Genomic DNA, 72,089 nt, shown 5'->3' on the forward strand with positions numbered 1-72,089 from the left:
TGGTCTGCTGGGCTCATCAGGAGTATTATGCAGATCAGGGTAGGGGTGGTCCATCCGAGGCGTTGGTGCTTTCCTCTTCCGGAGGTGTGGTCCATCCGAGGCGTTGGTGCTTTCCTCTTCCGGAGTTGCTGGGCGGCATCGGCTTGCATGGATCCATTCTGGTTTTCCTTGGAGTTTGACTGCAGTCCTCGTGGTCAGTAACACCTGGATTGGTCCTTGCCATCTGGGGAGGAGAACATTCGGGTTAAGTGACTTTAACATGATCATATCACCAGGATGAAAGCCATGGGTAGGGCTGTCAGATGGTATTGGGAGGCTTATACTGACTTTCAAATGATGTGGTCTTATCACTTTAGCTAGAGCTATGGTGTAGTCAGTGATAGCTTAATCCGTCCATACTAGAGCTGCTCTGCTAGTTGTTGGAGGTGGGCTAACTCCTGTGGACATAACTCTGCCCATGAGTACCTCATGGGGTGACAGTCCTGTTGTTCTGCATGGGGTACTTCTTATGGTATATAATACCAAGGGAAGCGCATCTGGCCAAGCCAGGCCAGTGTCATCAACAGTTTTTCCTAACTTGGATTTAATGGTGCCATTCATCCTTTCTACTTGTCCTGATGATTGAGGATGGTAAGGAACATGTAGCTGCCAATTTATTCCTAGTGTTTGACACATCTTTTTTACACTTTGGCCAGTGAAATGAGTTCCCCTGTCACTATTTATGCTTTGGGGTAGGTCAAATCAGGGAATCACATCTCTCATTAGACATTTTACAACAGTAGACGTATCATCTTTTCTTGTGGGGAATACTTCTACCCACTTTGAAAACATGTCTACGCATACCAACATATACTTGTTGCCTTGTTTTGGAGGCATGTGAACAAAATCTATTTGCATATTTACAAAAGGGCCTGATGGAGGAGGTAGGTGATCATGTTTTGCCAGTTTAATGTTACCTCTTGCATGTTGAGCACATATTAAGCATCGATTGCAATATTGCTCAGTTGCAGTGGTATGTCCTGGTGCAAACCTTTGAGATTGAATGACATGGTTAATCCCCCCTTTCCCTACATGCGAAGGGGTGTGTGCCAGCCGGCACAGAGAGTGGAGAAGGGATCGAGGGGCCACTATCCTACCATCAGGGTGGAGCCACAAGCCTGACTCAGAGGGTGTACAACCATTCTTGGACCAGACTGCCTTTTCACAACCATCAGCACTATTTTGTAGTATAGTGACATCATTAAGTGAGGGGACTGGTAACAAGTTGGATTGCACGGTTTTGGGACCTTGTAGGACCATCATGGAGGGGTTCAATGCAGCTTGTTTAGCAGCGAAATCTGCTAATGCATTACCTTGGGAAACTGAATCAGATCCGCCTGTGTGCGCTTCACATTTTACAACAGACAATTCGGATGGGAACATTATAGATTCTAGTAAATGTTTTACCATAGCACAGTGTTGGATAGGTTTACCAGAGGTGGTAATGAATCCTCTATGTTTCCACAGCATACCAAAATCATGGACTACGCCGAAAGCATATCTAGAGTCGGTGTAAATAGTAGCAGATTTTCCTTTAGCCAAAACACAAGCTCTAGTTAATGCATACAGCTCAGCCAATTGAGCTGACGTACCCGGAGGGAGTGATGCTGATTCTACAATGTCAAAATCAGTTACAACAGCATATCCTGATCTATAATCAGTGTCTGTCAGTCTGGAGGAAGAGCCATCAGTATACAAGATTAGATCGCAATTATCTAATGGCGTTTGTTTCAAATCTGGTCGTGGTGAGGTGTATTGTTCTACAGTTTCAACACAAGGATGTTCATATGCGTCGTTTTCATAATAGTCAAACATTAGTGTTGCTGGGTTTACAGGGGGGGAGCGTTTCAAATGTAGATTTGGTTTGCTTAATAGTATCACTTCATAACCTGCTCTTCGTGCATTAGTGAAATGTTGTGTTGCTGCGGAATTAAGTAATAATTGAACTGCATGTGGAACATATATTGTGCAATCATGATCTAAAACAATTGGTGAAGACTTTTCAACCATAACCGCAGCAGCCGCTACAGACCGGAGACAACCTGGCATGCCGAGAGCAACTGGTGGTAAAGAGGTGGAGTAGTATGCTACTGGGCGTTTACCTGAGCAGTGTTGCTGGGACAGAATACCATTATCATTTGTTTCTTAGTCTGTGGGCGTGCAGTTGAGAGCAGAGTCGTTATTCTACCTGGAGAAAGTTGGCGAGTGCCGTTATGAAGTACATGACCTAAATACTGTACACGTTCTTGACAGTACTGCATTTTGGAGAGGCTTGCACGGTGTCCTTTGTTTGCTAGATGTGTGAGTAAAAAAAGAGTGTCCTTAATGCAAACATCTTTGGAAGGGGAAGCTAGAAGTAGATCATCTGCGTATTGGATGAGGGTGCTGTTACCAAGCAAATGCAAGTCAGCTAGATCACGATTTACTGCTGCAGCATAAATAGTAGGGCTCTCAGTGTATCCTTGTGGCATTCTGGTCCATGTGTATTGTTTCCTTTTGTATGTAAATGCAAACAAATACTGGCTGTCTGGATGGACTGGAATAGAGAAAAACGCTGAGCACAGATCAATTACTGTGTAATGTGTGGAATCTGAAGGGATTGATGACAGTATTGTATGTGTGTCTGGTACTATGGGTGTGATAGGAACAACGCAATTTTTAACTGCTCTCAAATCTTGTAAAAATCTCCATTCAACTGGGCCCCGTTTCCCGAAAGCATCTTTAGCCTAAGTGGATCGCAGAGTGGGTCGTACGAGCATGGTACAGTTTTCACACCGTTTCCCTAAAGCATCTTTGGTAACGAACGTCTTAAACGCTCGTAGAGTGCTCCAGGGTACTCGTAGGACGCTAAGAGCCTCGTTAGCCTATATAGCCTCAGTGGCGTAACCAGCGGACATTCCTAGTATTGGATGCGTTTTATTATAACCCATTGGTAATGGTGTATCACGTGCGTCTGAGCCTAATGTGGGCCATTATGTTCTTAGTTTGAGAGACAGTCCAGGAAATGTTTGAGCAGGCAGGGCACTTAAAATGTGTGAGAGAAAGTGGGGGGGATTTGTGCAGACTGACATTGGTTGCCATGGCGGCGGCGCGACTGGTTCGCTGCGACCCCCCGAGAGCAAAAATACGGTGTTATTTATGTTATTTATGTGTATTTAAATCGAAATCTATGTCTTAAACTATGTTAAACGTATAAACTATAAACTATTACTATTATAACTATTTATACGTTTAACTATGTGTCTTAAAACTATAAATCGTACTCTACTACTGGAACTCAAACGCAGTCCGGCAGTTGTACCATCGGGGGAACTTCTCAACGAACTACAGGCTCTTGGCTTGCTATGTAAACCCCCCAGCTCCAGCCCTGGCAAGGGCTGGCTGAGGAGGCGCCGAAAGCGATGTGAGAGACGCTGTAAGAGGGGAAAGAGAGCCGGCGTCCGTGCTAGACTAAGAGCCAACTCTAGCCGGCCGGCTCTCCCGTCTATCCTGCTCTCCAACGTCCGCTCCCTGGAGAATAAACTGGACTACATCCGACTACAGCGGACTACTCAACGGGGGACTAGGGACTGCTGTGTCTGTGTTTTTACAGAGACATGGCTCAACGATCGAGTCCCGGATGCGGCCATTCAGCTAGACGGACTTACCTCGCATTGAGCCGACAGGGACTCATCACTGTGCGGCAAGACCCGAGGTGGCGGACTGTGTGTTTACATCAACACTGACTGGTGCAACAACTCTGCCCTAGTCTCAAAGTACTGTTCATCGCTGGTGGAATACGTGGTTGTGGGATGTAGACCCTTTTATTTGCCACGAGAGTTCTCCTCCCTGCATGTGGTAGCTGTTTACATTCCCCCCAGTGCAAATGCTAAGGATGCACTGGCCGCACTTTACGGAGCCATTAGCGATCTCCAAAACACTCACTCAGAAGGACTGCTCATTGTCGCTGGAGATTTCAACCATGCAAATCTCAAAACCGTGCTTCCTAAATTTCATCAACATGTGGATTTTGCGACGAGAGGGGGGAGCATGCTGGACCTTGTTTACATCAACGTAATTGGTGCGTACCGGGCTGAGCCCCGCCCCCATCTCGGATACTCGGATCACATCTCCGTCAAGCTGATCCCAGCATACAGACCGCTCGTCAGACGCTCCAGACCAGCCAAGAAACAGGTGAAAACCTGGCCAGCAGGAGCCATCTCTGCCCTCCAGGACTGTTTTGAGTGCACCGACTGGCATATGTTTAGGGAAGCAGCAACCACTGACGGCTTCATTGACCTGGAGGAGTACACAACATCAGTGACTGGTTACATCAGTAAGTGCACTGATGACGTCACTATCACCAAGTCCATCACCACACGCTCCAACCAGAAGCCATGGATGACTGCAGAGGTACGTGCACTGCTGAGAGCCCGAGACATAGCCTTCAGAGCAGGTGATAAGGAGGCTCTGAGCATAGCGAGGGCAATACTGGCCCGGGCTATCAGGGACGCTAAGCGTGCACATGCTCAGAAAATCCACGGCCACTTCAGAGACAGTGGAGACACACGGCAGCTATGGCAGGGCATCCAAGCCATCACCAACTACAGGACATCTACACCAGCCTGTGACAGCGATGCCTCATTGCCTGATGCGCTGAACGTGTTCTACGCCCGGTTTGAAGCAAAAAATGATGTGGTGGCGGAGAAGAACATTCCCTCTCCCGACGAACAAGTGCTACGTCTGACCACGGCTGAGGTGAAAAAGTCACTGCGCAGAGTGAATCCGCGTAAGGCTGCTGGCCCAGACAACATTCCCGGGAGTGTGCTCAAAGGATGTGCAGACCAGCTGGCAGATGTTCTCACGGACATCTTCAACATCTCCCTGAGCAGTGCCAACGTCCCATCGTGCTTCAAAACGACCACCATTGTCCCTGTGCCAAAAAAGTCACCTGTGTCCTGCCTCAACGACTACCGCCCCATAGCACTCACTTCTACCATCATGAAGTGCTTTGAGAGGCTGATCCTGAGGCACATAAAGAGCCTCCTGCCTCCCACCCTAGACCCCCTGCAGTTTGCGTATCGAGCAAACCGCTCTACCGATGACGCCATCTCAACCACCCTCCACCTAGCACTCACCCACCTGGAAAAAAAGGACACATATGTTAGAATGCTGTTCATAGACTTCAGTTCAGCATTCAACACAATCGTCCCCCAGCACCTGATCACGAAGCTGGACTTGCTGGGCCTGAACATCTCCCTCTGCAACTGGATCTTGGACTTTCTGACGGGGAGACCCCAGACAGTCCGGATCGGGAAAAACACCTCCAACACCACCACTCTGAGCACAGGGGCCCCTCAAGGCTGTGTGCTCAGTCCACTGCTGTTCACACTACTGACGCACGACTGCACGGCGCTACACGGCTCGAATCACATCATCAAGTTCGCCGACGATACGACCGTGGTGGGTCTAATAGAAAAGAACGACGAGTCAGCTTACAGAGAGGAGGTGAAACAACTGCTAACCTGGTGCAAAGTCAACAACCTGTCCCTGAACGTAGACAAAACCAAAGAGATTGTTGTTGACTTCAGGAGAGCACAGAGGGACCACGAGCCGCTGGACGTTGATGGCTCCCCGGTGGAGATCGTGAAGAACACCAAATTCCTTGGTGTCCACCTGGCCGAGAGCTTAACCTGGTCCCTCAACACCGGCTCCACGGTTAAGAAAGCCCAGCAGCGCCTGAGAAGGCTGAAGAAAGCCCACCTCCCACCCCCCATTCTCACCACTTTTTACAGAGGGACCATAGAGAGCATCCTGGGTAGCTGCATCACTGCCTGGTTCGGAAACTGCACCAAACTTGACCGCAAGAACCTGCAGCGAGTAGTGAGGACAGCTGAGAAGATCATCGGCGTCTCTCTCCCCTCCATCTCAGACATTTACACCACTCGCTGCATCCGCAAGGCAACCAGCATTGTGGATGACCCCTCCCACCCCTCACACAAATTCTTCTCCCCCCTTCCGTCTGGCAGAAGGTACCGGAGCATCCGGTCCGCCACAACCAGACTACAGTACAGCTTCTTCCCCCAGGCCATCCGACTCCTCAACTCTAAGGGACAGATCTGATCATCTCTGTTACCCGTGGTTTATGCACTATTGCTTTATATTCATATTTATATTCCCGCACTACTCAGACAGTCATATTTATATTTATATTCCCGCACTACAAATTCCACACAGTCACTTTACTGGTTTGCAGTTATATGTAGCATGTTGTTGTTGTTGTTGATTTTTTGTTATTATTGTCGCTCTATGTTGCACCTTATGTTCTTGGGAAACGCTATTTCATTTCACTGTATACTGTGTATATGGCTGAAATGACAATAAATTATCTTGAATCTTGAATCTTGAATAGGCTACTCATAAAACGTAGCCTAAAATAATGTAAAAAAATAAATAAAATAAAAAAATTATAAAATTATTAATTATAAAAAAATAAAAATAAATGCAAAGGAGCAGGCAAAAGGCTGGGATATGGTGGGGATTGGTCACGTTGACGGGAATGTTTAGTGACATGTGGGACTGTGGAGGGGGTTAAAAAAAAGTCTCAATCACTCTTCGACGTGCATGAAAACCAGCCGCGTAGTTATGAGGGAGGCCGTCCTCACACCGATCTTCCTCGTCGTCATCGTCCTCAATGTCCTCCGGTTCAACCAAAGCTACCCCAGCCTTAGCTGCAATGTTGTGCAACATAGCTGTCACACATATCACAGCGCATGACTTGGCCGGCGAAAACTGGAGCCCTCCGCTGGACTTGTGAAGGCATCTAAAGCGCAACTTCCACCTCCCGATCGTGCGCTCAGGATTAGGACTGATATATATGTCGGCCTAGGCTTAATCAATTGTGTTTTAATATCTTTAGCATTCATATTATTGCAATCTATTCTTTTCGTAGGCTACTCTGCGGTTGGCCTTGATGGGGAGATATTTTAACCCTTTTTAACCCCATTTTCCTCCGACATTCCTGCGTCTCCCCCTGCGTCATAGCCCGTTTCAGCACCATGTCAGTAGACAGGTACAATCCTACGATCGTCGTGAGTGCAGCGAATGCGCGTTCACGTTAAAGGGGTAGTTCGGAATTTTGGACATAGGGCCTGATTCCGAAGTGAGCATTGGTATTCTATATCACTGGAGACAGTTTAACACATTTCATTCAGTCCTTCTAGTTGCAGAGTTCGCTCGAGCTAGGCTAGCGCAAGTCAACGGGCAATGCTAGCCTGCTATTAAAAACAGTCTTACCCACTCCACAGTACACCCGAGGTAAATCAATTATAACGACAGACTATACATCTAAATGTCTGTTTATAGAATAAAATAGAATTGGAGGAGTTAGCGATGCATCTGCTTTTGAAGACGATTATGAGGAATTTGTTGTATCCAACGAACCGTACATTTACGAGCCGGTGTTTTGATGTCAAAGCCAGCAGCAACAAGCCACAGTTGAGTCCTTTCTGGATCTCGCACTGGAAATTGGTGGAAACTTTGTGGTGCCCATTTGTACCGTTTATTTCTACAGTTTCTAAAAGCACACTGAACCATCATGTTGCCTAGTTGTTCAATTGCGCTTCTGTCCCACGCTTCTCTGTTTACGTTCTTCTGTCGTGATTCGGTTACAAACCTAACCAGCGCATAGTAGAATTCCGCTTCTGCTGAGAAAGTAGTCCCTCGATGATTCATGCGATGCAAGGTTAGTTTTATATCTAACATTATTCTATCAACACAGACATTTCAATCTATAGTCTGGCGTTATAATTGATTTACCTCGGGTGTACTGTGGAGTGGGTAAGACTGTTTTTAATAGCAGGCTAGCATTGCCCGTTGACTTGCGCTAGCCTAGCACGAGCGAACTCTGCAACTAGAAGGACTGAATGAAATGTGTTGAAAACTGTCTCCAGTGATATAGAATACCAATGCTCACTTCGGAATCAGGCCCTATGTCCAAAATTCCGAACTACCCCTTTAAGAGGAGTTTCGGGAAACGCTCCAAAGAAATTATCGATGGTTCGAAAGATCCATCGAGAGAATGATCTTACGAGCGAGGATCCATCGATATCGGGAAACGGGGCCCTGGTCTCCCTGGCTTCGGGAGGGGCAATATGGGTGTGTTACAAGGACTAGTAGTTTCCTTTAGAATACCTTGAGATAAAAAATAAGTTATTACTGGCTGAATCCCATCTAATGCTTCGGGGGACAAACGATACTGTCGAATGCAAGGCAAAGTAGCATCTGACTTTAATGTAACTTTAAGAGGTGGTGAAGAGGTTACAAATCCTGCATGATTTTTATGCATGGCCCATAGTTTAGATGGTACCTGGGAAAAACTCTGGGGTGGACTGTAATCAGGAGACGGTGCTGGAGAGTGTTTTTCGAATGTACAACTCGAATACGCAAACAACAGGGTTTTCAAATCTAGTTTCCAACCGTCAGACTGTAGTGTGTGCAGTATACCTGTAGAGGTCGCTGATGAACTAATGGGTTTTGTGTTGTGTAGGGTTTTAATCATGTTTTCTAATTCTTGGGGTGTATGTGTTGGTGAAATAGCTAGTATGATGTGTGGTAGGCCTACTGTATCGTCGTGAAGGAGAGAAAATTGGTCTTTTGTGAGAGACACAACTGCAGCACAACTGGCCGGACCAATGTATAGTTGCGTGATAGGATTAAATGCATCAGTGTGATTTAGAAACAAGCACGTCTTCTGTTGATATTCTATTGGTACGACGTTGTTAAACAATGTAGCGTTACAATGAAAGGTTTCAAAAGGCAACATTTGCGTTAGACCAACGGCGAGAGATGGGGACGTTTTAGACAAACTTTGAATGTTTTCGATATTGCAGATTTCAACACTAGGTTTTCCTAACAATCTCCACAAGTAAGCAGTAGTTACTTCGGTATGCGTTAACAATTGGGAAGCCTGAATCAACTTATCATCGGGTATTCACATAAACAAACCATCCGGAGTGCAAAAGATTACTGCATTTAGTTTACACAACATATCTCGTCCAATTAAGTTAACAGGAGAGGAGGGAGAGATTAAAAAATTCTGTTCCAACGGGACATGTGATACAATAGTAGGAACCGGCTTTGATATTGTTTCACTCATCGCAATGCCAGTAATACCAACCGTTCTCAATGTTTGGTTACTTTCTTGTAAAATACCAGTTTTGTTAATAGCTGATACTGTAGCACCAGAATCAACAAGAAATTCAAAATGGTTTTGTCCTACCTGCACGGAGCATTTTGAATTTTCGGTGGGGCTGGAAGACAGTTGAAGAAGCGTTGCCTGGATCGTTGTTTCCTTCTCCAAGGGGTCCTAGTAATTATTATACTCACCTGGGCGTTGGAGCGGGTTCTTCATGGTGTGGGGGGCGTGGACTGGTTCCATGGGCGGGGCCGACGGTTTGGCCTCGTCGCTGTGTTTCTTTCTGCAATATTTCTCCTGATGACCAATCTTTTCGCAGTAATAGCATCTGAGGGGTTCGTCACGTGTGTCTTTTCCATACCAGTCGCTGTGGTTATGGTTTTCTGTTTTATGAAAATCTTTAACGTGACTTTCTTTCGAATTAAAGTTGTGTTGGTCTCGGTCGTTCTCATTAGTGCGTTCTCTGTACACCTGGGTCTGTTTTTGGAACGGTCTTTTGTTCCGTTCTTTGTAGTTGTGTTGTAGAAACATTCCTGCTTGATGGTTACTTTGGTTAGTTTTCTTTTTATCTTTAAACATGCCTAAGCGTTCCATATTAGCCAATTGTGTGGTTTAGTTGAGTTAGTGTTTTTTCCTGCCATTGCAAATCAGTTAGAATGAGGAGAGAGCGAGTTTGTGGGTTAAGGCAGTTTATAAACGTTTGTACAGTAAACATCATATTTGAGTCCATTGTTATTCCAGCGCTTTCCTCCCATATGTGTTTAAAACGTTGAGAAAAATCTACGGGGGCTTCATCTGGTTTCTGTATGTAGAGTAACAATGGAAAAGTCAGCTTGACTGGATGCTTCGGCTTTTACCACTCTTTCACAGACTGTGTCCAACCAAATGTCTAGGGAGATGTTGTTTCCCCTTTCTTCTGATCCCCATTCGGCTCTTTGAGGGACATGAAACAATTCTCAAACTAACTGCCATTTTGAACCGTATGCCAATTTTAGAATGATTAACACGTCTCCTGGTAATGGACTGTAAATTGTACACATTTGATTCAACCAATGTAAAAAAGGTGTTGGCGCGCGAAGGGGATCTGGAGCATCTTTGGCCATTGATTGCGCTTCACTTGGTGACCAAGGTTTCAATATCGCGGTGTCGCCTATTGTTATTTTCGGGCATTGCTCAATTTGACACGGCTGTGAAGAGGTTGCAATGGGTATTGTTGGTGCAGCGTTAGACACTGTACCTGAAGCAACGAGTTGATTCGATTCTATGGATTTTCGGGTGGCGATTGCTATTGCGGCGAGTTCGGTGTCGTCTAGTCCGTTATCTGTAGGCAGTTTGGGAAACAATCCTGTACAGTCTTGGTTAACGGAAAGTCCTACTTAACGCGCTAGTTTCTGCAATCTGTTTAGGTCTATAACGAGTTGACGTTGGCTCCATACACAAAGTGTAGCGAGGACGGTTTTGTCTTTTATGTTGTTTTGGGCTGTTTTAATAGCGTCTACTTCTGCGGCTGTTAACTCTATTTCAGTCATTAATTGATCAACATGTTCTGCATTACTAGTTGCTGTTATGTTCAAAAGAGCTGTTCTATACACTTCTGGCCAATCTGGGTTGATTTGCATCGTTTTTTTGAAAATGTTAGACGAAATTTCTGGAGTTAAGTCTTGTTTAGCTGGTTTCGGTATTGGGTGTCGTTTTTTCCGTGCAAATCCATGCATCTAAACAATTCTGTGTGTAATGAAAATCCCATTTCGGATCTGGTCCAGATGTTATTGTTTCTTTTAATTCTTGTAGTTTGCAAGAATCAAAAGAACCACCTATTGGCCAACAGCCATCTGTCCATTCGTACACATCATAAGTAAATGGAAAGACCGAGTATATGCCTTCTTCTCTTGTCGTGGCAATTTCTCTATCAGAGTTTGCGTCTAAGACAGATGAGATATTTAGATGCAAAAAGCACACAATACTGTTGACAATTAGTGGTCATATATATTTGTAATAAAAGTACGAACAAAGATACATCACAACATGCATCAACAAACAACATAACAGGCAAACATTACAATAATCTGAGGCCTCAGATGGGAGCTTCTCGTTGTGTCTTACTTCATACTCTAAAGGTACGCTCAGACAAGTCCATTGAGTGTTCGAATCAATGAGTTCTTATTCACTTCGGTAGGCTTCTGGAGGGGGTCATCTGGTACCAAAAGCCTTTGTGTACCAGATGGTTATCTTTACAACTGAAGCTGCCCTGGATGCCATTGGAGGGGGTAGCGGCCATGCCATGTAACCCTCTGGCTTTGTTGACGCTAGCCAGGGGGTCGAGGAACAGGCCCATACATCAAAGGATTGCATGGAAGATGATTTACAACACACGAAAACATAGGAACAGGCAGGCAATAAAATGCATCACACGACCTTAGAAGGTTCACACTTTAGATGACCCATAAGGAGAGGAGAAGGCAGGCAATATATGCATCACACAAAATAGTAGGTTGTTTGTTATTGGACTTCTGTGCTAGTCATGGATTATCCATAACAAACACCATGTTCGAACATAAGGGTGCTCATAAGTGTACCTGGTACCAGAGTACCCTAGGCCGAAGATCGATGATCGATTTCGTGATCGTGTCATCTGATCTGAGGCCGCATGTTTTGGACACTCGGGTAAAGAGAGGGGCGGAACTGTCAACCGACCACCATCTGGTTGTTAGTTGGATCAGGGAATGGGGGAAATTTCCGGATAGACCTGGTAAGCCCAAACGAGTAGTGTGGGTGAACTGGGAACGTCTGGAGGAGGCCCCCGTCCTAGGTATCTTCAACTCACAACTCCGGCAGGGCTTTTCTGGCATTCCTGTGTAGGTTGGGGGCATTGAGCCGGAGTGGGCGGTGTTCAAAGCCTCCATTGCTGAAGCTGCGGTGGCTAGCTGTGGCCTCAGGGTCTTAGGCTCCTCAAGGGGCGGTAACCCTCGGACACCGTGGTGGACACCGGTGGTCAGGGAAGCCGTCCGACTGAAGAAGGAGGCCTTCCGGGATTTAATATCCTGGAGGACTCCTGACTCGGTTGCAGGGTACCGACAGGCTCGAAGGGCTGCAGCGGCTGCCGTGGCGGAGGCTAAGCAGCGGGTGTGGGAGAAGTTCGGAGAGGCCATGGAGAAGGACTTTCGGTCGGCACCAAAGTGTTTCTGGAAGACTATCCGGCACCTCAGGAGGGGGAAACGGGGAACCATCCAAGCTGTGTACAGTAAGGATGGGACTCTGTTGACCTCAACTGAGGAGGTCGTTGGACGTTGGAAGGAACACTTTGAGGAACTCCTGAATCCGAATAACACGCCCTCTATGTTGGAGGCAGAGCTCGAGGTTGATGGTGTTTCGTCGTCAATTTCCCTGGTGGAGGTCACTGAGGTAGTCAAACATCTCCGCAGTGGCAAAGCCCCAGGGATTGATGAGATCCAGCCAGAAATGCTAAAGGCTCTGGGTGTTGAGGGGCTGTCATGGTTGAAACGCCTATTCAACATCGCGTGGGAGTCGGGTACAGTGTCAAAGGAGTGGCAAACCGGGGTGGTGGTTCCCCTGTTCAAAAAGGGGGACCAGAGAGTGTGTGCCAATTACCGGGGTATCACACTTTTCAGCCTCCCTGGTAAAGTCTACTCCAAGGTGCTGGAAAGGAGGGTTCGGCCGATCGTCGAACCTCAGATTGAAGAGGAACAATGCGGTTTTCGCCCCGGACGTGGAACTATGGACCAGCTCTTCACTCTCGCAAGGATCCTGGAGGGGGCCTGGGAGTATGCCCATCCGGTCTACATGTGTTTTGTGGATCTGGAGAAGGCGTATGACCGGGTCCCCCGGGAGAAACTGTGGGAGGTGCTGCGGGAGTATGGGGTAAGGGGGTCTCCTCAGGGCCATCCAATCTTTGTACTCCCAAAGCGAGAGCTGTGTTCGTGTTCTCGGCAGCCAGTCAGTTTCGTTCTCAGTGGGTGCTGGTCTCCGCCAGGGCTGCGCCTTGTCACCAATCCTGTTTGTGATATACATGGACAGGATATCGAGGCGTAGTTGTGGTGGGGAGGGGTTGCAGTTCGGTGGTCTGAGGATCTCGTCACTGCTTTTTGCAGATGATGTGGTCCTCATTGGATCATCGGCCTGTGACCTTCAGCACTCACTGGATCGGCTGGCGGCCGAGTGTGAAGCGGCTGGGATGAGGATCAGCACAGCTAAATCTGAGGCCATGACTCTTAGCAGGAAACTGGTGGATTGCTTACTCCGGGTAGGAAATGAGTCCTTAGCCCAAGTGAAGGAGTTCAAGTACCTCGGGGTGTTGTTCGCGAGTGAGGGTACTATGGAGCGTGAGATTGGCCGGAGAATCGGAGCAGCGGGGGCGGTATTGCGTTCGCTTTACCGCACCGTTGTAACGAAAAGAGAGCTGAGCCGCAAGGCAAAGCTCTCGATCTACCGGTCGATCTTCGTTCCTATCCTCACCTATGGTCATGAGGGCTGGGTGATGACCGAAAGGACGAGATCGCGGGTACAAGCGGCCGAGATGAGTTTTCTCAGAGGGGTGGCTGGCGTCTCCCTTAGGGATAGGGTGAGAAGCTCAGCCATCCGTGAGGAACTCGGATTAGAGCCGCTGCTCCTTTACTTAGAAAGGAGTCAGCTGAGGTGGTTCGGGCATCTGGTAAGGATGCCCACTGGGCGCCTTCCTTGGGAGGTGTTTCAGGCACGTCCAGTGGGGAGGAGACCTCGGGGAAGACCCAGGACTAGGTGGAGAGATTATATCTCAACACTGGCCTGGGAACGCCTCGGGATCCCCCCGTCAGAGCTGGTCAATGTGGCCCGGAAAAGGGAAGTCTGGGGCCCCCTGCTTGAGCTGCTCCCCCCGCGACCCGACCCCGGGTAAGCGGATGATGATGAGGATGAGGATGAAAATAGTAACAAAACTTAAGTTCATAGATAGACCAAAAACGTAACAACATGTAGATTTTCCATCACACTCTAACCCTATATCTGCGGGGGATCTTGGTGGCACTATAGGATCATTTTTTTTCTTACCATAGCGGGTTCTTACCAGTTCCGCTCTTTTTTTAATTTGCTTAGATAGCGTTATTGTCACCTTAGCGTCCCGTTTTGATGAATGGGGGCCCATTTTACTCTTCCTTATGATTGTGGGAGTCAAACGTTCTTTTGGAAAGAAAACACAAACAAATTAATACAAATAAAGGAATACACACACAGCTGATACAACAGATAGGGATATACGAAACAAAACACAATCACTTTTGTTATAGTTTTACGTCATGAATTATTTAATGCTAAAAGTAGGATATGTTAATGTTGTTTAATAATTTTAAAACATGTGGAACTCAATATAAATGGAGACCACAGATCTGTTTGATAAAGAAACAAAGAAATGTTACCTAACTGAATGATATTAATATATTTTGTACAAATTTGTAAATCAGAGTAAAGTCAATGTCTCAAAGGAGCCCGATTTATTTATTTCTATGTTAGTTTCAGGGTACTCATTCGTGGTTTGTCAATCGAACCTGTTTGAAGAATAAACTTCTGTAGAGTTGAATTGTCCTCTGGCTCTGGATCAGTGTCCTGAACTGCTACGTTTTTCGGGCATTCGTTCCTTGGACATTGCTATTTATCTGAAAAAAAATCTATACGATCTCTCAGATCATATTAATACAACTCAGCAGTAAATCTATTACAATCGCATTCATATACATTTAGAATTTCGGGACGGCGTAAAACTGCTTCTCCAGCACTGTGGAGAGAAGAAGGGTCTACAAGAGGTTGTCGACAACATGAAAGCAAAGCATGGAAAGAAAGGATAGAAATACGGCGCGAAAAATACATAACATAACAATTGGGATGAAACACAACGATGTTCTTTATATATTTTTTCTTTTCACAACCGAGGGGGGCCTATTCCCTCAGTTGTTTCAGTGCCATACTTACCTGCTGGCACTGTTTGCGTCCGTAAAGGCCGGACGTTATTTCTCCATTATATTTAGTTTTACCACTTTAACCACTGAACAGTGGTTAAATCAAATTTTCCGCCGTCGTTGGTGTCTTTAGGTTGGGAGGCTCCTCTATTTTGTGTATATTTCATTCAGGCTCAAACAACATGAGGCCACTCAATTCATCCTACTTGGTCTTCCCGTGGGTGCAATCATCGCCCCTATTTGAAATAGATCTCTTGTCTATATTCATCATACCAGTGAAAGGTCTGCCAGTGCAAAAACGGCGTTCAAAGGTCCGGGTCAGAATTGTATAACTTCCGAGGGACATACACTACCCATTGACCTGAGGTCCAAGACTGGTTGGCCGTATGTGGGGTCCCAAACTGTTTTATTACTAGGTTACTTACTGGATGGGCTTTACTTGGGATTCACACCAACGTAACTCTTGTAATGTACGTAGTTCTTTGGAGGGTTATTACCCTTAATGAGAGTACTCAAAACGTCCTCCACCAACACCCCTGCATACGTCACATAACGAGAGAGAGTCTGCAGTGCGGAATCTTGCTAATGATCCACAAGGCACAAGCTTTCCATTCGTAGGAACAAACAGTCTACTACTGGCCAATCCTTGATGCCTACGTAGTACGGATTATCAATTCGTAGGGATTCCTAATTCTTGGATATTTTAGCAAAAAATATCAGACAGAGCCTCCGCCTAAATAAGAATTTAAATGAAACCTCATGCTTTTAGATCGGTCTTCCCGAGGGCGTTATCTTAACCCTTATATAAAATAAACCACTAGTTTACATTCATCATACCAGAGGCAGGCAACTATGTCCACTTATCCCCTCTTTCTTTTTAATTTACGAAGTTTCTGGAGGGATTATTACCCTTAATATGAGTCGTATTTTAGCGAGTAGAGTAAATACAAAGGAGTTACCAATAGTATTGTACATCTGCTCATAGGAATCTCAAAACGTTGCAGTCCAAGGCCGTTATAAACCTCCGCCAACACCCCTGCATGTCACATTACGAAGTGAGCTGAATAGTTGTTTTAGTGCTAATCGCCTCCAAAGGTCCGGGTCAGATACTATTCGCATGTGTTTATCTATTTTCCAAATTCCGGATCCCGTCAGAGGGTCAGAATGGCAAGATAGTCATTTAAAAAAAACATAACTTACCAGTCTGATGATCTCATATTGGGATCCTGCCGACAACGCCATTTGATGAAGAGAAAGTTCTCTCACGGACACGTCGGACAGCGAAATATTTGATTTAATCTTAAGGCATGATCATGGGAAAAGTACTGGCAGCAAAGTTTACCAAGGATACATTCAGCGAGACAATAGGTGAACAAGATTCTTATAGGCAGACGTTTTCATTGTGGGTAGGGAGTGGGAGTGACCTTAGGCCAAGTAAATTTGTAATACAATAGGTGGATATGGGACATGTCTGCCGGTCTGTAAGACATGGCTGTAAACAGTTTACACAACAAAGAAGTCAGTCGATTGGCCTGGGCCCTGTACCACGAAGCTCGCTTAGAGGGTTAGCGAGGTATGTTGAGCTCCAAGCCTGGGTTAGTTGTACCACGAAAGTCGATCTCTTTTAGCGTCGCTGTATCACCATGGTGACTTATGCTCGCAACCAAACCTGGTCGGGAGCAGTTTTTCGGCTTAGTCTAGCCGGAGATCGGCTACTTAAATCGGCGTGCGCAGCTTCCTAGCCCCTCCTCTGACAATGGCGTCACCATTTGTGGGTGTTTCCGTGGACCCCGGCGCACTTCTCGTACAGGCGTCTCTCCGGAGACAGAGGGTTTTACGGGACAGAACCGATCCCTTGGCATTGTCTGACGATATTCAGATTTCAGACTTTATTGTCATTGTGCAAACAACGAAATTGGGGTTCTTCATGAGAGATACCGATTCTCATCAGAGGGTGTTCGTTATTTGATCGTCCTTTTTGACCTTATGTAGACAATGATTACTGTTGCGCATTGTGTCTCCGTGACAGTGCGCTAGAGTGGAGGTAGCACGTCAGTCTTGAATTTCTGCGCGGGGGGTTCGACTCCCAAGTGTTGCAAATTTATGTGAAGCTTAAAAAGTCCTAATTCTCATGCATATGGAATACTTATTCACTAAAGCTTATGGAATTATATTTTTGTGCTTATTTCGAACTTGAACCCATATTTTCAAGGCCGTGCTGGCACCACATCTATGGGCGTAAAATGCATGATGAAAGTCCGGCGAAATTGAACCCCGGTCGCTGGCGTTCGGGTCTTATACCAATCCATTACGCTAGAGCCGCTACCTCTCAGCGGTTGAAAACATGCCATGCATTTCTTAAATAGGGTGTATTTAAAGTGAATTCCCTAAATGATAGAATAAGGCAGGATGGACGTTGCTTATGCATTTTAAATCATCATCATTCTATTTGGATTAATGGCGAACAATTCTGCATTTGGCATAGTTATTTTACAGACAATATGCAGAATATTTTCACATATACGCATATAGACTGCTTGATCTATCGTAAAGGTGAGAAAAATGACGCAAAAAACGCCCCTTTCACGTGAACGCGCACTGAACCTAAAGCGGAAAACCTGGTTCAACTAATTTAATCTAAAGTGAGCTTCGTGGTACCATTTAACTCTGATTGCGAGTTGCGGCTCTGTCGAGCCAGGTTTTCCCAAGAAAGCCTGGGTATGTTCAGCGAGCTTCGTGGTATAGGGCACTGGTCTCAACACCAGACTGACTGGCTCCAGTGGGAACTCAAATACAAATTAATTTAATCTCTCTCAGTTAAAAGAGAGGAAGGGATGTGTTTTAAGTTACAGGGAGAATGTATACAGATTCTTCTAATGTGCATAATAATTATATAAACAAGGTTAATATAATTTGTATATGATTGTATATTTATAGTTATGATTGATATTTCCACGACATTTAGTAGGCCTAAGAGAGAAACAGGAAATCAAAACGTGCTGAAAGTAAACAAATCCCGCATGGGCTCAGACGTCATGAGACGCTCGTAATCCTTAAAGGGACAGCGATCCCTGAACCACCAAGACAGTAAACGACATGCCTAACACAATTGAAAGAACAACACATAAGAAAATACTGTAGGTGAATTATGTTACACTCACTACAACCCATTAAATAGGGTATGATTTCTAGATGTCATGGCAACGTCCGCTCGCGACACTGGACTTGCGATCGAGGCATCGACGCGGACGTTCATTCACATAGCCAAAAACAAGAGAATAGATGGCTAGATAAAATAAACATCAAGAAATACAATTCTAAAAAGAACAGATGAAGCAGCTACAATTTTTCCTTCGCGGTTTGCCTACAGAGCACCGCACCTGCATTTAATGTATCCGTGTATTGTCACAATTTCTCAGTATCAAAGGTGAAAGTAGAAACGGGTTGCCAAAAGCTATCATATTGTTAGTTATCACAGACAATTTTAAGTAGAAACGGGTGGCCAAAAGCTGTCATTTGTTAGTTATCACAGACAATTTTCAACAATGAATGATCTGTACGGAGCTCCATAAGGGACATTAGGGAGAACGCTCCCGGACAGAACCTTAGTTTGGAAGTCATGCTGACACGACAAATAGCCTACTTCCAATAGAAATACAAAATTTAGAAAATAGGCCTACGTTTCCCTGATCACGTTTCAATAGATTAAATAACGTGACAGTGTCACGTATTTTCGTGAGACCAGGTTCGAGCGTGTGCATGGGTTGAATTGGGTGTGTCTCACGCCGAATGGATGAGACATGCAAGCCCTGTACTTACGTGACACAAACCAGCACCAACGAAAGGTTTTCTCCCGCTTGAGATGACGTCTTTCTTTATAGGTTCATGGGTCTGATGCGCCGATTTCCCATGCTGATATCCCCGGAGATTCTCGGGCATCTTAGACAATTTGGCTATAGATTGTCTCATTACACGCTAAATAATATAATTATAGCATATATATATATATATATATATATATATATATATATATATATATAGAATTAGGCAATATATATATATATATATATAGCATTTGTGGTTTTGGCATAACATAACTAGGGTGCACTGTACTATCTGCGCACACCCATTCTGAAGCCTCTCTCTCACTCTCTCTCTGTCCCTCCCTCTCTCTCTTTCTCTCTCTCTCGTACCGTTTTGTGGAGCACGTTAATTGTCTGAGAACACTCCCATTCAGAATGCATTGGTTTACATTTCGTTCTGTGTAGCACGCAAAAAGTCGGACTATCGTGCTCTGGAACACGCTTCAATAGATTAAAGTTTGTGCGCATCGGCACGAAATCGCGTGATACCGGGTTGGAACAGGTGAGATTTCGCGTAACTGGTATTGCTGAAGCAACATCTATTCGAGTAGGATTGGTATTTACAAAAAAATGTATCACTAATGAATTCACATAACAAACATGGTACAGTTGGCTGGAACTACAGCAAACAGGTGAGAATGATGAGATTGCTCGTTTTCCATTACAAGTGGACTGGTATTACTGTTGCTATATGGTAGAGATGATCTAAACATGCAATATAGTTTACTAGAAGTTAATTATAAGGTTTTGTGATGATAGTGGTAGGCTACTCCTCTTCTGAGGATATATATATATCCTCCGAAGATGATAGATAGATGACATGACATCGTTCTCAACAAACTAGCTTAGCCTAAAGCTCATCAGTTTTACCTATGGGATTACTCTACAGCAGACGTTCTTCACTTCGTTGGGCATAGTGGCACAATTCCCACAGTTGCACCTAGGTAGTAGAGATGTTATAAGTTATAATGGTGTATTTTGATGGACAAAAGTAGTCAACAATATGCCATGTCGGGACCAGTGGCGATTTTGGTTTCGAAACTCTGGTGGGGCCCATGCAGGAAAATATTATAACGCAATCCAGAAATACCACATATTACTACCATCACAAAAAAAACAGTAGCAAGTGACAGAGGGGACCAAAATTGCAGCTGAATAATGCCATCACTCAAACGCAAATCTGACGACATATATTAGGCTATTATAGCAATAGCACCACCAAATGGCAGCGTTCAAGATCTCACAATATCAAAACTCAAGAAAACAACAACGTGGCAACAATAAAAACACAACGGCGCACACCCTTTACACAGCAATCAATATACAAAGCCACCACTCACAATATACCAAAAAAAGAAGAAGTATGGTTTAAGTTGCATTAAGTTTGCAGGCCACCATACTGTACAATTAACAATGAATCTAGCCTGATAAAGTGGTTGCCTATTCAGACCTGGATAATCCTGGGTGAAAATGTAAGTAAGTTTGGGCTAAGATGGTAATTACCTGTGCTTTAAGGACAGTGCTGTCTGGTCTCCTTTGTGTGGCTGAGGTGAAACACAAGCATTTTTTTCCGCTTGAACCACTCCTGGTTGAACGATCTATTCTTGTCCTTTCCCTCTTGAATAATGATTAAATCCGTCGGGCGATGTGGTCCCAAACGTTTTATCTCCAACTTCTGTTCAAGTGCTAAATCTCACATGAGACAGATACTCAACACGATTCATCATTTAATGAATGAAAAGTCCATTTGTTGTTATTCACCGTAACAGTAACTGTAACAGTAACTATGTTAGCCAGCTAGCAAGATCTGATCGGCTCCCGCCGTAAACCCCGCCCTTTCTACAAATCAGCCAATGAGAAGAGCTTTGGGGCACTAAACTTCTGGCCCCACCGCCGAAACAGAAGCGGGCGCTGCGCACGCGCTTGCTCGCGCAACAGCACCAGTTTTCTACACTGCAGCAGACGGGGCCATCTCGGCTGTGCCCCACCGAGCGGAACAGACGAGACGGAGCAACGAACTATTTCACACACAACTAATACACTACAACAATTGCGTTCATCAAATTAAAACTGCGGACATGTAATTAATTATTAACAATTAATGTATTATTAACTTATGCTCAATGACATAAAAAAAAAAAAAAAAAAAGTATAATCGTGCCCTGCACGGCAGCGTTCTCTGGTGGGGCCGTGCCCCACTGGCCCCTAATGCAAAGACGCCACTGGTTGGGACATAAAAAGGTTGTTACGGACCCTTGAAGAGTACGAGTAGTCTACTAGCCGCAAGCTAAGTCTGAAAAGCTACGCTAAATACATGATAAATCGCGTGTGTGTATAATAGCATAAACAAAAACTTACCACTGTGAAATGTCCTGGTCCATTCTACGACTAAAATCGCGCTCGTCATTAGGGTCGTCAGCTCCATTATCGCTTTCGGGGTCCGACTCAGGCTCAAATTGGTAAGGTAGCACTGAAGCCATAGACAGAGTGACAGAGTGCCTGAAGAGACGTCAGCACCCTGTCAGCACCAAGATTCTAAATGCCTCAAAATTCTAAGCAACAGGGTGTTTCAGATAGGGGTTGTAATACTCATAAAGTATGAGAAAAAATAATGTGCTAGACAACCCTTTATTGTTGTAAATCAATTCTATGAGGTCAAACAAATTAAATAATGAACAGTAAAAAAGGGCATAATAGGGCCCCTTTAAGTAAATTGCAACTCATTCATGTCACTACAATCAGCGCAATGTATCACATAACGTTCAGGAACTCTGCTTTGCTCTACGGTATGCGTAATTTATTTTCATCGCAATATGTGGATCACAGTAACATGAACAGCTACATTCACAGTGTATACTGCTAACCCAGCTCTACACCGATTGACACACATCTGTCCGCCCCGCCACACCCTCACTCCAACTCTTTATAAATCCGTGCACAGTACTCCACTAGTTAATGTTAGCCAGTTAGCCCGTCAGCTTGCACACCTCAAATTACCAATGTTGAACTTCAATATTAACCAGTTATTTTCAATAGTTTTATTCTTCTCAGGGTAACATAAACGTTATCCAGCTATTATATCACGACTTACTGATCTCAGTGATGTGACGGTGGTGGCAAAGTTGGAAGTGCCTGAGGCACTGGGCACCGCTGGTGTTGAAACCTGAAACAAGAGCCCGCATTTTAGATGTCAGATATAGCGGCAAAGTACGTTAATATACACATGTTAACCACAGCACAGGCTTCATGGAGTAACCCTGCGTTCACACCAAAAGATGCATTTGCTGCCCGAACGCGTTGTCGCCGAAGTTTTGCGGCTGCAAAAGTTTCTCCTCCCCTGGCCAGGCATTTGGCTCAGCCACACACACACACACACACACACACACACACACACACACACACACACACACACACACACACACACACACACACACACACACACACACACACACACACACACACACACACACCAAACAAAACCAGCAAAAACATGACACGGCGACATTGCCCAATGTTGTCACAATCTACATGGGACAACGGCAGAGGACATGTTTATTTCCAAATGTCTGCAAGGATTGGTTTACAAGAGAGATAGTAAAGTGGTGCAAAACAGTTAAATTATTCACCCACGTAAACATGTTACCTACTGTTACCAATGGCCAATCGTAACAAATCGCCTGCTCGGCATGCCATGCATATATGGATGCAGCTTTGAAGGGGACGCAAAGCACAGCTTTGGCAACGCTGTTGAACGCTGATTGGCTGTCATCACGCGTTTGCTGCCGAAAAGTTGAAATATTTCAACTCGAGCAGCATTTGTCGCGCCGCAAAATACGTGAACGCGCCTGCAGCGCAGCACGCCCGTGCCCGGCAGCGCTGCAAATTATGGCAAGCCATCCCCGCCATAAAGCGGCATCATTTAGACGCGTATCACCTTCATTACGCCGTAAAATACGCCGTAAAATGTAGAAAAACGGCGTATTTTACGCCGTCATGCGCAAAAAAGCGCCGCTTTTTACGCCGCAATTTAAGCCTTTCAAGAGCGCGCGTAAAATACGCGCGTTTTGAACATCAAAACGCGCGTTAAATACGGCGTTCCTCTAGTATGCTAATAATCTCCGCCCTTCTTTTCTCTCAGCCAATGCATTCGAAGTGTTTGCGCCCAATCGCTGACCAAGACAAGCAGACCAAATCAGTTCAGCACAGATCTGCTTTGAGAATTTCTCCTCTCATTTGGCGTCAGTTGTAGCGTCATTTAGATATATATATTAGTAAATGCATATTCAACTGTGTGGTTCCCGTGGCCCATTTGATAGAGACGCTTGACCTGTAGGCAGGAGGTTGTCGGATCGAATCCATTTATTACCGTATTTCTGCTTTTGTCAGATGGTCACGCTTTTATGATCGCAATGCTTTTTCGTCGGCAAGCCAGACCTCCTGTGTTATAAGTTCAGACAGTGCCTTTTTAGTCAGCCAGCCAGATCATCTTGGTGTCTTGTAACACGCTTTATAAGTTATAACACGTTTTTTAAATTATTATAGCCATCGAGCCTTTATTTTCATGGAGTTATCGTTACATCCTCTCGTTCAATCGATATAAATACACAGTGGAAAGGAGTGAGAGGGAGCCACAGTAACAAAAGTGTCAAACAAGCTGTCCTCTAAATCACCATTTCCCTAGGCCTATATGTTTTCATGCCGACAAATGGTTGAAATAAAGTAACGTTGTGACCCGGCGTTTATTAGACTTGTTAAATGCAGAAATGCTTGCTGGCAGTGTCTATTCAGTTTCAACACTCCAATTCCAAAATTATGTTTTCATGTCGTCAAATGCTCGAAATAAAGTCAGGTTGTGACTCGACATCTACTTGACTTATACACCTCGACGCAGGTCGAGGAAATGTTTGCTGGTTGGCGTGCCACTGCTTGGATAGGGAAAAACCTACCTTTGCCATACGACTACTTCATTGCTGTTACAACTGACTCGTTAGCCCCTAACCCCTAAGAAGTTAGAAAGCATTTATATTAAGATTTAATTATTAACTATAGTGATATGTCAATTAAATATGATTTGTGTTAAAACTCGGTACATTAATGAAGTGAAATAGCACCATAGACCACCATCTAGAGTTCTAAATTAACGCACATTACTTTAACTTCTGCCACATTGCACTCTCTCCCTACAAGCTTTAAACTTGGTGTGACTCATTCCCCTAGATAGGGATACTGATTGATAGAGGTTTTGGTATAGGCCTACCATGTTATGTTTCCAAGCTGATATTCACTTTGAAAACTGGTTCTTTATGTAGAGATTTATTTTTTTATGTTCTAGTTGTTTTCTCTTAAACTGTACAAAAAAATATTAATTCAGAAGCTTTCATTTGATTCCATTTTTATTTATATGGTCCTTGTGGTTAAGAAGCAAGTCTTTCTTCTATCACAAGGAGTCTATAAAGGATATCAGGCCACGGATTATTAGCATTCCATGTTCTCCCCTGGGGCCACTGAGAGGGTCAAACTGTGCCTGAATGTGCTCCATCACTGCTTCTTCCAAAGGATAGTCGATATGAGGCACAGTTACCCTCTCTTGCCAGTCTACTAGCAATGCAACTTCTTCATCAGTTGCAGCAGCAGCAGGGGCAGCAGCAGCATGAGGAGGGGCAAGGCCAGCAGCATGAGGAGGGGCAAGGCCAGCAGCATGAGGAGGGGCAGGGCCAGCAGCATGAGGAGGGGCAAGGCCAGCAGCATGAGGAGGGGCGGGGCCAGCAGCATGAGGAGGGGCAAGGCCAGCAGCATGAGGAGGGGCAGGGCCAGCAGCATGAGGTGGGGCAGGGCCAGCAGCATGAGGAGGGGCAGGGCCAGCAGCATGAGGAGGGGCAAGGCCAGCAGCATGAGGAGGGGCAGGGCCAGCAGCATGAGGAGGGGCAGGGCCAGCAGCAGTTCCTCCAAAAATGTACTGCATGGCAGATGAACTTCTTCCCTGCTGCTGGAGACACCCTTGAACAAAGATCTGCAATGGACTCATGTGACCTTCCGTCCTTAGCCCATGGTGATTCCACTGATGGACAAAGTCGGCTAAATCTCTGTTCAGCCTTGGAAGATACACATAATGGAGAGCCCAGAGATGCATATCACTGTCAGGGTTAATTATGCCCTCACTCTCCAAAAAGTGAAATAGGCTGTGGTACACGTTTGTGAGTCCACGCCAGAGATCCCCCCAGAGCCTCTCTATGCGTTGGTTGTGTACGCTCCTCCCTTGAATGGCGCTGCCTCGTCTAAAACCTCGGAAGAGGTTCATCATGAGGCACACAGAACTGTTTTCTCCTCCTTTGTCAGTCCTGACCCTGGAGGGCACACCATAGCGATCCACAGCATTGACAAAGCTTTCCAACACTGTGCTGCTGCGGTTGTTGGAGGAGGCACGGAGGAAAACAACCAAGCGACTGTAGCCATCTATCCCTCCATGGATGACCATCCTCCACCTACAAAAACATACTTAATATAAATGACAACGCAGCCACTGACATAATATATTGCAAGTGCAAATATCTGATGTAATAACAGAGTTTAGAAATGGTAAATACCTTATCAACTTGTGGTTACCATCAATGTGCCACAAAGAGTTAGGACCTTGTACTTGGTAGGTCCTTCTCTCTGGTCTCTGCAGTAAGGATCTAAGTGCAGCTGCCCCAGGGTTTGTGCGCAGCATACTTTCTCGCACCCTTCTACGTTGGACGCGGAGTCCCCTTGCACGCAGCGCCGCTCGTACTGACTCAGGACCCACCAAGTCATTGCCAGAAACCAGCTCCGTGACTAGGTCATCCAGATCCGATTCGGGCATAGTTGAAAATGTCTGGCGCAGGTTTAACACTCTGTTAATAGAAGGAAAAAAATATGTTTAGCACATTATCAATCAATATTGATTGTTTTATAGTGTGTATGTCTGTGTGGGTATATGTATGATACATATACAAATTATAATGCATTGATGGAAAGCTCCATCACATAATGACAGAGCAAAAACAAATTAAACATGATTTAGCCACTTGCCTCAAACGTCGTTGAACAGTACGTTCGGACACATTAAGAACACCAGCCATCTGAGGTATGTTGAAGCCACAAGACCTCAGAAACAACAGCTGTTGCCGAGTGATGGAAAAAGTAGGTGCTCCTCTCCTTCCTCCCTGAACCAACTGGGCGTGGTAACCAGAACCAACTGCAAAAACAGGAAAATTAGTCTTATCCCTATTTGGGAGAATATTTTATATACAATACGTATATCTCCACGATTTCCTAAGTACATAGGCCTACAATAATCAACCTAACAATCCTTGCTGGTTGCTCATCGTTGCTCATTGCTTTTGTAATTTGTTACAGGATATTTTTGAGGTCAGTGTGTTTTGGTCTTGGGTTTTCACATGTTTCATTTAACATATCCTAGGTCATTATCAGGAGGAGCAAAAATAGGTAAACTGTTCACGGTTCATGTGTTACAATCATGTAAGACAAATGATATAATACCTTGCCCTCCTTGATTACCAGCCATTCGGATTTCTTCTAACAATTCTGCTAGGTCGCTGAGAATTTGGTCAGCATCTTGGACATTAATCAAATTTCCCCTTGCCCACTGCAGGCTCCTCTGCATTATCTCCAACCTTAGAAAATAAAGCAAAAGTTAGGTTGACTTGACCATGACCACCAGCCAGATTATTTTTTAAATACAGCCCCTTGATAAATTTACATTAAAAAAGTATTTCTGCTAAATCTAAAAGGTTTAACAACTGCCATCTCACCTCGACTAAACGTTTGCATACAGCACGCAAGATGGATGCCTGAAGGCATCCATCTTGCGCAGTGGAGAGACGGTGGAGAACCAGCACCATCAATATGGCCTACTACAGCGTTTCTACAGCTCGATTTGTTTTGCAATGAGTCCATATTTAAGGAGATATTACTGAAACGCATCAAAGGAAAAGGCGGAAAGATTTCCCCAAAAGAGAGCAATGTGGACCCCCCCCCCCCCCCTTGATAACTTAAACGACTTCTTACTACGCAGAACGGCATCACTCTAATTTCCTTAAGTCGACAGTAAGTTCTCCGCACATCAGGGGTCAAATAGGAAGATGTCAGCCAACAATATGAAAGATCTGAGAAAAAATACCTGCGTAATGCTGATTGATGTTCGCCTACATGAGGCCCGTCCATCAGGAGACGTCGAATGGAGTCGTTGAGAATATTCCTGCAACGCAAGAGCAACGTTCTCCGAGCCATTATTATCTGTTGTGGGTGTCTCCAGCGGTAGTCCTTCACTAACCCTAACCCCAAAAATGCTACTCTATATAATTGGCCGAGCAGGTAACGCCCTTTCGATGGTCATCAGAATAACACCTCCTACTTTACATGTGTAAATTGAATTCCAATAAGTGTCTGCCCCCCCCTGCATTGTTTATTAATGGCCATCGTTTGGCCTATGTAAATCAGACTATTAGGGCCGTCTAGCACCATAGGGGGTCATCCCTCTGTTCCCCGGGTCCTATGTTCCCCGTTTTTTCAAAAGAGTCCTATGTTCCCCTGTATCAATATATACCGGGGAGCATAGGACCCTTTTTCTGAAAAAGGGTCCTATGCTCCCCACTGTGGCGGATACATAGGACCCTTTTCTGGGAAAAGGGTCCTATGTTCCCCGCAATCTCGCAGTCCTTTATTATGTCCATGAATCTCTCAATCTTTAAAAATATTTAAACTCTGACGCGGCATTCGCGTGATGACAGCCAACCAGCGTTCAACAGCGTGGCCACTGAATGAAATGTGTAACAGCCAATCAGCGTTCAACCGGCCAACTCAGTGCAGCGCAGGCCGGGGTGAACTGCAGCATGGAGGAGAAAGTGATTGTTGCCGTTTGCGACTCCCGGAGCTCTATATAGTATAAATAAATATATATATAATATGCTATTATAATCTCGCCTCCGGATGGCCGTAGGGCGGGGAGCTCTCGTAGGGATTGGGTTTCTCGGATTTTGTTTACCTGCGTTGCTATGGTTTCCGGTCTTGTGTGTTCCAACGGTTTATTAGGTAGGCCTGTAATAAATCTGTCTAATCAATACTTCATTCACTGCCTCTTCCGTGTTCCTTACAATATTATGAAAAGAATGCGTCGGGTTCCCCAACGTCCCTCCCTCTTCCACAAAAGCTAGACATGCAATGGTGGTTATCTCCGCCGGAATTTGGCAGTAATGTTGGAAAAAGTAACAGACCGGGGAACATACATATCGGGGAACATTAGAACATAGGACCCTTTTTGGGAAATGCGGGGAACATGGGACCCTTTTAAAAAAAAAAAAATGATCCTATGTTCCCCAGCCTCTTATTGCCTTCGAACATCAACATGGTCAACTCCCTCACATTTTGATCATGTTAGTTCCATGAACAGTATCAAACATTAATGCACTGATAGAAGAATGGAGTTGGTCTGCAAGGGTAGTTCTAATATTATTTACTTGGGCAGTGTGCTGCCAGGCACCTTCATTACCTTTTTAAGAATGTTTTTGCCATTGTAATAGACAAATTGGGACAACATGACAAACTGATTTATAAAATAATTTATATATGAAAACCAGGAACTGAACACAAGGGGAATGAAAACAAGGTAAACAAACACATGGTTATCAAAGAAAATGACAGGAAGAACACATAGAAACACATGAGAAACTACAAGCTAAAAGTAAGACACAATAACTTATGAACACAATGTAGAAACTAAGCCACTACCCATGAAAGAACAAGGAAAAAGGGTGAGCAAATATATATTATTATTTTTAAATAAACAGATTATTTTTGTTTTTAAAGAACAAAAACAGACAAAAAGACTAAACTAAAAAGCTAAATTTTCCCAAAACCCAATGACCCCCTCAGTGCAAGACACATTAAATCCCGGAACTCCGTTTCGCATTCCATACCCCTGGGGAGAAACAGAGAGAGGCTGCAGGTGGAGGCAAAGGGGATGCGTTTTACACCTGGCTCCTGATCATAAAAATTGATCGAGCAACGGTCTGGAAATCCAAGCGGGGGGAGGCAGTCTGCTCCGGTGAGGAAAATCAGCAGTTCTTCAAATTTGAAATCCACAACACCCTCTGCAGACATCAGTTTAAAGTAATTAAACAAAGTCATCTTAGATTAGGATCTTAAGTCTCTATAATGTATGAGTAAATCAGGCTACATTAAACCATGTTGCATTCATATTACGATTGTTAGATATGTATATTATGTAGAATTTCTCAAGCAAGACATAATTGGACCTTGATATGAAATTCAAACATGATGCAGGAGCCAACTATCTATACAAAAATGTATTTACAGCTCTATAGGATGATGAAGGCAGCCAAGAGCTAGTTTGAAACAGACCATCACGCTCCTCCTCAAAGACTAATTACTACTATTACAAACCTCTGGCAACTAATCCTCTCCTCATTTAAACGCAATTTGTCAAGAAGAGTCAAGATCAAAGTCAGGAAAGCATCAGACCCAGACTAATAGGCATAGTCTGTCAATGGAATGATGAATTACAATGCCAAAAAGTAATTCAGAATTTTACAATACCACGCACCTTCAATGGCCAACAGCCAGTCCTCAAATAGGTAGAGGGTGCTTTCCTCCATCTCCCACCTGTTGCTTCCTTCCTCGCTCCTTGCTTTGATAAAAAGCGACAGCAGTTTGTGCCGGGTGAGTTTTTCCCCAGTGTGGGTGAAGACAGGAACAAACTGCCTCCAGTAGGACTTGACCAGGTCCCAGAATCGGCCACAAGAATTCATGCCAGCAGTAAATTGCTGGATCATGCTTGCGACTCTGTTGAATAAATGGTTAGCCAGTTAATTTTCGAATCATGCCAGGTCATGTAATTATTAGTGCTGTCAGTTAAACGCGTTAATAACGGCGTTAACGCAAACCAATTTTAACGGCGTTAATTTTTTTTATCGCGCGATTAACGCAAATTATTATTTTAATAATTATTTTTTTCTTTTTAGCTGCTACGTTCAAGGCAGTATGTTTGTATGTTCATCGTTTAATTGCACTATAGGCTTTTTTTTTGTATCGTCCTGTTTTGATCAGTTTATGCCAATGATGTTATCAATAAAAAAACATTTGCACAAGGCAAGCCGATGCACTTCTCCATGTTGATAAGAGCATTAAAATGAGAACAATTAATGGGACAAAGAAATCAAGGGATATTTAGCATAGAAAAAAGATTTGCGATTAATTGTGAGTTAACTATGACATTAATGCGATTCAATATTTTAATCGCTTGACAGCACTAGTAATATTACAACGACTTTGATTTGTAAACAGTTTGCATTTACAGTTTGTACATTACTCCATGAGGTCTCAAGAGTGAACTGAAAAAGCTTAGAAAATACAAAGACATGGTCTCGCTCTCTGTGGAAATTAGTTATTCATAACTCTTGTTTCACACACTCATGTACACAAACTTCAATTTTCCTGAACAAAGTTATAGAAGTAATACATGCAGGCCAAACCAACAAACCCTTTCAGGGAAGTACGGTATATACAGGCCATCACCTCCCAATAATGAAAAAGGTCTATAATTTTGCACAAAGTAAAACTATCTTACCGATGAAAAATGAAATGCGCCACAACTCGGTTAAGGACTCGTGGGAGATCCTGGAGGTTGGCCGTGTAGACTGTTGGTACACCACAGCCAGCAATCCAGTCCCCACACACCTGTTTTAGGGTCGCCAGGTCCTCCTCTGTGCTGCAGGTCTTAATCTTTACAAAGTGAGATTGACATTATGGGTGAGCATTGTGAATTCCAGATTATTTGGTTATCTTCTTGTTTTTTCATGTAGCACTATAATTTTAAATGTGCATCCTTAATAAATGCTAAGAGTCATACATAAACGGCATTGCACTTTGTTTTTAGAGGTTGTAACACACCTGAAGTAATACTCTTAGTGTTACCTGGTCTATCTTGCTCTGGTCATCACTCTCAATTGGGAGAAGCCCAAGGTCCAAATTTGTGAGGTCCACCTCCTGGTTGCACATGAGTGCAAACAGGGAATTATTGAGACAACGGAGGCCTGGTCCATTGTGGATAATGGACCAGGCCGTAAGTTTTCCCGCCGTATAGAACTTATTCTGGTCCAGGGCTTGAAGATCGTATGAAAAAAAAGATCCCCAGGGAGCTCTGGACCTCGAGCATCAGCAACCTGTCACAAAATGTTAAGGGAAATTTGTTTCGAATAGCATACATGATAAGGTGATTGACACGATCTGGCAGATAGGAACCAAGTGCAGGTCAAATTTAGCTTGTGAATCCAGACAAAACTTTACAGGAACAGATTGTGACAAACATGCAAAATGACCAAATGACAAGGAACAGGATTCAGGAAACTAACCAAGGCACATGGTAAAATCAATAGTTATTGCTCACCTAAAAAACTCCCTCCTAGGCCCGCCGTAGTCGGCTGCCATCTCAGAGACAAATTCAACTGAGGGCTCTTTGTGCCAGCCAAAGTACGTCTTGGAGAGTGCAGCACAGGCACTTCTCAAGACATATCTCCTCCTGGCAATCACAGTGAAGGTGCTGCCTGTCTCCAAGTTGTCCTGTCTAAATGAGTTGAGAATCGCCTTGATGTCCACATTGTCCTATAATGGAATCAAGCATTTTAAGTTTCACAAGAAATAACAATTTTACATTGTATATTAACACAACAAAAAAAAATCTCACATTGTATATTAACACAACAAAATATTTGACATTGTAAAATAAGACAACATGCAGGTTTATGTGCTTACATCAGGATCACTCCTGTTGGGGGATCCAAGCAGGACTTCCTCCAACTCCTCATCTGATGTCAATGTGATGACATCCTCTCTAAATAAGGGAAATGATTCATGCATAGACAAATGTCAAGGACATTCTCATGGTGACAAACACACAAGGCATCAGACAGCACAATGTATTTTTGGAAGGCTATGGATTAAACACAAATTGTAACTTTATGTGCATCATGTTATATCTGTAAATAAAGCAATACTAAAAACGAAATATAACTGTAGGTGGTGGCAATGGGGAGTTTGGGACCGATTGGGACAATGGTATTCTCAAAAAGTAGGATTCTCCAAAAAGTCATTTTACCCATTTCCCTTTACATCATCAAGTATCTTTCTGTGTAGTATGTAGCCAATGATAATGACAACCAACACAAAGACTCAAGGCTTCATTTATGTGTATGCCATTACAAGACGTTAGAATGGAATTACAATCACTTGCCTTAGCAAAGCCTCATGTTCTCCACCGACTGAAGATGCATTGCTATGGAAGGGGGAAAAGTAAAGTTATAGAGGTCGGCAGATTTAAAAATATCCAAGAGGAACAGACTTTGTGAAATTTGTGATTGTCAAGAAGTGGACAATGAATCTCATTTTCTTTTATACTGTCCCTTCTACGATGAACTAAAGAGTACCTTTTGTAAATGAACTGTTGGCACAAAACCCTGAAATATTCTGGAGTAATGATGATCAGGATGGAATCTTTGTTTACCTTCAATGTTTATACGTTAGCATCTTTTGTTACTAAAGCCAGCATGAACCGTGAGGATGGTTTATATCGTTAATGTTAATATTGTTTAGCATCTACTTTTGGTTTTAGGTCGGTCTATGTTTTATAATGGTGTCCTATAAGCCCTTATATAGTCCTTATATGTCCTATAAGCACGCTAATGCATGACACAATAATAAAACAAATCTAAATATAACAGTAACAGACTCAAAACCCAGCGAGTATAAAATTAATCAAATCCATAGCTATCTCTAGGATGGCTTTCTTGAAAAACAAGTGATTTACCTCACTGATACCCCAGGCTGGATCTCAGGGATGGCAGGGGATAATTCATCCTCAGGGGCAGGACTAAGAAACCAAAAATAACATTTCTGCTTTTAGATATTAATTCCAAGACATTGCCTTGCCCATGTTGCAAGTTATAGTTCCACAAATACCCCTTACTTTGTCATAGGTCCGGGTGGCACGACGTTTTCTGTGGTGGTGGGGTTGCTGTAGAGCAATTAGTCATGAGTCAGAATATAACCTTATTACCAGAGACAAACGGGACAACTTAAAAACAATGTGAAGTAGGCCACAACAAGAAAAAAACACTTGCCTCATTGTGAGTTCCTCACTGGTGGAATTCTAAAGGAAATTAACAGCATTAATTTATAGCACGACATATTACATTACATAATACAAAATGTAAACATATTAGCTGACCTTTGGCCGAAGATATAAATTGGACCGTTGCAGTGCCTGGTGGGTATGTATGTCCATTGGGCACTGCTCTGTAAGGGGCACCACCTCCCGCTGTCCATTTACCCGGCAAAGTTCAAATTCCTCAGGCACCTGTGAGAAATCCTTACAATTTATAAAGCAGATAAGAGGAAAACACGTACACCATCTGTTGTAGGCCTATGTCACTATTAAAACGGTCGTTTTTGGAAATACCATTGCATATTGGTGTTAGGCAATTACACTTAACACTAGGAACGCCGGGCCATTTCTACTTACTACTAGCGCCACAAGAGGGGTCAAATGACCCCTAAATCATTTGTATGAGAGGCTGTGCATTTGCACTTAATGATCACTAGGTGGCGCCAATGAGCTATTACCGCTCGAGCGCCACATGTGTGTGTCACAAGCCTAGTCCTCACGATTTTGTCATAAATGTACATATATGAAATACAAACAGCCTATATTTTCCCAAAGGGTTTAAGATTAAATGATATAAAAAATAAAGTAATTAAATTAATTGAGATAGGCCTATATTGTTATCGTGGATATTTTCTCAACAAATATATGTATTCCATCAAATTTAAGAAACTGCAGTTGGCTGAGTGGTGTAGAATCTGCTCTGCAATACGGGGGACCCGAGTTCACGTCCTGGGTATGTCTTTAATTCTTGCCGTTGGCTTATTTTTGTGATTTCCTTTATATCAAAGAAATTAGGCCTAACGATTTACTTTTTATGACGGCTGTTCTAGTGTTAAAATAGCTAATTGAATAGCTAGAACATACCCCAGTAATGTTGTCCCGGAGTATCTGATGGAACTGCTGGGGTGTGAGGTCCAGGGCCACCACAACCCTAACGGGCGCTGTGGCATCTATGAACAGACAAAGACATGTCTCAAGAGCTTACATGAAGCCCAATACGATGGGAAATCTAAAGTCTACATGACCACACTCCATCCGTTACCTTAAGGGGATCTATTATGCTTTTCGACTTTTATGAACTATAAACGTTGGTATAATGATTGAGTCATGTTTAACCATACACAAAGAACAATCTAGATTTTCGGGAAACTCTTCCTCTCATCTGGGCGCTTTCAGCATTCTCTGTCAACGCTCCGTTTCGTCCTTCTCCGCCCCCTCCTGCCAACCCAACTCTGTTGTTATTGGTTACATTACTTGGAGCGCGAGCGCTGGCAGATTTGACCAGGCATATGGGGGCGTGGCAGGTGTACGTCTACGTAGATGTTTCCCGAAAATGTGAACAAGTGAATCGGAATCGTTGTCCCGAGTGTTTAGCGCTCTGCACAGCAACCCCAGACTGTAAGCAGGGGTCGAAATGCATGTACGTCATTATTTGACACTTTAGTATGGTTAAACATGACTATCAATCATTATAACAACGTTTATAGGTCATAAAAGTCGAAAAAGCATAATAGGTCCCCATTACCTCTGTATGTATGGCTCCAAATAAATCGTTATAAGGGTGTAACTGGCTGTAATCAAAAAATCGTATTCATCCAAACTACCTCTGCCAAAAAAAAGCTATCGACTTACCATTTCTATGCCTCACAGAAGTAATGTCACTTCTTAGGACTGCGACTTTAAGGGTTATTTGTCGGGGCCTTCCTGTCCTGGTGCCTCGCCTCCTTCTGGGCACTGACCTGGCACCTGGCTCCTGCCTAAAGCCCTGTAGTCTACATCCAAAATGTAAAGAGTATGTTTGTATGCCTTTATGAAAATGAAAATAGAAACAAGAACATTTCATTCAGTCCTTCTAGATCCAGTTTGCCCGTACTATGCTAGCACGTGGCAACGGGCAATACTAGCCTGCTAATAAAACAGTCGAGGCAAATCAACTATAACGCCTTTTTTCATCATTATGTTTTTGTATTTATTTGACGGCACAGCGATCCGGGGATATTCCCAAAATATCCGGGGCTAAAGCCTCGAATGCTACATCGTGACGAAAGAAACGGTAACAAAATGTTTACGCTTAGTCCATCGTGTAGGCTAATACACGAAAATACCTTACCTGTCCATGACCGAAGATCCCTCTGCCTCGACTTCAGTTAAAATTCGGTTTATATGTGCATTCAACCTATCTCGCAGCTCTGTCATCCGGTGCCGGATTCTTGCTGGCCTCTCCGACATCTTGAATGATTTTTTTAAACCGTCAAACGCCTTTAAATAGACCCAAATGTGGCGGGAGAGTGTGTTTCCTCCGTCAAAGTTTCTGCGTCCAATAAGCGAACAGAGGGAGTCGCTGAGTTCAATGACGTTGAAGCCAGTCAGTCATCTGATGAAATCTTCACGCACGGTTTACAGCCTATAATACAGTTTTTCTCAGTCGCTTTGGTTCATTTCTCAGATCAGAATTGAAATTCTCAAAACTACCGGTTCAATCTTCACATCAGTGTGTCACTTGTGCACATGAAAAAAACACTTTCTCATTTATTTGAACACGTTGCAAATGCTTTGGTACATCCATGCACTCTTTCCTACATTATCAATTGCTTATGTCATGTTGATCAAAATGTATTGTAATGGTCTCTATGGAATAGTCTCACCCCCACAACATTTAGGTATTAGTTCATTGCATAAGTCTTTACATGCAAAATGGTTGAACAAGTTGTCATAATATGTCAAGCATATTTCTATACATTTTTATATACTGGCGTTAGACTCTATTTTTTGTTATTTTTTCTAAATCTGTCCTGAATTGGTCAATTGCTACCAGGTGAATCTTGACTCTAAAGAAGGGAAATGTGTGAAGTGTTAGATCAACCAATGATCAACCAATAGCTCAAAGGTGCATCTCCTGAACAATGAACTGGCAAGTATATATATAGCTGGAGCACAACACAATGTTACAGTAAATTGTCTGAGAATTTGTGGCCCAACAGACAGGAACGTCAGGAGTTGTAGGATGACTGCACTGTAATTCCGACAGCAATGCATGTACAGTTTACCCTAAGGAGATTTTCCTATGTTCACATTTCTAGCAATGACAGGGTCTGTCAACAAATTACAGTACAAACAGTCAAAGCGTAAATGTGAATCTTGTCCAGTCTCTTGCAATCAATCTCCCACATACACTAAGGTGTAACTTACAATTTACAATAATTGTCTTCAAAACTTTAGCCATGGTTTTCATCAGAACATCCTTCCAGAGTAGGTTATATTGACAACATGACTAAGCAATTTGACTGTCTTATCCGTAGACATGACACAAGGAATTGTCATTTTGATGACACTGACATGTTCATCGACACAGATATTTACTTTTGAGAAACTAACTATGGATTTTGAGCAAGAGACTTGCTTTTGCATGAAATCCATGGTGTTTTGCTATTTGTACGAATTATTTTGAGAAATGCACTTACTTTTTTGCAAATTTCAATTCTGATCTGAGAAATGTACAAAAGACAAAAACTGTAATATATATTTATGGCTTCTACCGTGCGACATTGCACAGTTTTTATAGGAATGAATGGGCCATTTTGGAATCCGCTGTCAATTCTATAATAGCTCCATGGTCCAGACACTGTACAAATCACATGAAGTACGAGATTCTGGTAGGACCAGTGCTCGAAGTGGGCCGGTAGCCTACTCGCCGGCACTTCTACATTTTACCCTTTGGCGTCCCTGCCCTTTTTCTTGCGTACCGGCACTTGTCACAGGCTGCCGGTACTTTACTCTGTTTAAGTGCGTTTGCAGAGTTGGGTAAATGGGCCTGCCCTCGCGGTCTGCCCGGGCCAAGTTTCGGGCAGGAAGGGCCCCCCCTTCCTGCCCTCGGAGTCCAACCGGGCCAAGTTTCGGTGCGGGCGTCCCAGTTAGGCCCTAGAATAAGGTATTAAAATTTTAGGGCGATAGGACCTTCTTATCTCAAAAAACTGTTTTTCCACCACATTCTGAACCATTAGGTCTTGCAGGTAACACTTCTGAGGGGCTTTGTCCAAATGACACTCCATTTGGGAAAACTTTTTTTCTCTAAGGGCTAGAACTCCAAATCTCGGATATGTCGTTCTCGGGTTCCCGGGAAATGTGTTTAAACATTTTAGTATCCCTAGCTATCTCGAAAAGGGGCGTGACCTCCAACAGTACAGTAAATGTATATAAGACATGTTTCTAGTGAGGAGAGAGGTTCGTTTCTAGTTTTATTTATATTTATAGTTATATTCAGTTATATTTCGTTTTTAGTTTCTAGTCCTAATTTTTTGTGGGATGGAGGTGTATATTTGTGGCTTAAGTTCTGTAGACACCGCTGGCCTGTGGCCACGTTTTTGAAGTCTGGGGTCAAAAGGTCAAAAGGAGCCGGCACCACGCCGCTTATGAGATAACAAAAAGTTAATGTCTATTTCTCTCATAACTTTTTGTCATTATTAAAGAGAGGCCTGATTCTCAGATATGCATGTTGGATGGCTAGGGTGTAGGTCTGGGAAGAACTCCAGGCCAAAATCTTGCAAGCGAGCAGCTGGGTGAGGTGCAACGAGATGGAGCACTTGCTGAGTCATTTCCTGTAGGGCTGGAGCCACAGGTGGAAGCGTATGCGTCCTTTGCGAGCCCCTTTGATGGATAAGAGACCCCAAGGTACATCTTACTTAAATGTTAATAATAAATAATAATAAATTAAATGTATATAGCGCTTAATATGGTATTCTAAGACGCTTTACATATTGCCCTATCAAAACTATGTAAGACAGACTAGGAATAAAAGAAAAATAGAGGTTAAACATGAAGAATAAGGTGGTAGTTAGGTGGGGAAGGCTAGTGTGAAAAGGTGTGTTTTGAGGGCAGATTTGAAAGAAGAGAGGGTTGGAGAGACTTTGATGTGGGAGGGGAGTGAATTCCAAAGGGTGGGGGCAGCAACTGAGAAGGCCCGATCACCCCAAGTCCGTCGCTCAGTCCGTGGAACTTGTAGCAGGTTGGCAGAATTGGACCTAAGGAATCGGGAGGGGGCGTGGTGATGGAGGAGGTCGGCAAGGTAGGGGGGGGCTAGGCTGTTGAGGGCCTTGTAGGTGATGAGTAAGATTTTGTAGTTGATTCTTTGTTTATTTGGAAGCCAATGGAGTTCACGGAGGACAAGTGTGATGTGTTCTCTGGAGCGGGTACCAGTGAGGAGGCCTGCAGCTGAGTTCTGGACATATTGAAGTTTTTTGAGGACTTTGTTGGTGGTGCCGTAGAGAAGACCATTACAGTAGTCAAGCCTGGATGAAATGAAAGCGTGGATGAGTGATCACAGCAGCGGTAGTTGACAGGTTGGGGCGGAGGCGGGCGATGTTTCGGAGGTGGAAAAAGGCAGTTTTGGTAATATGGTTAACATGGGGGAGGAAGGAGAGAGTGGGGTCCAGGATAACTCCAAGGTTACGGATTTTGGTGGAGCCGTCAATGTTAAGGGTGAAGTTCAGAGTGGATTGAGTGAGGGTGTCATGCTGCTGGCCTTGCCCCTCCTCATGCTGCTGGTCTTGCCAACTAGAACATAAAAAAATAAATCTCTACCTAAAGAGAACCAGTTTTCAAAGTGAATATCAGCTTGGAAACATAACATAGTAGGCCTATACCAAAACCTCTATCAATCAGTACCCCTATCTATGGGAATGAGTCACACCAAGTTTAAAGCTAGTAGGGAGAGAGTGCAATGTGGCAGAAGTTAAAGTAATGTGCTTTAATTTAGAACTCTAGATGGTGGTCTATGGTGCTATTTCACTTCATTAATGTACCGAGTTTTAACACAAATCATATTTAATTGACATATCACTATAGTTAATAATTAAATCTTAAAATAAATGCTTTCTAACTTCTTAGGGGTTAGGGGCTAACGAGTCAGTTGTAACAGCAATGTAGTAGTCGCATGGCAAAGGTAGGTTTTTCCCTATCCAAGCAGTGGCACGCCAACCAGCAAACATTTCCTCGACCTGCGTCGAGGTATATAAGTCAAGTAGATGTCGAGTCACAACCTGACTTTATTTCGAGCATTTGACGACATGAAAACATAATTTTGGAATTGGAGTGTTGAAACTGAATAGACACTGCCAGCAAGCATTTCTGCATTTAACAAGTCTAATAAACGCCGGGTCACAACGTTACTTTATTTCAACCATTTGTCGGCATGAAAACATATAGGCCTATAGGGAAATGGTGATTTAGAGGACAGCTTGTTTGACACTTTTGTAACTGTGGCTCCCTCTCACTCCTTTCCACTGTGTATTTATATCGATTGAACGAGAGGATGTAACGATAACTCCACGAAAATAAAGGCTCGATGGCTATAATAATTTAAATATAATTAACTTATAAAGCGTGTTACAAGACACCAAGGTGATCTGGCTGGCTGACTAAAAAGGCACTGTCTTTGGAACTTAACACAGGAGGTCTGGCTTGCCGACGAAAAAGCATTGCGATCATAAAAGCGTGACCATCTGACAAAAGCAGAAGTAAGGTAATGAATGGATTCGATCCAACAACCTTCTGCCTAAAGGTCGAGCGTCTCTATCAAATGTGCCACGGGAACCACACGGTTGCATTTGCATTTACTAAAATATATATCTGAATGACGCTACAACTAACGCCAAATGAGAGGAGAAATTCTCAAAGCAGATCTGTGCTGAACTGATTTGGTCTGCTTGTCTTGGTCAGCGATTGGGCGCAAACACTTCAAATGCATTGGCTGAGATAAAAGAAGGGCGGAGATTATTAGCATACTAGAGGAACGCCGTATTTTACGCGCGTTTTGATGTTCAAAACGCGCGTATTTTACGCGCGTTTTGATGTTCAAAACGCGCGTATTTTACGCGCGCTCTTGAAAGGCTTAAATTGCGGCGTAAAAAGCGGCGCTTTTTTGCGCATGACGGCGTAAAATACGCAGTTTTTCTACATTTTACGGCGTATTTTACGGCGTAATGAAGGTGATACGCGTCTAAATGATGCCGCTTTATGGCGGGGATGGCTTGCCATAGCAAATCAAATCTTGCCGCGCCGCAAATCAAATTTTGCTGCTGATTTTCTCGGCAGCAAGTGGTCCGGCAGCAAACCCGCAACGCGTCTCTACATTCACTTTGAATGGGATCGTGCTGCGCGGCATCTTTTTGCATCTTTTGGTGTGAACGCAGGGTTAGTGGTCAGTTTTGTCACTGGTAACCACTAAGTAAACTAGGCTACAGAATGTCCTCACAGTGGAGTGGATAACAAAACTTCAGCTAGCATGTGTCACACAGCTAACTGGCTGGGTTAGCTAACAGTGGCTAACCCCCTCGTCCAGTATGCATAAAGAACTCAAATTAAAACAACTTAACTTACCATGGCTGTTGTGGACTGGACCGGGGGAGCTACACCCTGGAGTGCAGCCCGTACAGCTGCAATAACCACCCGTTCGATGTGTAGGACTCCCAGAGAACCGGACATGCCTGCTTGCCTTTGTCGTGCGATCTTTGCAGCGCGATTTGAAGCCACTGCAGCGGGCGTGGTTTCCTTGGGGATTTGAATATTTTCTAAATATTTAGCTTTAAACTTGGGGACACATTTAGAGTTAACATTTAACATTTAGATTAAGATTTAACATTTAGATTTAACATTTAGATATAAATTTAAGATTTAGATTTTACATTTATATTTAACATTTATATTTTTTTTTTACATTTATATTTAGATATATCATTTATATTTAGATAAAATTTATATATAATTTCTAACATGGATTTTGTAGCTACATTTGAACATATTGTTGACAATTACGTTTAACGTGTTGCTTTACATGAATTTTTCTCTAAAATGTGAGGAAAATGCGCTAAATGTGAGGAAAGTGAGCTAAATGTTGAAAATGTATCAGCTAAAAAATTGTAACAACGTTTTTACAAACGGCACCCCATAGACACCCAGCAGGCGCTTTTGTGTGTATGCTCCGAAAATTATTGTTACGCTTCATTTAAAACCTTTTCTCTTGTATCGCCGAATTATTAGTGTGCTTGCTTGATGTAGGCCTACAAGAATCTGTGGTTTTAATCGCGTATGATAAATTCTCTGTCGTTATTGTCCGGTGCTGCCGGGCTGGGCGGCGTCAGTGTCCGCCTGCGTTTCATTCAGACGGCTGCTCCATCCTTGTCCAGACGGTCCACTTGTTGGCGTCGTCACCGCCTTGAATTATTGTTAAAGTAGATCATGTTTTGCTCACCGCTCGCATTGACTTGACTTGAACGAATAATCAAAAATCTAAATTTTCTCTCCTATTACATGGGGCTCCTGTACTGGGACTGCAGAAGTCAATTTAGAGTAGGGCTGTGCAATTAATCGAATTTCGATCGCGATATCGATTTTGGGGTCAAACGATCTCCAAACTCGTATAATCGAGTTGAAACGATTAATTTGATGTTTGGTTGACTTTCACATCAACCTGAAGTCGACTGAACCGCGCGTTGCCTGCTGCCGGCTGCCCGCTGCCGGGCGATGGTGCCTCGCGGCAACCGGCGGCATGTCGCAGTTCATGTACTTCAGCGATAATTTTCCGTTTTACAGTAGGCCTAGAGAGTTTATGAAAGTTTATGAAAGAGACGCGCATGCGAAAGCATTCAACGCGGCGAGAGGGAGTACAATCTAACAGGCGTGCTGCATCAGGAAGTATGCCGTTGGCAGGAGGCGGGACATGCCAGTGAACCGCCAATCAGCAGCATCGACTGTTGACAGACATGTTGGAGTAGACCTACCATGTGGAATATTAAAGTTTCAGTAACGCTACAGTTTGATGAACGATAACAAGCTCCTATAGCAGACTTTAACTAAGAGTTCTTTAAGGCAGAACTGCCAAGTACATCTTGTATATGTATTTCTGTTTAACAACAATATGATTTTTATTAGCCATGTGTTTGTTATGGCTTTGTGACTTTTAACTTTGCTATGGAGAAATGCTTAAAGACATTAAATAGGGAATGTATTATTTCAGTCGAGTCATTCGTCAGTGCATTTGGCTGAATATATTGTATTCATGAAATGTTTTATAAAAATCAAATGTTAGATTCAGAATGTTGTGGCAGACAGTACACTTTGTGGCATCCCGCCCCTGAAGCCTCGGCCTGAACGGTCCCGTGGGACCGTGAAGGACGGGGTGTACCACCCCCACCCACCAGCCGGCGACGGAGAGCACCGGGTCCTTCCCCCCAATCAGGGTGATTGGGGGACACCTGGCCGAAAGCAGAGGAGCCATTTTAAGTGGAGCTCCAGACCAAGAGCACGGCAGAGGCAGAGACACGCATGGACTGCAGAGGCTTGAGGCTCACGGAGACCCAAGCGCACCCTTATCCTGTCTTTGATAATTGCAATAAACGCAGAAGTCGGCTTAAACCAACCGTTGCCACGTGTTTTCCTGAATCCCGGCACATTCTCCAAGCCGGATACCACATATGGTGGAGAATGCAGGCATCTTGAGCGTTCCCACTACTACTACCCCACCATGCAGAACCCGGACGGAGCCGCGGCGTTGGCTGCCCAGCAACACCAGCGGAAGACCACCGAGAGCCTCGCCCTGCTCCGCGAAGCTGTTCTGCGGCTGACTCAGCACGCCGTCCGCGCTGCGCCGACCGCCGCCCCGACCAGCCGCCTCACGAAGCTGGGACCGGAAGACGACGTGGAGGCTTACCTCGAGGTCTTCGAGCGGACCGCACAGAGGGAAGGCTGGCCAGAGGAGCAGTGGGCGCACATAGTGGCGCCGTTCCTCACCGGACCCGCCCAGCAGGCGAGCCAGGACCTGCCGGCGGACTTCGCCCGCCAGTACCCGGCGCTCAAACAGGCCATACTGGCCTACTATGGCCACAACCTCGCGGCGCGCGCACAACGCGCGCAGGATTGGCGGTTTGACGCGCAGGGAGCTGTGCGCACCCAGATCGCCCAGCACAGCCGGCTGGTGAAGCGGTGGCTGACAGCGGGAGAGGGCCCCAGCCCGATCGACCGGGTGATTATTGACCACACCCTGCGGCGACTCCCGCCGGACGCCCGCCGCGTGCTGGCCCACCATCATCCCGCCACCGTGGGCGACCTGGTCCTTCAGCTGGAGAACTGGCAGGTGGCCCAGCTCCTGAACGCCAGACCGGCCCCAGCCCCACGGCGCGCCGAGACCCGCCAAGCCCCGAGGGGGCCCTCCATCGGCAACCCGGCTCCCGGCGTTACCCCACTGAGCGGAGTACCAGAGAACCGGGAGGTGCGGCGCTGCTTTGGGTGCGGCCAGCCCGGCCACATTGCTCGCTATTGCCCGAGGGGACGGGATGTGTCGGCGCCATCAGCATATGCGGACCCGGGGGCGGACCACACGTGCATGCTGGCGACCTGCTGGACGCAGGGAACGTCTGGCAGTCCGACCATCCCGGCGCGGGTGATGAACCGGGACACGCAGGCCCTCTTGGACACCGGCAGTGCGGTTACCCTCCTTCGCCCCGACCTGGCGGGTGGGAAGGCAGGGGAACCTATGGAGGTGGCCTGCGTCCACGGGGACACCCGGACATACCCCACGTGCCACGTGGTAGTCCGCACCACATCAACATCCTGAAGCAGTGGAGGGGCGGGGAGCAGACACCCGCCGACCCCGCTCCCTTGTCCCTGGCGGCCCGGCAGGAGATCCTGAACGGTCCCGGTGGGGGAGGACCTCAGCCCGGCCCAGAGGCACGACCTGGACGAGATCATCCTCCAGCATCGGGACGTGTTCTCCGACCTGCCGGGGAGGACTGCCGCCACCCACCACGACATCCGGACGGCGCCAGGCATAAGGGTAAGGGTTCCGCCCTACAGGATCCCAGAGGCCCGGAGGGAGGCCATACGGACCGAGGTGCGCCGAATGCTGCAGCTCGGAGTGATAGAGGAGTCACGCAGCGCCTGGTGCAGCCCGGTGGTCCTGGTGCCCAAGCCAGATGGAACCTTTAGGTTCTGCAATGACTTCCGGCGGCTGAACGAGGCCTCTGAGTTCGACGCCTACCCCATGCCCCGGGTCGACGAACTTATCGAGCGCCTGGGCCCGGCGCGGTACCTGTCGACCCTGGACCTGACCAAGGGGTACTGGCAGGTGCCGTTGACCCGTGCGGCCCGGGAAAAGACGGCGTTCTCCACCCCTGGGGGACTGTACCAGTACACCGTCCTCCCTTTCGGGGTACACGGTGCCCCAGCCACATTCCAGCGGATGATGGACCAGCTGCTGAGGCCCCACCAGGATTACGCGGCGGCATACATTGATGACATCATCATTTACAGCCCCAGCTGGGATATCCACGTCCGCCAGCTAAGGGCCGTGCTGGGAGAGCTGCGGAAGGCGGGCCTCACCGCTAACCCGGCCAAATGTCGCCTCGGGAGAGAGGAGACGACGTACCTGGGGTACCGGGTCGGGAGAGGGACAGTGCGGCCGCAGGAAGGCAAGGTAGCCGCCATACGGGCCTGGCCGCAACCCAGGACTAAGAAGCAGATAAAGGCGTTCTTGGGGCTGGTGGGCTACTATCAGCGCTTCATTCCCGGGTACGCCACGCTGGCCAGCCCCATGAACGACCTAACTAGGGATGGGAATCGAGAACCGGTTCTTGTTCAGAACCGGTTCCGAGTCAACCGATTCCTTGGAATCGTTAGCAAGCCTGCTTAACGATTCCGCTTATCGGTTCCGGTCGCGGCAAATGCGTCGTGACGTCACACACACGCTGCTTTGATTTGGTTCAGAACGCAGCAAACATGTCGCCGCCGAGGAAGAATCGCATTGTGCGTTCACACCAAACGCGACGGGGCGACAAGATCCCATACAAAGTGAACGTAGAGACGCGTATAAGGGCGAGTTTTTCGCGGGAGAAAACCGATGACAAGTTTTTGTCGTGATGACAGCCAATCAGCGTTCAACAGCGTGATAACTGAGTGACATGTGTAACGTAACAGCCAATCCGCGTTCAGCCGTCAAACTCAGTGCAGTGCAGTCCGGGTGAACCGCGGAATGGAGGAGAAAGTGATTGTTGCAGTTTGCGACTCCCGGAGCTCTATATATAATAGTATATAATATATTATATACTATATTATAATTGTATATATAATATCACGGCCAACAGCTCTGTCGCCTCCGGATGGCCGTAGCGTGGGGAGCTCTCATAGGGATTGGGCTTCTCGGGGTTTGTTTACCGGCATTGCTATGGTTTCCGGTTTTGTGTGTTCCAACGGTTTATTAGGTAGGCCCATCTAATAAATCTCTGTCTAATCAATGCTTCATTTTGTTTATGTCAGTTTAATTTTGTTACAAGTTGAATGCAAATGAGCACTGTTAGAATTCCAAAAGGCACAAGCTCTTACTTGGCTGTTTTCAGTCTGTGTTTTTAGTTGTATGGCACATAATGATGGTATTTGGGCTTAAAAAGCAAAACATATATCTTTTCGTCTAGACCAATTGATTTGAAAATGTACAATTTCCTAATACTAGAAGCACTTCTGATCAGATATTAAAGAGATGTAATGCAAACAAACACATTTATACTTATTTTCTCACCCAATGAGAATCGATAAGAGAATCGATAAGGAATCGGATCGATAATCGGAATCGGAATCGTGAAATTCTTATCAATTCCCATCCCTAGACCTAACCCGTAAGGCCTTGCCAGACCGGGTCACCTGGTCAGAGGCGGCGGACCGGGCGTTCAAGACGCTCCGGGAGGACCTGTGCTCAGAACCGGTACTGATCACACCTGACTTTAATCTCCCTGTGATCGTTCACACAGACGCCTCGGAGGTGGGTCTTGGGGGGGTCTTGTCCCAGGTCCGGGCCGGAGAGGAGCACCCGTCACCTACGTCAGCCGGAAGCTCCTCCCCAATGAGCGCAACTACTCCACCGTGGAGAAGGAGGCCCTGGCCATTAAATGGTGCCTGGAGAAGTTGCGCTACTACCTCCTGGGGAGGGAGTTCACCTTGGTCACCGACCACGCCCCCCTGAAGTGGATGGCGGGGGCCAAGAATACAAACGCCCGGGTGACACGGTGGTTCCTGGCTCTCCAGGATTTCCGGTTCCGGGTGGACCACCGACCGGGCCGGGAGCATGCCAACGCCGACGCCCTGTCACGTCGGGATGCCTGTCTGGGTGGGTTCCCCAGAGACCAGCGGCTTGAGCAAACGGGGGGGGAGTGTGGCATCCCGCCCCTGAAGCCTCGGCCTGAACGGTCCCGTGGGACCGTGAAGGACGGGGTGTACCACCCCCACCCACCAGCCGGCGACGGAGAGCACCGGGTCCTTCCCCCCGATCAGGGTGATTGGGGGACACCTGGCCGAAAGCAGAGGAGCCATTTTAAGTGGAGCTCCAGACCAAGAGCACGGCAGAGGCAGAGACACGCATGGACTGCAGAGGCTTGAGGCTCACGGAGACCCAAGCGCACCCTTATCCTGTCTTTGATAATTGCAATAAACGCCGAAGTCGGCTTAAACCAACCGTTGCCACGTGTTTTCCTGAATCCCGGCACATTCTCCAAGCCGGAGACCACAACTTACACACGAAAAAGGTTTTATTTTGGATACTTACACGTGTTGCTATGTCATAATTGATTGTGTCAATAAATGCATGTTTTCAAACTTAAAAATAATCGTTTGAATAATCGTGATATCAATATTGACCAAAATAATCGTGATTATGATTTTTCCCATAATCGAGCAGCCCTAATTTAGAGCTAGTGATGTTCTTGTCGTCGCGGGAGTTTCTCGTCTCAGCTTCTTCTTATTGACCTCCTTCGGACAGTTTCGCCGCCGCAATCCCATGCAAGGGTCTCTCTCTCTCTCTCTCTCTCTCTCTCTCTCTCTCTCTCCCTAGCTCTATCCTTCTGACTCTCTCGCTATCCGACTCTCTCTCTCATCCCAGTGAAGCAAAGAGGATGCTGGCGACTTTCCCGGCCAAACTCTACAGGATTACCATGAATTCAAGATGCGGATGTTGGTGATGATGATGTAACCAACAGGTATGTGTTTCGGACATGCAAGGGATGGGGATCTAAGATAGATTCCGTTGGGTTTAGAATCAGGCTATACGTAACTGTTGTACAGAGACCTTTCTCTTTATTTTGAGTCAGCATTTTGAACCAATGATAACCTCCCTGGGGTTGAATGAATGGGAACATGTATCACAGTGAAGTGGCATCCCATTATGATGATAAATGATGGGCTGGCTGGGTGAGAAGAGGGGGTTGATTAGAAGCTAACCGTCCTGGCTCTGTCTCTCAAATAGCAAGTAAAATGATGTTTAATGTTGTATATTCTATCTGTTGGTGAGCAAAACACCATATATAGGCTAATCTTTCCAAGGGAGGGGGAGCGGGGGGGGGGTGGGGGGTTGTCCATTTCTGCCTGGGTCATTGGTACCTAAATCAACTGCAATCATAGCTCTATCTGTGTTTGTGTGTGGGCATTCATTGTTTTGATCCATTCTTGGATAAGAGGGTTCAAGAAGTGTTTGTCTGTGTATTTGTGTTGGGGGGGGGGGGGGGGGCAGCTTGACTTAAGAGCTGGCAGAGCTGGCTTCTATATGTCCTCCTCCACCATCCCTCCCTCATTCCCTCCCCCTCTCCATCCCTCCATTCACATTCATCTCTCTCGGCTCCCCTTCCCTCCATTGCTCGATAACTCATCTCTCTCTCTCTCTCTCTCTCTCTCTCTCTCTCTCTCTCTCTCTCTCTCTCTCTCTCTCTCTCTCTCTCTCTCTCTCTCTTGCTCTGCTCTGCTCTGCTCTGCTCTGGGGGGTGGCTACAGAACCACTCCCCCCCTTCCTCTGGAGGGAGGCAGCAGGAAATGCTGTGATTTCCCAGGAGAGCGTGGAGTCATGGCATGGTCCCCCTAACAGACCACATGCAGCAGGGGAAATGCATTAACGCACCGCCAGTTCATCCAGCAGCAGACATCACAGCCCTGACAGTAGACGCTGGCGCTCACTTTTTGTGTTTGAGTTTATTTATTTCCTCTACCTTTCTTGATCACTATACCCGTAGTATAAAGTTTGGAAATGCTGCTGCAAAAAAAGTGTTTTTTTGTTTTGATTGGAGTCCAGTGTTTCCCACAGCCCAGGTAGCAAAGTTGGCGGGGGGGGGGGGGGGGGGGGGGAAGGGTTGGACAATGAGTCCAGCCGGGGGGGGGGGGGGGGGCATTTCGCGGTTGCTCATTCATGTAATCGAGCAATCGCCCACAAAATACATACATTTCAAAGTGGACCGGCCCACCGGGAGACCTCCCAATCTCTCGGATCTCCAACCTCTGCTGCAGAGCGAATTAAAATCGCCGGCAGAACGGCCTGGGGGGTCTAACACCATAATTAGCCTACATAAACTATAACCGCATTTCAAATTAATCGCAATTATTACACCGCTGTAATGGAAAACAAAATACTTTTTGCCTATAATGACGTCTTTGGTTAGGTAACTTTTCAACCCCAGCGTCTTCGGTTGCTAAGCGACGTCAACGTCTATGGCGGACTGTTTCTCTGCTGAACAACACTACGAATTATTGTAACAAATACATTGTAAAAGGACACACCATGTGCAGTAATTGTTTCGTTTTGGCACGTAGCCGTGTAACAAGCAGGATAATGTATAGAACGCGGCTGTCATTATCGAAATTAAGCCCCTTCAGTGGGAAGCAAGACACCTTCACATGCGCGTCGGTGTCCTTTTCGCACTGTCAGGGATTATTTTCCCGATAATGACCGGCATTCTATACATTATCCCTTACTTATTACATGGCTCTTCTCAATGCTGTAGACTGCTCCATTCACTTGCATGGGCCTTCCTAAAGTTCAGCTCTCAATTATTTTTGTTTTTACACGGCTCTTCTCAATGCAGTGGAATGCTCACGTCCACCATATTGACCGCTGTCAAGGGAAGTTTTTTTTTTGCCTCTGATTCACGTCATCTGTTCTAACTCTGCGTTCACACCAAAAGATGCATTTGCTGCCCGAAGGCGTTGACGCCTTAGTTTTGCGGCACGTCAAATCAAGTTTTGCGGCACGTCAAAAGTTTTGCGGCGCGTCAAAAGTTGAAATATTTCAACTCGAGCAGCATTTGACGCGCCGCAAAATACGTGAACGCGCCCTTCGCCCGTGCCCTGAGTATTGCGGGCACGGGCATGCAAATCAGATTTTGACGCGCCGCAAATCAAGTTTTGCAGCCCGTTTTCTCGGCAGCAAATGCTGCGGCAGCAAAGCGTCTCTACATTCACTTTGAATGGGATCACGACGCGCGTCAACTTTTTGCATCTTTTGGTGTGAACGCAGGGTTAGAGTACCATATTAAGCGCTATATAAATTAAATTTATTATCTGTAATTCTGTATCACTCTGCAGTCCGGTAACTTATCAACCCCAGCGTATTCGGTTGCTAAGCGACGTCAACTACTTTGGGGAACTATTTCTCTGCTGATCAACGATACGAATGATAACAAATACATTGGTAAAAGACACACTTTGTGAAGTAATATTTTTCAATTTGGCAAGTAGCCATTACTAATAATACCAATACTCTTTGGCTGGGATGATGAGGCATCAGACAATCAAGTCATTTTAGCCTGAATACATAGGTAAAAAGCACCAGAGCAGGTTGCTAGTACCATTGACAGTATCAGAACGATAACCGGTTGAACTAAATGGATGTGGTAGGCTACACCACGGGATGCATCTGCAGACCATTGCCACATAAATAAAGGTAAGACGCGATATTTATTGCTTAAGATTTGATGGTGCTGTGGTTAGGTCTTTTGTGTTTTTTGTATTCAAGTGGTCGGCTGTTTAAACTTGCAATTGATAGTCGGTGGAGTCAGTCTCTTGTTGACACAAAGTGTATTTTGGTCATTCTTGCTTTGCTTCAATTCTGGAATAATTGTGGGGGGGAGTGTATGAGTTTTGGTCAGAATGCCTGATGTAGGCTAGTTTTGATGGAATGCGTGTTGTGAATTGAGAACAGCCAGCTCATGATGTGATACAGCGTTCAGCTGTGCAACAAATATTTTTTTATTTTTCAATCTTGACGACTTTTGTAGTGCTGTGTGTAGCCACACGCCCTAGCCCGTGACGTACGGGCTAGGGCATAATTACAACTCGTTTTTTAATATATTTATCTGTTTTTCTGTTTCTGAAAACGAGAATCTAATGACCAAATATATACACAGACCCATCAGATGAGATTGACAGAAATACAATTGTGAGAATCTTTTTATTTCAATATTCAGAGGAAATCAGGCCTACTGTATGTAAATAAGATTAAAAATGTCTAGGTAGTATAACTGATAACTATGGAAGCATATATCAAGCAAAATTCAAATAGCAATTCAATTTGCAATTTGCAATTCAATAAGTCATTACATTATGCAATTGACAATTCATTTGGCAATTTTATAATGTAATTTGTAAATACGTTATTCAAAGTGTATTTTAATATGCAAAGTGACAATGCAATTCTCAATTAAATTTGCAAAAGTTAGAACAATATAAATAGAATATCATTTTGTCAAATTCTTTGAGTTCCTTTATTCAAATTGAAAATCTATAACGTCCCCGTGTTTGCAATCCACTTCACCACACTCCGTGTGTTGCGATATTCAAATGACATTTCAATCCGCAAAAAAGATTTGCAAAAGATTTGGCAAAACGTTTTGCAAAACGTTTTCCAAAACGGAATCCAAAACGTTTTCCAGAAAGTCACTATGCAAAGTGGCAAACGTATCAGCCAATCAGCGTCTGGTCGGGAACTACGTCACTTCCTATTGCCTCCAAGGTTATCTCCACGGTGGGTCTCCCGACCCTGTGTTTCGCACCCAGTGCCTGTAGCACTTGGGAAATCTTTGTGTTTACCACAGTGGCGTCAAAACGTACCAGTGAGGATAAGTCCCCTATTTCCCAGAGCACGCACTCTATCTACTGCATCTGTGTCTTCAACACGATTGTTCTCCACATCATCGGCCAAACTTCGGAGCGTATCAATAATCTACTCCACTGGTGACCAAACTGACCATGGACCTGACACATACGAACGTTTTTTGTTTTTGTTTTTTTTAATACATTTTGCTGACAATTAGCAATACAACAACAGCCAGGGGGTACAGAAATGGCAGACATAAAATACAGACACAAAAAATACAAAATGCAGCATTAAATTAAATAAAAATATTATAAAGAGCACACACACTAGGGGCCCTATTTTAACGGTCTGAAACACAAGTGGGAAGCGCAAAGCGCAAGTAGCTTTGTGGGCGGTTCTACGGCGCTATCGCTATTTTACAGGCGGATAAATGACACTTGCGTAGCGGCGCAAGTGTCAAAAGGGTTGGTCTGAAGCAGCCTAGTTACCCGTAGGTGTGGTTTGGGCAACCCAGTCTCACCAATATGCGTACAGATCGCACGGTTTGACACTTTCAAAATGCGTGCAGTACATACGCCAAATGACCATTTCGCGTGCATATGATACGCAAAACCCAGCATTAACTACTGTGGAGGGCGGATGCGTCCATTTCGCGTGCATATGATACGCAAATCCCAGCATTAACTGAATGGGAAATGCAATATTTTAGGACAGATTCACCATTAAACGTGTTTCTAATGACATTTCTAGCGAGAAATGTACTTTTTCCTTGAATAATCTTCAGTCAGTGAATGTGTATGATCTTTATTAATCTTTATTATCTGAATGGGAAATGCAATATTTTAGGACCGATTCACCGTTAAACGTGTTTCTAATAACGTTTCTAGCGAGAAATATACTTTTTACTTGCATAATCTTCAGTCAGTGATTGTGTCTGATCTTTAGTTTTATAGTTATTAGGAGTTGATCGGCTCGCTCGCATGTTTCAACGACGTCAGGTTGCTTTCGCTAAACTAGCAGCTCACGTGCTTCCGGCGTTTGTGTTATTAAACTGTTACTTTATGTAACTTTTAATGATATCATCTTGTTAGAAACACGTATATCTGAGAGCCAACCCAGTCGCCAAAATCATTCCTACGTTGACAGTGTACGTTTCGTGAACACTGGATTACGTCGCATTTCAACATAAAATAGCGTGTTATACACACACACACACACACGCACGCACATGCACATTTTAGTCATTTATTTATGTTCACATTTTACAATAACAAATCTTGAACACAAACACTGGTAGATGCACTCATCAAGCCCAGAATCTCTTTGACATGTCTGATCTCAGTCTATGGATACAGGAAGCAGCGTCTCCTCCATATGTGGCGTAGGGTGACCAGATTTGAGTTTGTAAAAAAGAGGACACTTCGTCGCGGGGGGGGTGTGTAGTGTATAGCATGCCGAACCATGACCATGTGAATGCATACAAATGTCACAAATGAAATGACAATATGAACATCTATTTATTGAACTTTAACAAAATTGCAAAGTGCAAATGTAAAACAAATCTTTTTTGTGGCAATTAAATGTGTCAATAATGATAACAAATAAAACATTCTAAATAATAAATTCTTTATATGGCCACATTAAAATAAGAAAATTAGAAACTTTTCAGTCCTCCTCATATATTAAAGCAATAATGATACAATATTCAAATATAACAAATACAATATTCTAAATAATAAATTACTTTTTTTTTTTTCTTTAGTTCGTCCGTGAACTTACATTTACGTTTAGGCATGGCTGCAGATGTAATGTGCTGTTGTAAACAGAGTGGAAGCGGCAAGGTGCTCAATGTTGCCAGATTGGAAATGGCAAAGTAACGTACCAAAGGCCCAAAATGGTCGTATTTGGAGGATAATTATCGTGGCTCTGGCAACCCTGAGATCGGTCGCCCAATGACAGACTCTCTCTACAGTCAGCTCGCGCAAGAAGGTGGAACGTAAGGGAGATACCATTTCCAGAACTTGGAAGGCCGTAATAACCATAGACATATACAATGGTAATAACTAGTAGGTTATGTGAAAGACCCAGAAACACAAATATGCGACGAGGCAAAAAAAATAAAAATAATAATAATAACAATAATATATTTATTTTTTTTTGCGACGAGGCAAAATACCGGACGTTTTTGGAATCCCTGCCGGACGCATTTTTTAGGTCTCGAAAAGAGGACATGTCCGGGAAAAAGAGGACGTCTGGTCACCCTAATATGTGGCGGCTGCCTATTAATACAGATATGGAGCAGAATTTTGCAAGTGCTTTAGCTTTTGGCTTCGGAATTCCAGCCATCTGCAAACCCCTTATGACGAGTCTGTGGACATGGCCAAGGCTTCCAAATATAAACACAAGTAGTTTGCAGGTGTACCCCAGTTGTGCAATCTCATTTCTGAGAAGTTGGTATTTTGTAACCTTGGCAAGGAATGCCTCCTCCAGACTATAGTCAAACGTACAGCTTACTTCTAAGATGGTGACTTCTCTGCTTACCTCATCAACAACAATAACATCTGGTGTATTGGCTGTCACATTTGAAAAATAGTCAACTTCGTTATTGCACAGAGTGAACATGTCAGATGAAACCCTTGAATGGGTATATACTTTAACGGAGGAAGGTGGGGTATATAAAAGCATGTTCTTAACCAGTAAATCAACAATTCTATCATGTCTGGAAATATACATGCCCTTGTATACATGGCAGCCATTCAGAATATGTGACAGTGATTCTATGGTTGAGTTGTCGTGGTGCAGACAATGAGGAGGAAATCTGTTAGGGTACCACAGAGAGAGATTGAGTCTGGTTGGAAGAACTTGTAATCTGGCTTTAACTGCAAATGTAAGAATATCCTCATCAACTGCATAGTTCTTGAATATTGTGTGAGAAACTGTGTGATCTGCAGTGGGAATACATGCTAGCTTTCCCTGTAGCTTTAGACCAGTCCAGTGTTGTTGCTGCCTCTGCTGTTCTAACCCTAGCAGGTACCTGCGTGTGTGAGCTGGTGATACATGATGTTCAGTATCATTGACAGTTACCCTTACTGAGATTGTACAGTCAGTTATTACATCCTCAGACACCATTACAGTGTCTGAGTCAGACTTCACCCAGTCCAGGGAGACTCCAGCTCGCACGCAAAGGTCATTGAGGTCGGGCCAGTCCGACGAGACCCCAAACCCAGCAGAATGTGAGTCCATCTTGTTGTTGGGCTTCCTTCTAAAGCCTAAGAAGCTCGGCTCACCCTCTCCTGCCAGGGGAACTTTACGTCGCTTCATGTCCAGAAACAATGAAGAACGTGCAAGTTCCCTGACAGTCCGATCATCACTGTTCAGCATATTGGTCAGGTGGGACAGCCTGGTGGCATTATAGATCCACTCCACGTTTGGAACGCCTAGACCTCCCTCCTGTTTGGGCTGGAAAATAATGTCCCTGGTTGTATGGGTGTTCAGTCCAAACCACTTCCTCACTACAGAAACTACTTGGTTGTTTAGTTCCCGCAGTGTTTTGCACGCGAGGTGTACGTTGGAGAAAAGATGTTGAATTCTCGACAGGGCCACCTGTCTGATGGCCTCCAACTTCATGAGCAGAGGAAGTGGTGAAACATCAATCAAATCCAGCCTGGTGGTGAATTCCGTGACCATATATTCAACCTGCTTCTTCCACTCGCCTGCTACATTGAATTTGTGCCCGAGGTAGGTGTACGTCTCGTGCAGGTCGTACACACGGATTGGTTCCGAGTTGATGGAAAACTCTGGATCCCTATCCGTTTTAGATTTGTACCAGCGATTCCCGCCACTCCTTCTCTGGTATAGAACTGCACATTTAGACTGTTTGATCTCCAGACCGGACCAGTCCAGGAATGTGTCAGTTCTGGAGAGCATGTCCTTGATGACACTCTCCTCCCGAGAAGCCAGCTGCACATCATCTGCGTAGCCTTGTATGGGGTTTGGGGAAATCACATTGGGTGGTGCACAGTCGCACAGCCACCTAATCCACTGGTTGATGGCCAGGACAAAATTGATGGCGCTCCACGGGCAGCCGGTTTTAATGCCCACCTGGAGGGGGACGGGATCTGTGAGTTGTTTCCCACAGATAACCTGAATGAAGGAAGAGCTGTAAACATCCTTAATAATGTCAATAAACACGCGAGGTAGCTGGATTTCCTCAAGGGCGTGGATCATGACATTGTGGGTCAGGGTCCCAAAAGCGTCCCTGAAGTCCAGGAAGACAGAGTAGAATTTGCAAGATTCATGCTTGAAATCATCGATCCCAGTTTTCAGACAAAACACGTGTTCATTCATGCCCTGTCTGTTAATGTATGCTTTCTGGTTGGGTGAGAGGATGTTATTGTCCACTAGCCAGGGCAACACACGGGACAGGATACACTTCATGAACACTTTGTAGATGGTGGGTAGGAGGGAGATGTCCCTCCAGGTGGACGGATCATCTGCTATATTATCCTTTTTGGGGATGCGGTGAATCATTGCTCCTTTCCAGGTCTCAGGGACTCTTTTATTTTCCAAGCAGACATTAAATAAAGATGTAATTTTTTCGCATGTCTGTGGAGTTTTAAGGCTTTCATAACTAACGCCGTCTATGCCACATGCCTTGTTGTTGGGTAGGCTGCATATGACAGTATTTATTTCAGCCAGTGTGAAGTAGGAGGTGTCTGGAAAGTCACTAGGTTGAAATGGTGGCAGGCTACTCCAAGGGGTTAATGGGAGAGGATCACTGATTGACGTTCGGCTTTGACATTTATTTTCATAGTACTGCTGTACAGCTATGATGTCACTGGGAGAGGGGGGAGTGTCCGGGTATTCACTGTTGTTAAGAATTATCTGGATCGCCTTTGATCTTCTATGCTGCCACAGCGAAGCAAGCTTGTTCCTGCTCACTTTTATACTGCGGCGCTCCTGCGTTCTGATGCAGAGCTGGGGCTGCACTGTATTTCTAACGAAACACAGTTGTCCCTCGATCCAGACAGCAGCTGAGGATGACGTCATCGGCTCGGGGAGCGGCTGGTACAGGGGAAACTTTTTCAGGATCCGCGTAACATATTTCATGAACGGGAACCCTAGCTGTTTCCCCCGATGGCTCACAGTTGTAAATACGCCGTTCTTAAAGAATACTCCGTGTGACACACACACACACACACACAAGCACACACACGCACGCACAGACACACAGACACACAGACAGACACACACACACACACACACACACACACACACACACACACACACACACACACACACACACACACACACACGCACACGGTGCATTTCGCTGCTAAAACCACAACAAAAAAATATTCCCTCAAATATTATTACTTTGAAAACGTTGGCCAAAATGGCCAATAATATCTTTTTTTTTTGGGATGCTTCTAGGACATTTTGGGTGGATTTTGAACGGTATGTGGGGGGCACGTTTTTTGCAGGAAGATCTGGCTCCACCCCGGCGTGGTGCCGTCTCCTTTTGACCTTTTGACCCCAGACTTCTGGGGGAATAGCTGAATCAATTCATTAGTCAATCAGAAGCATGTAAATATCTTTCCGGTGGCGGAAGACGACAAACAAGGTATCCTTCAACATCTACGCTTCCAGGCGATTGCAACGGTGCCACACATGAGCATATTCGAACATGTTTAATGGTAGTAATTAGCTGTCGAAATTGGAGGCCTTAATCAATACTGAGCAGCTATTGATTTGCTTCCCGATAAAGATTTGTCACAAATGACATGTTATTTAGCATCTACACGTTGAGCTGAGTCCAATGACACCAAGAACGACACTCTAGCTAATGGTAACATGTATTTTACATGGTACACCTAGGTCTAGGACATGATCTCGGTGTAGCAAGAGGCCGAGCTTGATCTCATTGGACTCAGCTTAACGTGTAGATGCTAATTAACATGTAATTTGTCAAAAATCTCCATCGGGAAGCAAATCTATAGCTGGTCATTATTGATAAAGGCCTCCAAAATCGACAGCTAATTACTACCCCGAAACATATTCAAATATGATCATGTGTGGCACTGTTGCAATCGTCTCGAAACGTAGATGTCAAAGGACACCTTGTTTGCTCTGCTGCACCACCGGGAAGATATTTTCATACTTCTAATGGATTGATTCATATTTTAAGGTTCTCGGAGTGAGACTTTAAGTGGCTGCAGCAGAAGTGTTGCGACGAAAGATGATATCAAGAGATTTATAGAATATTCCCATTCACATTATGATTCTTCGTCGTAACTTCCGACCAAACATCCTTTACATTCACAGAGCGAAGATTATGAAAGTCCAGGCTCAGCAAGTGCTCCATCTCGTTGCACCTGCACCCAGCGGCTCGCTTGCAAGATTTTGGCCTGAAGTTCTTCCCAGACCTATACCCTAACAGTCCAATATGCATATCTGATAATCAGGCCTCTCTTCAATAATGACAAAATGTAATGAGAGAAATACAGATTCACTTTTTGTTATCTCATAAGCGGCATGGTGCCGGCTCCTTTTGACCTTTTGACCCCAGACTTCAAAGACGTGGCCACAGGCCAGCGGTGTCTACACACATTAAGCCACAAATGTACACCTCCATCCCGCAAAAAATGGGGCCTAGAAACTAACCTCTGTCTTATGTACATTGACTGTACTGTTGGAGGTCACGCCCCTTTTCCAGCCTTTTCGAGATAGCTAGGGATGCTAAAATGTTGACACACATTTCCCGGGGCCCCGAGAACGACATATGCAAGATTTGTAGTTCTAGCCCATAGAGAAAAAAAGTTTTCCCAAATGGACTGTCATTTGGACAAAGCCCCTTCAGAAGTGTTGCCTGCGAGACCTAATGGTTCAGAATGTGGTGAAAAAAAGGTTTTTCAGATAGGAAGGTCCTACCGCCCTGAAATTTGAATACCATATTCTAGGGCCTAACTGGGATAAGGTATTAAAATTTCAGGGCGGTAGGACCTTCCTATCTCAAAAACTCTTTTTCCACCACATTCTGAACCATTAGGTCTTGCAGGCTACACTTCTGAGGGGCTTTGTCCAAATGACACTCCATTTGGGAAAACTTTTTATCTCTAAGGGCTAGAACTCCAAATCTCGGATATGTCGTACACGGGGCCCCGGGAAATGTGTGTAAACATTTTAGCATCCCTAGCTATCTCGAAAAGGTCGGCAAAGGGGCGTGACCTCCAACAGTACAGTGTATGTACATAAGACAGAGGTTAGTTTCTAGTCCCCATTTTTTGTGGGATGGAGGTGTACATTTGTGGCTAAAGGTGTGTAGACACAGCTGGCCTGTGGCCACGTTTTTGAAGTCGGGGGTCAAAAGGTCAAAAGGAGCCGGCACCACGCCGCTTATGAGATAACAAAAAGTGAATCTGTATTTCTCTCATTACATTTTGTCATTATTGACAAAATGATTCTCAGATATGCATATTGGACTGTTAGGGTATAGGTCTGGGAAGAACTTCAGGCCAAAATCTTGCAAGCGAGCCGCTGGGTGCAGGTGCAACGAGATGGAGCACTTGCTGAGCCTGGACTTTCATAATCTTCGCTCTGAGAATGTAAAGGATGTTTGGTCGGATGTTACGACGAAGAATCATAATGTGAATGGGAATATTCTATAAATCTCTTGATATCATCTTTCGTCGCAACACTTCTGCTGCAGCCACTTAAAGTCTCACTCCGAGAACCTTAAAATATGAATCAATCCATTAGAAGTATGAAAATATCTTCCCGGTGGTGCAGCAGAGCAAACAAGGCGTCCTTTGACATCTACGTTTCGAGACGATTGCAACAGTGCCACACATGATCATATTTGAATATGTTTCGGGGTAGTAATTAGCTGTCGATTTTGGAGGCCTTTATCAATAATGACCAGCTATAGATTTGCTTCCCGATGGAGATTTTTGACAAATTACATGTTAATTAGCATCTACACGTTAAGCTGAGTCCAATGAGATCAAGTTCGGCCTCTTGCTACACCGAGATCATGTCCTAGACCTAGGTGTACCATGTAAAATACATGTTACCATTAGCTAGAGTGTCGTTCTTGGTGTCATTGGACTCAGCTCAACGTGTAGATGCTAAATAACATGTAATTTGTGACAAATCTTTATCGGGAAGCAAATCAATAGCTGCTCAGTATTGATTAAGGCCTCCAATTTCGACAGCTAATTACTACCATTAAACATGTTCGAATATGCTCATGTGTGGCACCGTTGCAATCGCCTGGAAGCGTAGATGTTTACATGCTTCTGATTGACTAATGAATTGATTCAGCTATTCCCCCAGAAGTCTGGGGTCAAAAGGTCAAAAGGAGACGGCACCACGCCGGGGTGGAGCCAGATCTTCCTGCAAAAAACGTGCCCCCCCACATACCGTTCAAAATCCACCCAAAATGTCCTAGAAGCATCCCAAAAAAAAAAGATATTATTGGCCATTTTGGCCAACGTTTTGAAAGTAATAATATTTGAGGGAATATTTTTTTGTTGTGGTTTTAGCAGCGAAATGCACCGTGTGCGTGTGTGCGTGTGTGTCTGTGTGTCTGTGCGTGCGTGTGCGTGCTTGTGTGTGCTTGTGTGTGTGTGTCTGTGCATGTGCGTGCGTGTGTGTGTGTGTGTATAACACGCTATTTTATGTTGAAATGCGACGTAATCCAGTGTTCACGAAACGTACACTGTCAACGTAGGTATGATTTTGGCGACTGGGTTGGCTCTCAGATATACGTGTTTCTAACAAGATGATATCATTAAAAGTTACATAAAGTTACAGTTTAATAACACAAACGCAGGAAGCACGTGAGCTGCTAGTTTAGCGAAAGCAACCTGACGTCGTTGAAACATGCGAGCGAGCCGATCAACTCCTAATAACTATAAAACTAAAGATCAGACACAATCACTGACTGAAGATTATGCAAGTAAAAAGTATATTTCTCGCTAGAAACGTTATTAGAAACACGTTTAACGGTGAATCGGTCCTAAAATATTGCATTTCCCATTCAGATAATAAAGATTAATAAAGATCATACACATTCACTGACTGAAGATTATTCAAGGAAAAAGTACATTTCTCGCTAGAAATGTCATTAGAAACACGTTTAATGGTGAATCTGTCCTAAAATATTGCATTTCCCATTCAGTTAATGCTGGGATTTGCGTATCATATGCACGCGAAATGGACGCATCCTCCCTCCACAGTAGTTAATGCTGGGTTTTGCGTATCATATGCACGCGAAATGGTCATTTGGCGTATGTACTGCACGCATTTTGAAAGTGTCAAACCGTGCGATCTGTACGCATATTGGTGAGACTGGGTTGGGTTTGGGCGTAAGGTCCAACAAACCAATGAGAGTGCCAGCTCCCATCCCCTTTAAGAGCCATGAGTGCATTTGAATCGGACGAGTTGATATTTTGACAGCGCGTCTTCAGTCTCCGATGAGACAGATGCACATGAATTTCAAACTGCAAATGGCTCAGTTTATTGCCAAATAATGTGGCCTAATTCACACATGGAATAAGGGGTTTTCTTCCACAACTTCAGAAACACTGAGTCCTCAAATAAATTTTGGCAAAGAAAACGTATATGATATAACATATGATATGCGGTAACTGTGGTTCTATTTAATGATATACGCAATGCATTATAAACATTGTTTCTTATCAGTATTGTATGCTATCCTAATATGCATGTGTCCCCGCGGTAATAGACATTGCCATTGATTGTATTATGCGTTAAGTGTTTAGTTTGCGTGTGTTTAAACAGAACACACACGCGCGCCCGCATTCATTCATTCTTTTTAACACTCACTCGCGGTAAAACAATGTTTTTCACGATCAAATACTCATCAATCCTAAAAGTTATGGGCATGTAGGCCTACACCATGTCTCTGTCAAGAAAATATGTGTTTGCTGTACGGTGTTTGCAGATGCATTGATTTAAAAGTACAACTTATTACCGCTGCATCAGCTGTTCTTTCCCAAATAATTTACCAAGAATGTGCGGCTAGGTAGATGGGAGAAGCAAAGTGTATGCGCGAGGTGCACAAGCAATCCGTATGCATCGCATGCGCATGTATGCATGCGCCCTTAAAATAGCATCTGAACAACGCGCCACTGACTTTAAACCAGGTATTTCCTGGTCAGTACCAGGAAATACCTGGTACTGGCGCAAAACACCGTTTGCGCCATAACACGCCTCCTCCTTCCGCCGAACCACCCCTTGGGGCGCATGATCAATTCCTAATTTACCGGCGAGTGGCGGTTGTGGGAAAAGAACGCTCTGCGCCAGTTGTAAACTAGCAACGACACATGCGCCATTGACTAAGTCACTTGCGCCGGATGCAAGATAGGGCCCTAGGTGTTTTAATAGCTTTCCCATTTCTAGAACATAGAATATTCCCCATGTATTGCCTGTTTTCCTTCTCAAACACAACAAAAAGCGGTTTCGGATTCGAGTATTTACATTTATGAATATGCCATTTAGCAAATAAAATAATAAGGTTTATAATAAAATATTGGTTTGCTTGACTAGAGGTGTAATTGAGGAAACCAAACAATACATGTTCAATACAACAAACAATACATGTTCAATACAAAAACAATGCATGTTCAATACAAGACACATACAACAAGGAAATTACGAGCAAGTGACGTAGTTCCCGCCCAGACGCTGATTGGCTGATACGTTTGACACTTTGCATATTGACTTTTTGGAAAACGTTTTTCGATTACGTTTTGGAAAACGTTTTGCCAAATCTTTTGCAAAGCGTTCGTTTTGCGGATTGAAATGTCATTTGAATATCGCAACACACGGAGCGTGGCGAAGTGGAATGCAATCACGGGGACGCTATAGCTTTTCAATTTGAATAAAGGAACTCAAAGAATTTGACAAAATGTTATTCTATTTTTATTGTTATAACTTTTGCAAATTTAATTGAGGATTGCATTGTCACTTTGCATATTAAAATACACTTTGAATAACGTATTTACAAATTACATTATAAAATTGCATAATGAATTGTCAATTGCATAATGTAATTGCAAATTGCAGTGCCATTTCAATTTTGCTACACATATGCTTCCATAGATAACTGATAACCCTAACCCTGTAATACTATAATCAAGAGGACTAGGCAGTTCAAATAAAAAGAGATAGAACTTTATTGATCTGGGAACTTCATAAATATGTAAGATTGCTCCATATAACATAGAACACCAACAACGTATTAAACGTATGTAGGCCTAGAAAAATACCGTTCAATGTTATTGCTTAAGAAACAGATTCCTTCCAACTAACTATTTATGAAAAATGCAATCATAATTTATATAAAAGTAAATGGTTACATATCGACCAGCAACAAAGTTGGAAATAATATTACAATTCATTCACCCAAATAATGAATTGTAATAATGAATTGTAACCCACCAACATTGTTAACTGTCATACATAGCTAAACAAGCAAAGGAAAATGAAATACCAACGCAACTAAAATGTTAATATTAGACTATTAACAAAATTATGAGAATTAAGGTCTCCCATAATCATTCAGGTAATCAATACGCCCGGGCCTGTTCCAGCTATTTCAAAGATATTTGTGTTTTGTATATCCGTGTTCAACGCCATTCATGTTAAGTAAAAGGAGAAACCTAGAACACGAGAAGTTAATGGAGCCGTGCACTTCTTTAATAGGTCCATGGCACTGAGCCGATTGTTTCACTATGACTCCTTTCAGCTGGCCACCCCTCCATCTCCAGCAAAAAATAAATACATAAAACGGCTAATAACACACTTGCGGGGTATTTGTGTGACGTAGACAGATGCGCCCACATCATGTAAACAAAACCATGGACATATTATAAAAAGGACAACGGATTCCAAAATGGCGCCCATTTATTCCTATGTAAACTGCTCAATGGCCAAGCCCCCAGGAACACTGCATACTTCCGCAATCCACCAGTGCTCAGCGGCCAATCCTGGTATTGCAGCTGTTTAAGCGGGCTGTGGACGGGTCCCTCAAATCATGGGACCCAGAAGTAGATATCTCCGTTCACTCCAATACAAGTGGGGAACAGGAATGTGTCTCCGCAAAAAATGTCTGGATATCAATCAAAGGCTCATAATTACCTTCATGCCATGTCCTAAAAAAATTTAAGTTTTTTCTTTTCAAAACGCCACCTCAAGCGTTTTATTAGCCGTTATCTCGCTGGGGAAGAGGAGTGTACAGCTGAAAGGAGTCGTAGTGAAACAAATGGCATCCGAGAGGGCCTAGTTCAGTGCTCAGTTAAAGTGTCCGATTTTTGGACTGGTTCATCTGCTGCTCAATAACTCTCACGGTCCTCTGCTTGCGATCATTGTGATTCATCATGTATTGATCCATTTATTCAAAAGATCCAAAGACAAAGAACAGGTGCATTACGGTATCATTTTATATTGTTGTTGGACCGGAGTGGGTGGATGGGCACACATGCGTTCTATATTTCTGCATCCGTAATGAAATAGGGCCTAGCCATAGACCCATGATGCGGAAGCATATCGCTCCTTGATGTTGCCCTGCGCCACTGAGCAGTTCACATAGGCCGTTTCTCAATTCCTAGCACGCGTACTACGGACTCGATGACTTGCAAGCACGTACTTGGCAAGTCTGTACTTCAAGCACATACTTGCGAGTACGTACCTGCGATTGGAACAGCAGCGGACTCGATGACGTCACCACCTCTGCTCGTCCGTTAACTGTGCTACGGCCTCATTTAGGCATATACTACTGAACAATATAAACAAATGATATAAAACAAAATCCCAGCCTCTTTCATTTTCAAATAGTATGTAAATATTCTGAATGAATAAAAATTGAAAAGATATGCATGTCCTGTCATGTGTATAAGCTATACACACACGACTTTATATATATTTATATATTATCTTATATTATTATTATTATTATATTATATAAATATATATATAAGTTAAGAGTACCTTAAGCTACAGTTGTGCGTCTTCTCCATATTGTCCGCCATCGTACTGCTGCGAGTGCGAAATGCATCCTGGGATTTATAGCGATTGCAAGCACACACGAGCCACCTCTGATGCATGCTTGGTGAAACGGCGAGATCGAGCATGCATCAAGAACACTTCCGGGTTTTACGACAGTACTCGCTTGATGCGTGCTTCGAATTGGAACAGTGCTCGGGCAACGACTGATGACGTTTCACGAGTCCACGAGCACACGAGCACGCACAAGTACGCGAATTGAGAAACGGCCATAGGAATGAAAAGGCGCCAATTTGGAATCCGGTGTCCATTCTATAATAGGTCCATGTCAATGGCGCGTGGCAACATCAAGGAGAGAGAGGGGTTTCAAGATGGCGGAGTGGGAGGCAGCACTTTTGCAGGCTCCGGTTTCTTGTTCTTTATTCAATCCATGAACCTTGATTTTACAGTGTAAAAACCCTCTGTTAAACAGCTATTTAATTTCGTGTCAAACAGTAACATAAATAGAAAACAGTTGAGCTTTTTCTTTTTTCGAGAGGAAAACTTGACCGCTAGCATGGCTGACCACGACTACAACTTGAGTGCTCTCCACGAGGCATGTGACGATATCGACATTGATGAAGAAGTTTGTGCAGATTCATATGCTTCAAAAGAACACAAACTGAACAAAGAACACATGCCAATAAAAGATCCAAATCCCAAGAAACAGAGAGGCCAAAGCGGAATGGAAGACGGAAACACTAATGCTGCAATTTTACATGCGGTACAAGCTCTGACCCGGAAAATGGATGAACAGACTGAACCCTTGAAGAGTTTCGACAGACCATCAAAAGTATCAAAGTTAATACAACGGCTGCCAAAGAAAAAAGAGAGGGAATCTGCATGCTACAGAAAAAGTTTGACATCCTTCACAGAGAAAATAACTTGTTGAAAGAAGCTCATGCAGAGCAAATCCGCTACAAACGAACATGGAACCTGCGGATGATTGGTCTCACAGAGGAGGATGGAGAGGACAGGACACCAGAGATGTCGTTCTCGGCATACTTACAAGAGTTGTCCATATGTCCGTGGAGTGGCTGCGAGAAACCGTAGACACCGTTCACCGGCTGGGAAGAAAAGGCGACGCCGCTACCTCCAACAACACACCGAGAGCGATCATCATCCAGTTCGGAATGAGAGTGGTGTGGGATGAAGTCTGGTAGAAGTCGAAGGATGCCAGAGTGTGCAAAGACATGAACATATGCTTCAAAGAAGACTTCTCAAAAGAAGACCGGGAGGCTCGGAAGCTGTGGCCGTTGGTTCAGGAAGCCAGGAAGAGAGGTAAAAGAGCATTCTTGAAGGAAGGATACGCGATAACCGAAGAGTGAACCCTGAGTGAACGCAAGTTTTTTCTATCATAAATGGCTGGCAGAACTCCAATTTACGTTCACACTTGACTGAAGCACTTTTCTCTAACATTCGGTTGGCATCTATTCTCCAGTTCCGATGTGTAAGTATTGCCTACCCACCCTTTGTTCGTCAATGACTATATTGCAGATTACAGATAAACCGATGTTATGATTAGATCATACGGTTAATGTGACGCTGTTGCAGCCAATATCCTTTTTTTGCATGGCAGTGTTTGGCTGAGACTGAATGCTTCTTTTTGTTGTTTTAAAAAAAAAAAAAAAGTTCATAATAAGGGTCATATCTTTATGTTATACTGGTTGCTATAACTGGTGTTATTTCTGCTTATTGACTTGAACGTTTTCTATTCGTAAGTTTATAAAAGTTTAAAATCAGAGAATTACGATAGTATGAGTAATAATAGGTCATTGTTGTTCACATATTAGACCTTACTACAATAGCTGTTTATATGAAGGTTTTTATCTTTCCCTTTATGATGATTGGAGGTTTTTTTTGCACTAAACATAAAGGTTAAGGACTAAGTTACTCATTCCTGCGCATCGCTACATTCTTTTGGTACATTATTTTAAGGCTATTTACTTAGGCCTACTACCTAAATGTTGTCCTTTATTTCTTTAAATGCTAGAGGGTTAAAAAATAATGTAAAACGTAAGGCTATTTGTCTTTTCTGTAAGGAGCAAAGGGCTAGTAATTGCAATGGGGAGATTCTATTTTCTTCAGTCATGAAACCTCACATTCGGCTGGAGTTATGATTTTATTAAACAGATTCCCTGGTAGGACTATTGACCCAAAAAGTGACCCCAATGGTTATTGGTTAATGGTTTCAGCAGAAATTAATGGAATAAACCCCATTTTATTATGTGTATATGGTTACAACAGGAAATGACATAACAAAAATCTATTCTCATCTTTAAACAGGTATATAGAGGAGTGGAAAATGCGTTACCCAACAGACAGTGTAATAATTGGGGGGGATTTCAACCTGGTCCCTGATCTTTGGTTAGACCGCCTACCTTCAACGAGACAGTGCCACGCATTTGATTGAACAATACTTGAACTGATGACAAAGGCCAATCTATTAGATTACTGGAGAATGAAGAACCCAACTAGAAAACAATTTACATGGTTCAATGCATCTAACAATGTTCAATGCTCAAGGCTGGATTACTGGTTAATCTCAAACAACCTGATCATTCTCACTCCGAACGTGTTGATTTTGTGTTGACGAACGGTCAGTGACTTTGGCTTCAGTTTCTGACGCAAAGGGGTACCCTTGCGCTTCTTTTTTCGAAGCATGGGGTTATCAACTCTTACAATGTAACCCCTTCACGGGGGACCCGATGGCTGCACATAGAGACGCTATGAGCATTCATCCCATTGGCTAACGCAGGACCATGTGCTTCTTTTTTCGACGCAGGGGGTTTTCAACTCATTGTAATGTAATCCCTCCACGGCAATGTATGAAGCTATGAGCATTCATTCATCCCATTGGCTAACGGAAGACCCGATGGCTGCACATTAACGGCGATTTTACAGTGAAATCTGTGACATTCCTCAACACAACTACACCAACGTGTCCCCCGTTAATTACACAACATGTGTGGGTTAAGTTTATGGGCATCAGTTGTCCTGTTTTGTGCTTTGATTGAGGGAAACAATCGTTTTTTTGATCAGTGCTGGGTAGCTGAGGTCGTTGCTATAGAGACCAAGACAGACAGAGCAACCCTTTCAAAATTACGTTCCCAGAGAACTATTCGGCATTCTCAATTACGTTTGTCTAAAAAACGTATTTTGTCCGTGATTACGTTTTATTGAACATATCGTAAATACGGATTCGTTCTCAGCCCATTTTTTGCCATTTATTTACCATGTTACTATGGCAGAATAAAGAATAAATTCATGCATTATCATTCAACTTGAACATATGTTTTTACAGTATAGAGTGGTGGAGGGATGACGTGTGTTGGCCAACCCGGAAGTGAGCGTCGCCCTCGGTTCCCTTGACAAAAAGCCAACGGGTTTTTCCATTGGATTTTGGATTATTGCAGAAAAATTAGCATCTTTGAAGCCGCTCCTCAAAAACTGAAAATAAATAAAAATAACCGTGCTTCAAAGAACGAAATGTAAACTAATGCATTCTGAATAAGAGTGTTTCTCCGATTTTTCCATGCTACACAGAACGAAATGTAAACCCATGCAAATAAAGACTTCAAGGTCCTAATAATTTAAACATCATTAATCTCCTGAGTGTGGGGTGGTATTCTTTTTTTTCCAACAGGGCTGCATCCAGACACTTGACCGTCATGGTTGCTATGGTGGTTGCTATCGACCAACCCCTCTAATCCTTACATGGCTCTAAAAACAACGCGGCAAAGAATCTGCCGTCAATTGTGTTGTTTTTGTCGTAAACTAGGGTCCGATGGTTAAAAAATACACAGATATTCCAAGGTATCCTTAAAGGCAGCTTGGATGTTTTTATTATCTGCAGTTTAGACTTCTTTCCTATTTAACCTATTTTTTAAAGCAAAACACCAAGCTCATTGATTTAACGAGGCAGGGTTATTTGAAACAATTTATTAAATAAATATTTGTGAGAGGTCATTCCTTCTCCTGAGTTTGCTTCCTATTTATGTCCTATTTATGTACACCCCTACTGTCCACAAGCACCCCCCCCCCCCCCCTCCCCATATGGATTTGGAGAATTGTTGCCACGTCCCAGTGGTGGAGGTATCATATATATGAAAGAGGGCATTCAATTATAGCCTACTACAATGATCAATTAGGAGGCCGAAGCCCTAAAGGAAGTGATGCAATAGGTGACTGAGTCGACAACATTTAAGTAAGCTGTATAGGGTCTCTTATATATCAAAGGGGGTCTCAAAGGACGCATACGCTTCAACCTGTGGCTCCAGCACTACAGGAAATGACTCAGCAAGTGCTCCATCTCGTTGCAACTCACCCAGCGGCTCGCTTGCAAGATTTTGGGCTGAAGTTCTTCCCAGACCTACACCCTAGCCATCCAACATGCATATCTGAGAATCAGGCCTCTCTTTAATAATGACAAAAAGTTATGAGAGAAACACACATTAACTTTTTGTTATCTCATAAGCGGCGTGGTGCCGGCTCCTTTTGACCTTTTGACCCCAGACTTCAAAAAACGTGGCAACAGGCCAGCTGTGTCTACACACCTTTAGCCACAAATGTACACCTCCATCCCACAAAAAATGGGGACTAGAAACTAACCTCTGTCTTATGTACATTTACTGTACTGTTGGAGGTCACGCCCCTTTGCCGACCTTTTCGAGATAGCTAGGGATGCTAAAATGTTGACCCACATTTCCCGGGGCCCCGTGAACGACATATCCGAGATTTGGAGTTCTAGCCCTTAGAGAAAAAAAGTTTTCCCAAATGGAGTGTCATATGGACAAAGCCCCTCAGAAGTGTAGCCTGCAAGACCTAATGGTTCAGAATGTGGTGGAAAAACAGTTTTTGAGATAGGAAGGTCCTACTGCCCTGAAATTTTAATACCTTATTCTAGGGCCTAACTGGGACCTCCGCACCGAAACTTGGCCCGGTCGGACCCCGAGGGCAGGCCCCCCCTTCCTGCCCTCGGGGTCCGACCGGGCCAAGTTTCGGTGGGGAGGTCCCAGTTAGGCCCTGGAAGGCCTTGGAAGAACACGAGGGTGGGGGCCTGCACGTGAGTGAGACCGTGTTGGGGGTTGCCGGGGTAACCGTGGTTTGTTTTGGGTGGGATTTCTGCTGTTGGTTACGGGTTTCAGTGACCTGGTTTTGGTTCATTAAAAGTTCCTTCAATTACTAATGACTCAACATCGTTATGTCACCGGCGAGGTCATTACAATATGTTCAATAAAACGTAATCACGGACAAAATACGTTTTTTAGACAAACGTAATTGAGAATGCCGAATAGTTCTCTGGGAACGTAATTTTGATTAGAAAGGGTTGCTCTGTCAGTTGTCAAAAAAAAGCGCACGGACGTGGCCTCTATAGCAACGACCTCAGCTACCCAACACTGATCAAAAAAACGATTGTTTCTCTCAATCAAAACACAAAACAGGACAACTGATGCCCATAAACTTAACCCATACATGTTTTGTAATTAACAAGGACACGTTGGTGTAGTTGTGTTGAGGAATGTCACAGATTTCACTGTAACATCGCCGTTAATGTGCAGCCACCGGGTCTTCCGTTAGCCAATGGGATGAATGCTCATAGCTTCATATATTGCCGTGGAGGGATTACATTGCAATGAGTGGAAAACCCCCTGCGTCGAAAAAAGAAACACATGGTCCTCCGTTAGCCAATGGGATGAATGCTCATAGCGTCTCTATGTGCAGCCATCGGCTCTTCCGTTAGCCAATGGGATGAATGCTCATAGCTTCATATATTGCCGTGGAGGGATTACATTGCAATGAGTGGAAAACCCCCTGCGTCGAAAAAAGAAGCGCAAATCCACCGTTAGCCAATGGGATGAATGCTCATAGCGTCTCTATGCGCAGCCGTCGGGTCCCCCGTGAAGGGGTTACATTGTAACGAGTTGAAAACCCCATGCGTCGAAAAAAGAAGTACAAGGGTACCCTTTTGCGTCAGAAACTGAAGCCAAAGTCACTGACCGTTTGTCAAAAATCGACGCGTTCGGAGTGAGAATGTGTTGGTATTGAGGCTTTAATAAAATCCCGGACGATTTTGAAATTTCACCCGGACGCATTTGATTCCTACCCTTCCACTGTTAAATAGCGGCGCAAGTTGAGTGGCGTGTGAATGGGTTGAATTGCGTGCATCTCACGGAGAGCCCTGCGTAATGTTCAGCTGTCAGAAATGTGTTGTAATCACTTGTATTCCTCATAGCTCTCAGGCTGTGAGGAAATCAGCAGGCCGCGATCGCAGCTCCTTTGATGTGAACGCGCACAGAGCGCATAGTTCAGAGCTGGACAATGATGTCGTAGTAAAGCCCTCGGGTCTACTCTGCATGTATTAACTGTGGCTAAATATCAACTGCACTGAAGTCATCATAACTTCATAAGTTCTCATTTTCAAATGATTATGAATACTATTATTGTTATTTGAAGCCGTGTCAGTCTTGACTGTGGGTGGTGTGGTCCTCTGTGTCTGCTAGTGTCTATAATACAGTAATATTTTTGTCGACATTATCAAACGGAAGAACTTTTATTATGAAGAGCACAGGGCAATGAAGAACGCTAGCCAATAAGAGGACCCGCCCACCGGCGGAAACCAGATATTGAGTGGTAAATTCGTTTCGCTCAGTAAGAACCAAAAAACGAATAAACAAACTGAAATTTAGATTTTCGTTTTCTTGTCAAAACGAAAAAACGGCTTTCTGGTTTCTGCTTGCGTCAATTTTTCCCAGAAAACAGAGTAATAAAACGTACCTTGCTCAATAAAGACCCCAAACCCGTTAACCCAACTTAACCTAACAGAAACAAATTGACAAAAGGCAATAAACCCCTTTTTCCCAACCGGCATCACGAATACCCAGACTCCCCGGGGGGCATATGTCGAAATGCGCATGTGCACCGTAGTTGGCCCAGCCTCAGACAGAAGCTGTGTTCGAAATCGTTCCCTATACACTCGTTCCCTATTCCCTATATAGTGTACATGATATAGTGCACTATATAGGGAATAGGGAACGAGAATTCGGACACTACGCTGAACATTTCTAAACGTCATTTGCGTCAGTAAATGCGCCGGGTATTTGTGTGACGTGATGCGCCGACATCATCTAAACAAACCGGGCTGGAGGTTGTATTGATGTTGAATGTTACATTTCCTTGTTCACGTTTTTTTAAATTAATTTTCAATGTTAAATATTCTATGTTAAATCCCAAATAAATTGATGACATTTCTAAACACAAGCCGGAGACTCCATCATTAAATGTATTCGTTTTCGCGGTTATTCAGCTTCTTCTTCTCCCTTGGAAAAATATAACCGCATTGCATTGTGGTATACGGGAGTAACATGTAGGGAACATCGTATGTACCGTATTTTAAGTCCACTATATAGTGCCCTATATAGTGGACCACTGAGAATTCGAACACCCTACAAAATGGCATGCACCCTATTTAGTGCACTACATCCATGATAGGGAACGATTTCGAACGCAGCTAGAGTCTGACTTAAACCCGTGTGTCTTGCTAACAAAGAGACTACAGTGAGCCCGACTCTTGACCCAAAACTCAACATTGTTGGTTGGACTAAATTGCATTGCACAGTTGTACTTGAATACTTAATGTTTTATATTCATTTTACTCAGAAATCATAATGAGACCAACAATTTTGAGTTTTCGTTTTTACAGTGCATGCGTACAGTTTTTCTGTCAGAGAGAGAGTCTGAGAATGAGAGAGTGGCCATGTAATGTTAGATAAAAGAATTAGCCTTATTACATTTCCACTGGGACCATGCTGTCTGTGTTGGTAGCGAGCTGTGCTTTTGGTGCGTTCTCTTTCTCTATCTCTCTGCATTGAACAGCCACCAACCAATCAAC

At 44.3% G+C, this 72,089-nt stretch overlaps 2 long non-coding RNA genes across 2 annotated transcripts; both read right to left on the minus strand.

The window, feature by feature from the left end:
* Positions 1-25,134: 25,134 nt before the first annotated feature.
* On the minus strand, positions 25,135-27,544 carry LOC130393846 (uncharacterized). Its single transcript, XR_008897167.1, has 4 exons — positions 27,184-27,544; positions 26,544-26,677; positions 25,607-26,238; positions 25,135-25,504 (listed from the first exon to the last, which is right to left on the minus strand). It is a non-coding gene; the product is annotated as an uncharacterized LOC130393846 (long non-coding RNA).
* Positions 27,545-32,114: 4,570 nt separating this feature from the next.
* On the minus strand, positions 32,115-34,148 carry LOC130393848 (uncharacterized). The gene is made up of 4 exons (XR_008897170.1): positions 34,105-34,148; positions 33,043-33,432; positions 32,884-32,946; positions 32,115-32,352 (listed from the first exon to the last, which is right to left on the minus strand). It is a non-coding gene; the product is annotated as an uncharacterized LOC130393848 (long non-coding RNA).
* Positions 34,149-72,089: the final 37,941 nt, after the last annotated feature.

Source organism: Gadus chalcogrammus, chromosome 12 (genome assembly GCF_026213295.1).
Source record: "Gadus chalcogrammus isolate NIFS_2021 chromosome 12, NIFS_Gcha_1.0, whole genome shotgun sequence".
NCBI classification, from domain to species: domain Eukaryota; kingdom Metazoa; phylum Chordata; class Actinopteri; order Gadiformes; family Gadidae; genus Gadus; species Gadus chalcogrammus.